The sequence below is a fragment of the Zingiber officinale genome, chromosome 6A (genome assembly GCF_018446385.1).
Source record: "Zingiber officinale cultivar Zhangliang chromosome 6A, Zo_v1.1, whole genome shotgun sequence".
Classification (NCBI taxonomy): Eukaryota; Viridiplantae; Streptophyta; class Magnoliopsida; order Zingiberales; family Zingiberaceae; genus Zingiber; species Zingiber officinale.
Window position 1 is genome coordinate 64,205,062 of NC_055997.1, and position 72,089 is coordinate 64,277,150.

Sequence of the window (72,089 nt, forward strand, 5' to 3'; positions counted from 1 at the left end):
GCCTTGATCCTAAGGACAGGGAGAAAACAATGGCGTGCGCTTACCAGCGTCGACCAGCGAAAAGCCAATGGAATGGAAGGTCGTTTGACCGAGCGACGCAGTTAAGAAAAACACTTCTAACAAAAAACTAACAGAAGTTCCGTGCGGAATGAAGGTCTAGCGGTGCAGTTACAAGAAACACTTCACTGAAGATCAAAAATTGGCATTACAAAGTTACATTGATAAGTTCGCCGATCGGAAGGATTACAGAAAACACATCATTCTAGATAATTAAAAACATGCTTCGGGATTGTGGTGAGAAGCGCCGCATGCTCCATAGCAGGGATGACCACAGATTCGGGGAGCTGACCCTTAGACTTCAGATAGTCCGCCGTGGCAGTGATGGCCAACTCGAAGGCAATAACCATCCGGTCGCAGACCTTCTCGACAAATTCCGCCGAGCGGATGTACGTCTGCCTTAAGGTGGTGATACGGCCTGGCTCCGCCTCTTGGTACTCTTTGAAGGCGGAGTGGGAAGCGTCAAGAGCTTCCTGCAGGGCCTTCAAATCGTCCCTGAGAGCCGCCGCCTCGACCGAATGACCCTTCTTCTCGCGGTTCAGCAAATCGGCAAGCTCCTTCACCCATTGCTCCAGAGCCCTCGCTTCAACATTCTTTTTGTCTAGGTCGGCGATGGTCTGGTTCTTCCGATCGGTGGCCAAGCTCATCTTCCGGTCAAAGGTCTTGACCTGCTTCTCAAATTGGGCCAGCATGTAGGCCTGGTCAGCCGTCTTCTTCCGCTCGGCCTCCAGCAGGTCTTTGGTTTTTGTGAGCTCCTTCTGCAGCTCAGCATAAGAAGGGCCTTGAGAAGAAGACGGGCCGCCCATGGCCAAGCGGTTGGCGATAGCAATGTTTTCCACCCATCTCTGATATACACAGGAATGTTAAAAGGCCGACCGGGGAGGCTAAATAAAAGAGCAGAAATGAAGCTCACCCCTGTGGACTGCTGCATGTGACTGTTAACTAGTTTGTCAAGCGGTATCATGGCAACACGGGCCCGGGCATCCGCCCACATCTCAGCAAGGGGCCCCTTGATAGTGATCATGTGTTAAGGAGTCGTCGGCTGGTCGTACTCGGTCATAAACGCCTCAGTGGGGAGGTGCAGGGTGGCCTTAATAGTGCGACGCCGGCCCGGAGTCGTGTGAGCGGACGTCGAGGGATCGGAAGCTGGGCTGGACATCGAGGACAGAATGCCCGAGCGGCGGACTCGGCGGGGTACAGGAGGAAGAGAGCTTATCGGCACCGCTTCGATGGGGTCCGCAGGCGGATCCAGTTGGGAGGGGGTCCGGTCGGAGGAGAGCGCCTCCACCGATGGCGCTTTGCCGCGGGGAGATACGGTGCCCATCCGCTCGGACGCTTGCACTGCTAAGGTCGCCGAACGGAGCGGCATCTCAACTCGCCGTCTCTTCTGGTTGAGGGGGAGTTTGTCGTCCGGCTCAGAGTCATCCTCCCGAACAGAAGGGCCCTTGCCGGAAGTTGCACCACTAGTCGCTTCCTCAGGTGAAGCTCGAGCGGTCGACTCCCCTGCATTTGCCTTGCTCTCACCCTCGTGAGAGCCGATCGGAGCAATGCCCAACTGCTCCATTTCCTTGGCCGTTGTCGTCTCGAGCGCGGCCGCTTTTCTCTTCAAGATCTTGAGCAGCACAGACTCCATTACGATGTTCGCTGCAAGGAAAAGAGAAGAAAATTAGTTAGAACTCAAGGCAAATACACAAGTAAATTTCTTACCGAAGCTGCTCGGGAGGGGGGTCCGGCTCGGACTCAAACCGAATATATACATCACTTCTTCAGGTAGGAGCTTGTTGATGTCAAGCTTCAGACCGGCTAGCATATTCGCTGCTTGAAGGTAGTCCGGTCGAATTTTATACTTCTTCAGCTCGGGGGAGGTGGGTGGTCTGACCTGCCATTTAGTGTGAAAAGGGAGCCGCCCGGGAATACGAAGAAAGAAGAAGTTATCTTTTCAATGTTTGTTGGAAGAGGACAATTTATCAAAAAAGTCCAAACCAGGCCGAGCCTGAAACAAATAAGTGCCCGGCTCAGACTGCTTGGGATAGTAGAAATAATAGAAGACTTCCGGGCAGAGGGGAATGTTGTGTATCTTAAATAATACCACAACTCCGCACAGAAGGCGAAAAGTGTTGGGAACCAACTGGGCGAGCGGGATGCCAAAGAAGTCGCAAACTTCAACGATGAAGGGGTGGAGAGGAAACCGTAGACCGGCTGTGAATTGGTCGCGGAAAAGACAAAAAGCGCAGTGCGGAGGTTTGTGCGCCCGAGCGGAAGGCGAAGGTAAAATCAATTCGAAGTCAGAAGGGATGTCAAAAATGTTAATCAGGCTCTCGACATCACGCCGATCGAACCGCGACTCCATGGTAGTATACCATGGGCTGAGAGCAAGGTACGCGGGCTGGGAAGAGCTAGCCATCACCGGAATAGTGGAGGAGGTAGAAATCGGGAGAAAACAGAAGGGCTCGAGGGAGATGTACGGAACAGTAGCCAAAAGGCGAGAACGCGGCAAAGAACGCAAAGAAAACACAGAACCAAAGAGAGAAAGGCAGAGAACCTTACAGAAAAGATGAGGATCGAAAGAAGAGGGCATGGGATTGCCGGAGTACCGAGGAACGAGGTCACCGGAGCAAGGAGCGGCGGAAGAGGCTGCTGAGCACGCGAAGGCGAAAGTGCGGCAGAAGAAGGCGACGAGAGCTTTATAAGGATAGGCTCGACCCACCCGAGTTATCGGATGCAAGTCACATAACCCGAGGCCCGCATCCAACCGTCCATTTCAAATCGATGAACGTCGCATCAGGCGTAAGGCGGCGGTCGTACGATGATGTCGACAGCGCCACGTGGCACTCGGTCAGAGGAGGGCATTTAATGAGCCCCATCACGAGGCAGAACCCGCGTGCTCAACCATAATGGCAGGGATTTACACACATTCCGAGAAGATCCCGAGGACATCATCACAGGCCAGTTGGACAACCCTCGACAATTAGCCGACCGATGCTATTCGACCCCATAGTGGCCAAGCAGAGGTACACTTTCGGGAGTGGCAGGATGGCTATCGCTCGGGCAAACTCATAGTCCAGTCAGTCGGACTTAGCGCCTCCTTCGACTAGACTTGAGGGGAAGGCATGTGATCCGGTGGTAAGGACGGGGGACCCTCGTTGGCGGGAGGTCAACGACATGGGGAGGTCAATGGTCAAGAGGGTCAACCCCAAGGTTGCGCCGAGCGGACAGAGGTTGGGCCGAGCGGAATGGCAGGCCGACCGAGCATCCGGCCGACCGAACATCTGGCCAGGGGTCTCCCAGGTCGGACGAAAGACAACCCGAACAGGGGTCGGGTTTTCGATGCTCAAGATAAAAGAGTCTATGGGCCGAGCGGACAGGCCGCTCAGCCGAGCCACGGGACAATAAGGCGCAATTCCATCCGAGCACATGAGCAGGGCTTCCCCGCCCGGGACAAGGTATGCGCATTCCCTGAAGCCATGAGCGTCGAGCGGCTGGTCTGCTCGGCCCGGGAACAGGCAAGAGCGCAAAGGGACAAAAAGGACAACTGGTAACATCATCCTCGAGACACCTGCCGCCGACAAGCAGCATGGTCGGCGGTCGGAGCGGACAGAGTATCGTACGGTGGAAGTTTCCACCATCACATCAGGGATATGCTCGCACGATTGTGGAATGGCATCAGACATGTTTTTTTGACACAACCCTACTGAGTTATGTTTGGGGAAGCGCGCACGCATCGAGAAGCGTGCCCGCACCTCCCCGGGGTCCTATATAAGGACTCCCAGACTTCGACGGAGGTATGCGATTCTCATCACTGTAGCCACAGTAGCGTTACTTCGTTTCTCTTCTTCTTCACTGCCTGACTTGAGCGTCGGAGGGTCGTCGCCGGGAAACCCCTCCCGGCTCGGCTTCTTTGCAGGTTCATCGGAGGTCTACACCACCATCAAAGGACAACGGACAGTGCCACGTCCCCAACGTCCATAGACTCGGCGCTCGGACATGATTATATACATTAATAATGACAATTAGAATTAATTATCTCAATTACAATTAAATACAAATGGACACTACAGGAGATACCTAATTTAGCGATGGAAAATTAAAATATGTTGCTAATTAGCGACGGAAAAGAGATTCTGTCACTTATTATGGGGATGAAATTTATTTCCGTCGCTCAATAGTGAGGAATATGATTTGTTACTATTTTAGCGACGGATTTTAACTTCTATCAATGAAATAGAGACAAAAAATAAATTTTCGTCGCTATTTTGAGAATTCGCCTTCTTCGATTTGCCATAGATCTTTCGATTTCCAACACCCACTCCGATCTACGATCTCCGATCTTCCATCTCTGGTGTCTCTCCTCTCCGATCCCTGATGTCCTCTCCTCTTTGATCTCTGTACACTCCTCTCCCCTTCCCTCTCCTCTCGCTTTTCTGTCGTGAGCTCGAGACTACGAGCTTGGCCATCCGTTAGCTCGTGGCCATGTGCTTGGCCAGCCGTGAGCTTGTGGTCATGAGGTTGGTTGATCGTGAGCTCAATGACCGAGAGCTTAGACGGTCATGAGCTCGCACAGCGAGATTGGTTGCTCGTGAGCTTGTTGCCGCAATCTTGGTCAGCCGACTGTGAACTTGACTGGCCGCGAGCTCGCAGCCATGAGTGTACCCTCATCGTGCGTGCCATGCCAATTAGTCAGAATCTTAGGTTTGCCTATGAAAAAAAATTGATTGTTGTATAAATAAATATGGAGATTGTTGGTATAATTGTCCTCACATCAAGGTTGATCAGTTTGACCAAGTTCGAGCGGATTTGAGCTTGAGTTTCGATGTTTGAATTATATGTGAAGAAGAGGTCAAGTAGGTTAAGGTTGACCGGATACTTGACAATGTGTAAGAGAGAAGTCAAGTAGATTATAGAGGATTGGATACTTGACTGGAAAGTCCTAACTTGAACTTAGGCAAAGCAAAGTCCTAACTCGAGGGTTAGGCAAGGGCGAAGTCCTAATTCCAAGGTTAGGCAAAGGAAAGTTCAAGTGGGTCAAGGAGGACTGTACGTTGGCAAAGGTAGAATCCAAATTGTGGCTAGATAAAGGAAAGTCTAAGTGGGTCAAGGAGGACTGCACGTTGGCAAAGATAAAGTCCTAAGTGTGGTTAGGCAAAAGAAAGTCCAAATAGGTCAAAGAGGACAACATGTTGGTAAAAAAAAGTCTTAACTGAGGTTAGACAAAAGAAAAATCCAAGTGAGTCCAGGAGGATAGTGTAGGTGCAGCGGATGCCGGCAAGAGGGGGAGTGAATTGCTCCTGAAAAAAATAAACTATACCCTCCTCGTGCTTTTAACTCAATTAGTGCAATAGTAAATAAAGTAATAAAGCAGTAAATAGAAAAGAAACAGGAATTTAACCTGGTTACAACCAAGGAGAGTGTTAATCCAGGGCAATGAGAAGCCCACTAAAAAGAATCTCCTTTACTGAAGGCGGAGAAGCCTTTTACACTTTGGAAGCTTAGAACTATTGCTAGGAATGACTACACGATTGATTGCTTGAGTTGTCTTGAATTCCTAGCTCCAGGGGCCTTTAAATAGCCTCTGGAAATCTGATCTCGAGGGTCCAAGGCGCCTCTAATAGAGGTCCAAGGCGCCTCCAATGAGTGAGAGAATAAAACTTTATCCGCAGCGCAAACGGTCAGTTTTGACCTGTTGAATGCACCTTCAACAAGGCTGAAGGTGCCTTCAAGATGGAGGCGCCTCCAAGCCTGATGGAGGCGCCTCTAAGCTGGTAGCTCGAATTCCAGCTTGCTTCTTTGCTTCGCTTTGACTTCCGACGCTTCGATCTTTTGGGTGATTGCGACCAACCGGAATAGGGCTCCCCCGAACCCAATTCCGGGTGAGCCTTATTCCCAGCCTTCTCCTCGAGCAGTCTTCCTCCCCGGCTTAACGTCCCTCGAACGCCGCGCACGTTCTTCTCGCCTACCGGTGTACTCTTCCGCAGCTCTCTCGTTCTTCGGACGCACCGAGCCCGTCGGCTCCCTTCCCATGCCGTCATTCTCGCTAGTTGCGTCTTCCGCTCAACTTCCTGCGCTCCTAAGCTCCTGAACACTCAGACACAAGGATCAAACAAAGCAGGACCTAACCAACTTGGTTGATCACATCAAAACACCCACGGGGACCAACAATCTTCCCCTTTTTGATGTGCATCAACCCAAGTTCAAGTTAGGGTAAAAATAGACAGAAAAAGTAATTTTAAAAAAATTACTAAACTCACATATTAAGCATTAGTTTGCAATAAATAAAATTACAACTACAAAAAGAATATTTTAAAATTAAAAAAATTCAGAAAATTTTTTTCTCCCCCTAAATATGTACTTCTCTTTCTCTAAGCTTGTACCTTTCTCTCCCCCTTTGATCACAGCAAAAACGGGGTAATAGAAAAAAAATTTTAGCATAAATTTTTAAGTTAGAAAAATTTCTAATTTAAGATGAAATTAGAAAAATAGAAATTTCAAAGATATTTCTAAGTAAAATGAAGTTTTTTGGAAAAAATTCTAAGTAAAATAGCTAAGTAAAATTTCAAAAAAAAAAAAATTCTAACCACAAAATTTGTTTGGATTTTTTAAAATAATTTCTAAGTAAACAATTGATTTTTAGAAAAGAAATTCTAAGCAAAGCTTTCAAGAGATATTTTTCAAAAAAATGAATTTCTAAGGAAATGTTTAAAAAATTTTCAAAGCATTATTTAATTCCAATTTTAATGCTTTTATCAGAAAGTTAATTAAACAATTTCATTTTGATATTTCGGCTTCTAGGTCATGGCGAGGCACTAGGCCTTCTTGGTTATTGGAGCAACAACCACTTCCTTAGACAAAGCTTCCATAAAGAAATTCAAAGTTTAATTTTCTTATTGTAAGCTTTTAAATGAATTAATTTAGCACAGATTTCGGAACCTAATAGAGGTTCCTTCCTACAAGGTTATTCAAAAATTTCGGGGGTACATAGTTCTTGAGTACTCTTTTAAGTTGACCCTGATGATTTCTAATGCACCAATTCAATTTTCCATAAATTTTTAATTTTGAGTTTGGAAATTTATTTGTATTTAAACATGCATCAGATTTCAATTTTTCAATTTCTAATTTTAATCTATTATTTTCTGATTTTATGCTATCGTACATCTCAAGTGGACATGCTTTTGCTAATTTCATTTTCAATTCTTTATTTTCTTTTTCTAATTGATCTAATTCTTTGGACAGAGACTTGATAAATTTAAAAGACTGAGTCGGGGTTAGATTGCGTACCTTACTTACCTGATCTGGTGACGCTCCCCCTTCACTACTGCTTTCTTCTTCTGATGTTCCTCCCCCTTTATCGATATTCATATCTGAGCTAGACGTTTCTTCTAGCTGATGGTTGACCATCAGTGTTATTCAAGAGAATTTTTTGACTTCTGATTCGGAGGACGACGAATCATCCCACATGGCCTTTAGGTTGTGTTTGGGTCGAGCTGGATTCTTGCTCCTTTCCTTATCTTTCTGTTTGCTCTTTAATTTTGGGCAGTCCTCTTTGATGTGCCTTTCTTCGTTGCAGTTGTAGCAACGAATCGTCCTTTTCCTTTGATGTCTCTTTGTCTGCAATTTAAATTTATTAGATTTAAAGAATTTATTGAAGCGTCTTACCAGTAGTGCCGCTTCGGATTCGTCGGCCGAGGCTTCTGAGTCAGAACCATTTATTTTTTCCTTTAAGGCAATGTTCTGACTGGTCTTCTCTACTCCATTGGGCTCTGCAACTCGAGATTCATGAAGTTCAAAAGTAGAAAACAATTGTTCTTAAGTACTTACCTCGAAGCCCTTAGAGATGTAGTACACATCTACTAAGGAGGCCCACTCAGGAGTTCTCGGGAAGGCGTTGAGCGCGTACCGGATTGAGTCCCGGTTCGTTACTTCTTCTCCAACGTTGTTGAGTTGAGTAATTAGCTCTTTGATCCTTGCTTGGAGTTGCGCTACCTTCTCGCCTTGGTTCATCCGGAGGTTCGTCAACTGGGTTTGGAGGATGTCGCGCCTCGCTAGCTTTGCTTCGGAGGTACCTTCGTGAAGCTCCAGGAATTTTTCCCAGAGATCTTTCGCAGAGTCGTAGCTTCCGATCCAAATTATCTCCTGAGGCGGCAGAATGCTGAGTAAGTGGAACTCAGCCTTTCCGTTGGCGACGAATCTGCTTGCTCCTTTTTCATCCAGGTGTTTTCCTCCTTATCTTTTGAAACTGCATAGTCATATTTCATTATTAAAAGAATGTCAAATTCGGTTTTAAAAACTACCTCCATTTTGCGCTTCCATGTGGCGAAGTCTCCGTCGAACTTCGGGGGATGAATATTTGCTCCGACCATAGTTTTGATCGTTGTGCTTCAGTCGGCTGTTAGTCCTTCTGAGGCGGTCTGGCTCTGATACCAACTATAGGTGCAGCGGAGGCTGGCAAGAGGGGGGGGGGTGAATTGCTCCTGAAAAAAATAAACTATACCCTCTTCGTGCTTTCAACTCAATTAGTGCAATAGTAAATAAAGCAGTAAAGTAATAAAGCAGTAAACATAAAAGAAATAGGAATTTGACCTGGTTACAACCAAGGAGGTTGTTAATCTAGGGCAATGAGAAGCGCACTAAAAAGAATCTCCTTTATTGAAGGCGGAGAAGCCTTTTACACTTTGGAAGCTTAAAACTATTGCTAGGAATGACTACATGATTGATTGCTTGAGTTGTCTTGAATTCCTAGCTCCAGCGGCCTTTAAATAGCCTCTGGAAATCTGATCTCGAGGGTCCAAGGAGCCTCCAATAGAGGTCCAAGGCGCTTCCAATGGGTGAGCGGATAAAACTTTATCCGCAGAGCAAACGGTCAGTTTTGACCTGTTGAAGGCGCCTTCAACAAGACTGAAGGTGCCTTCAAGCTGGAGGCGCCTCCAAGCCTGATGGAGGCGCTTCCAAGCTGGCAGCTCGAATTCCAGCTTGCTTCTTTGCTTCTCTTTGACTTCCGACTCTCCGATCTTTTGGGTGATTGTGGCCAACCGGAATAGGGCTCACCCGAACCCAATTCCCGGCCTTTTCCTCGAGCAGTCTTTCTCCCCGGCTTAACGTCCCTTGAACGTCGTGCACGTTCTTCTCGCCCACCGGTGTACTCTTTCGCAGCTCTCTCGTCCTTCGGACGCACCGAGCCCGTCGGCCCGCTTCCCATGACGTCCTTCTCGCTAGTTGCATCTTCCGCTCGACTTCCTGCGCTCCTGAACACTCAGACACAGGGATCAAACAAAGCATGACCTAACCAACTTGGTTGATCACATCAAAACACCCACGGGGACCAACAGATAGCACTTGGTGATTGGAAGTCCAACAGCAAGTTGGTAAAGAGAAAGTCCAAGTGGATCAAAAGTTGACTAGACACTTGGTGGTTGTAAGTCTAACAGGGAGTTGACATGAAATGAGGAAGTTTCGACGTAACAAACTTCCGAAGGTCATAACTTGTGACTCGGATATCGGAATGATGTGATCTTAGATGCAAAATGAAACTCATTTAGAGCTCTACACATTTTACTACTTATCAATCAATTAGGTAATCAATTGGGAAGGGGGGGTCAATCGATCAAGTAATCGATTATTTCACAAAGCACAGTATAGAAAGTGTTTTGATCAATTGGGTAATCGGTCAAGATCTTCCCAATTGATTGGGTAATTGATTGGGAGAGTTCGTAAGTGAACAATGAGCTTCTAAATTGATCAGGTAATCAATTGAAACTACATAATCTATTGAAGTGGTGTTTTATCGTGAAGCACAGTATTTTAATATGTTGAATCGATTCGGAGAAGCTCGCGACAAATAGTTGAGCTTCTGAATCAATTAGGTAATTAATTGAGCCACATGAATTGATCAGGTGATCGATTGGGAGGAGTTCATGAGAGAACAGTGGGCCTTTGAATCGACTGGATGATCCATTAAGAAGCCTCGTAATCGATTGGCTAAACGATTGAGAGAAGAAGAAAAGAGTCGTTGCAAAGTTTGAATTGTTGGATTTACTTGGATTTGATGTAGCAATTGATTGAGGATAAGACCAATCGATTGGGAACCCTAATCCACGGGATATAAATGTTGGGGCAATTTTCCTAGATCAAATTTGACCAGTTTGACTAAGCTTGAGTTGAGTCAAGCTTGAGTCGAGATTTGAATTTTGATGTTTGACAATATATGGAGATTGCTAGGGCAATCGTCCGGTTGTGGAGATGGTCAAAGAGTTGATCAGGTTGAAAAAAAGACAAGTCAAGTAGGTCAGGGATGTCAGGAAACTTGACTGGGTAAATCCTAACTGAAGGTTAGGTGTCTGGAAGTCATAACGGGAGGTTAGGCAGTGGAGAAGTCCTAACTGGAGGTTAGGCAGTGGTTAAGTCCTAACTGAAGATTAGGCAATGACGAAGTCCTAACTAGAGGTTAGGCAGTGGTGAAGTCCTAACTGGAGGTTAAGCAGTGGAGAAGTCTTAACTGGAGTTTAGGCATCTGGGAAAGTCCTAACTGGAGGTTAGGCAAGAGAGAAGTCAAGTAGGTCAAGGTTGACAGGAGACTTGACTGGGAAAGTTCTAATTGGAGATTAGGCAAAGGTAAGTCCAACAGGAATGTTGGCAAGAGTGAAAATCCAAGTAGGTCAGTGTTGACTAAACTTGGTGGTGAAAGTCCTGATAAGTGAGATCAGGCAATTGCAAAGTGCAAGTGTGATCTTGGCAAAGGGAGAAAGTCCTGGTGAGGAGCCAGGCATTTGGGAAAGTCCAAGTGTGATCTTGGCAAAGGTTGAAAGTCCAAGTATGTGGTATTGGCAAGGTAAGTCCTAGTGTAACTTGGCAAGGAGAACTCGATAACTAGGATGAGGTCGAATGAAGCTCCTGAAGGCAAGACGTGAAGGATGGAGATATCCGAGGGACACAAGGCTGATGGAGGAGGCTAGAAGGCTAGTTTGAGGTTGATCGAGTGTGGTGTATAATCCGACAACTAGGATGAGGCCGAAGGAAGTTCCTAAAGGCAAGGCGTGAAGGATGGGAGATATCTGAGGGACACATGGCTGATGGAGGAGGTTAGAAGGCTAGTTCGAGGTTGGTCGGGAGTAGCCAAATGCTAGGCGTGCAAACCCAATAGGTCACGGTTGACTGAGAGTTGGGTTCCGGAAGCTGGACTTGAGTTTGAGTCAAGTCCAGGGTGTTCAATCGATCAGCTGATCAATTGAACAGGCTCCAATCGATCAGCCGATCGATTGGAGTGTGCTGCGGGTGTGGGATGACTCTAATTGATCGACCGATCGATTGGGAGCATTACTCGCAAGCACAGAAGTTTTCCCAATCGATCGGGCAATCCATTGGGATCTACCAATCGATCGGTCGATCGATTGGGGAGGAGAAGCTCTCGCGTGGACGCGAGAGCACAGAATGGATTTGAATCGATCTACCGATCGATTCAGATGGTCCCAATCGATCGGTCAATCGATTAGGAAGTGACTGTTGAACAGGAAACGAGCAACGGACGGCTGGGATTGTGCAGATGTGACGTGGCAATCAATTGGGACTAATTTGGATCAATTGGGAGCACTGTATAAAGCCTGGGCGGAGCATTTTCTTCGTTAGAACTTTGCGTTCTTTCCTGCAACTCTTCTGCGACATTCACAGTGATCTTCTCCAAGCTTGCAATGCCAGTTCTTGAAGGTTCTTGGAGGCACGTCCAAGTCAAGAGGTGAGTTACAACAAGAAGAAGAGGATAGGGTTAGGGTTTGGTGTACAAATCTTGTAAAATTTCCCTTGTATCTGCTTCTCTTTGTATTAGTGTTGTATTGTGAGCTTGTAAGGCTTCTCCGCCTTCGGTAGTTACCGTAAAGGAGTGATTTCATAGTGGAGGGTGCGTGAGTGTGTGGATCCTTGGACTAGTCACCTCTTTTTGAGGTGGATACCAAGTAAATCCCTAGAGTTAGCGGTGTTTGTGTTTGTATTGTAATTTCCGCTGCATATCAAGACAAAGCAAACGACGAAGCGACGAAACGCTATTTACCCCCTCTAGCGGGCATATCGGTCCCAACAATTGGTATCAAAGCGAGGTCGCTCTTCTACGGACTAACCGCTAAGGGAGCAAGAAGCTAGAGGAAGAAGAAGATGGACTTGGGAGGTCCACTTGGATGGGACATCCGGATTCCTCCGCCATACGACAAGGAAGACTTCGCCTTTTGGAGGAATCGGCTGGAGACATGGTTTCAAATGGATTGGAACCAATGGGTTGTCTTGAGTGACCCATTTGAAGCTCCTACGGACAAGAAAGGTAAACTCCTCCAACCTCGGCATTAGACCGAAGAGCAACGAGAGCAATCGAAGGCGGATAAGGAGGTAACGAGAATTTTGCATAATTTACTACCTTCCAATATTTTGTTGAGTGTAGGTGAAACCACAAATGCAAGTGATCTTTGGAAAAAGATCATTGTCTATCATGAAGACCCTACACAAGTCCAAGGAGTGGAAGAGCCGAAGGAGAAGGGCTCATTGGTCCAAGAAGAGAAGGACCAATCCGATGTTGACACAAGGTCAACATTCGAGGAGAAGAAGGAAGAGGAGGAGAAGGAAGAAGATGAGAGATCCTCTACATCTTTAAGAGAGGAAGTGGTGGAAGCATCCACAACCTCGAGAGTTGAAGAGGTGGAAGCACCCACACCTCCAAGTAGAGAAGAAGAATTGGAAGATGATGCTACCTCCACAACTCAAGCTATATCAAATGGAGAATCGAGCATCATCCCTACAAGCAAAGGTATAGAAATTTCAATTGAAAATAATAAAAATCATATCATTTACTTTGAGTGTAGGGAGCATGGACACTACAAGAGTAAATGTCCAAAATTGGACAAGAAAAAGAGCCAAATAGTATCCAAGGGCAAGGAGAAGCCCAAAGAGATAATTTCCACTACAAAGAAGAGCAAGGAAGACATTGTGTGTTTCTTGTGCAATCAAACAGGACATTATAGAAGTCAATGTACTAAAGGGAAGAAGACAACCAAAGTGATAAGAGGAAGCACAAATCAAGGGGGAGCTTGGAAGAGCAAACCCAAGGTAATATTTAACAGTGCAATTCCTCCTAGTAATGGTAAAAAGCATGCTAGTTACAAGATAAATCATCCAAATGCTATTTACAATGAAAATAGAAAGCATGATCAAATTAGGGATAAATATATACCTCCTCATGCTAGAACTACCATGCCTAAGGTTAGGAAGGTAGATAATTACTTAGGAAATAACTCTAAGGACTTTAGATATAAGTCCCAAAATAGAAATGCTCAAGATTTCAATGATAAACCGAAATCTAGGGATTTGATAAGAGAAAACCAAGTCTTAAGGTCAAGACTTGATAATTTAGAAAGGACCCTAGCAAGAATGGAAAATATTTTTAAGGGTCAAAATGAGAAAAAACTAGGGAGAACTAAGCAAGAGCCATTCAATGGCCATAGAGGTTTGGGATACAAGCCTAAGGCTAAGGAGGATGTAACCTCCTTTCATAAGGTTCCATATAGTTATGTGACCAATCGTAGGTTTAGAGGTCAAGTTAAAGAGACTAGGGAAGGAATCCCTAAAAGTACTTCTGGCAAGACCAATGTGACTAAGACTTCTAAGAAGTCTAACCAAGGCACAAAGAAGGTCACAAGGGAGGTCATCCATAAAGTTGACCTAGTAAAGGTGACTAAGGCTCCAAAAAGGTCAAACAAAGTAACAAAGAAGATTACAAGGAAAGTTATCCATAGAAGTGACCTAGTAGAAGTGACCAAGGCTTCTAAGAAGTGCTTAGAAAGGTATCTAGGGAAGTCATCGCTAGTGAATACCTGGAGCATCCAAGGAGAATCAATAGGTTTTGGGTTCCTAGGAACATATTCTCTACACCCTAGATGAGTTTAGAGAGTGTCAACTTCAATTGGAAGGGTAGGTCACCCAACCTTGGTAAATTTGACACTTGAGAGCATTTTCAAGGTTATTGTTAACCTTTGAAAATGAAATGGATTATTAGTGTTACTCTTTGAAAGAGTAAAATGTGTCAAAGATTTGAGGAGTTGATTTTAATTTAAATTGACACATTTGAGAGAAGCAAAAGAAATGTCAAATGGGAATTTGACATTTTTTATGGAATTAAGGGAAATGTAAACCTTAATCCAAGTTGTCACTTTTAGAAAGAGTAAAGTGTGCCAAAGTTTGAGGGTGATTTTGATTTTAATTGGCACAAACATAAAAAAGAAATACCAAGTTAGAAATGTGGTATTCTCTTAAGGAGTTAAGGAAAAATTTAAACCTTAATCAAATTAATTACTTTTTGGAAGAGTAAGTTGTACCAAACCTTGAGGAATCACATCTAATGTATGTTGGCACACTTGGAAACATGATAAGAAATTGTCTAGTTGAGATATTAGTATGTTCTTAAGGGATTAAGGGCAAATTTAAGTCTCAATCTAATCATTTAATCCTTAAAAGGAGTAATATGTGCCAAACAAATACTTGAGTATTGAAGTCTTAATTTCAATTGGCATAAATAGAATAAAGGCAAAAGAAATGCCAAGTTGGTTTTTGGCATTCTCTTAAGGAAGGCATAGGCAATCTAGGATTAAGTTTAAGGCTTAGCTAAGGTTTAAGAATACTTAGATAGATTATGTAGGTATATTTTATTTATGCTAAAATGTCATGATTGCTTGCTCTTCATATGTCATGACATCATATGTTGCATTCATGTTTATTATGAAAAATACAAAAATATCATGTCATGTCATACATACATCATGTAGTTATAGCATGTTTTTCTTTTGAAAATTACTTATTTTGATGTATGCCATGTAGCATCATGCATTAAGTTAATTTCCTTGTGATTAAGGATAAAGACATTTATTATGAATGGTGAATATCCTAACAAGTGGGATTCTACTAAAATGACATCCTAGGTGGATGAACATAAGTCTCATAATGCCTAGATAGATATGCATGATCCCTTAGTTTAGGACAAAATCAAATTTACATCTCACAAAGAATCATAAGGTGACTTGTATGTGTTTTAGTACACATTAGATACAAGTGAGATGTTAGGATGGTGAACAAAACTCAAGATGTTGATTTAGTACATTTTGTTGAGTTTTAGGTTCATCAAAACACATAGTTATGTGTTTTCCAATCATTGGGAAAGCTAATGTACAAGTTATGTGCATTGAGCCCAAAAAACATGGTTGGATATTGGTTTTGAAAATGATTTTAAATGTACTTTTGAAAACCTTGATGAAGGCTATCTTTTGATAGTAATCATCAATGAATAGTTGAACACAAACTTGGAAGAAAACACTAGAGTTTTTACAAGTTTTAAAGTTTGTGTCAATCTTTGAAAATAGGAAGTATTTTCATAGAAAACTATTTTTCCTTGATAGTATATACCCTAGGTAGTGTCTACATGAATTTTCATGATTTTTAGATTTTTGTAAAATTTTTGGGGAATTTCTGAAGTTCGCTAAAATTGAATTTCAGGAAATTAGAAACCCAATCGATCAGCTGATCGATTGGATTGGGTTCAATCGATCAGTCGATCGATTGGGAAGCCAATTCCCGTGAACAAAAGGGTAGTGAATCGATCAGCCGATCGATTGACCCAGTCTGGATCAATCAGTCGATCAATTCAGAGGGAATTTATGCGAGCAATAGCTTGCGGAATCGATTGAAGTTATTTCAATCGATTGAGTCCCAACTTCAATCGATTGGGAAGTCTGATTTGGCTGGAAAAGCCTAATTTCAGCACTTCAAGTCACTTCGAGTCCCGTTAACCATTCCAAACCCCTTAGAATACATCTGTATGCACGTAGGGGGAGTTTTTATGATGAAAACAAGCATGATTTGGTTAATTTCGACTTAGGTGAAGTTTAGGTTGAGGTTAGTTTCATTATTGAATTTTGAACCTCAAAACTTCGAGTTTTGATTTTCCTAATTATTTAGGAACCCCAAGTCATTGTTGGTGCAATGATAGAAGTTTGACCATGTTTTTAGGGAGAGTTACTATTTGAAAACATAAAAATATTTTCAAAGACCTTGGAAGGTGGGTTAAACCTTCGTGATGAATTAATATTCAGGGTCGAGTATTGGAGAGCAATGGAAGGTTGGTTATCTTCATTGCTAGGATGTTAAATATTCTTGGATGAGCATGTTGGAGTAGATGTTTGCTCAAGGGGGAGCATTGAGTTCAATGAGGGGGATCGGACCTTCATTGGTAAAGTGAAAAATGTTCTTGGATGAGCATTGAGAAGAAGATTACTGCTCAAGGGGGAGCATTGGATACAGTGAATGGGATTTTCATTGGTCAAATGGTGAATGCTCTAGGTTGAGCATTGTGGAGTCAAGTAGAGCTCAAGGGGGAGCTTTGGAGACAATGAAGGATATGCGATCTTCATTGTGAGGTTAACTCTTATGGGGAAGAGTTGTTTTCTATTTTTGATATGTTAGAAAGGGGGAGAATTGAAGGTTAAGTTATGGCTTCATTCATACTTTTTCATGGAAAGGTTAAGGCTATGAGATTTAGCCTTGTGATAAAGAAGAAGTTAAAGCTATGAGATTTAACCTAACTTAGAGGTATTAACTAAGAAGGATTGTCAAACATCAAAAAGGGAGAGATTGTTGGGGCAATTTTCCTAGGTCAAATTTGACCAGTTTGACTATGCTTGAGTTGAGTCAAGCTTGAGTCGAGATTTGAATTTTGATGTTTGACAATATATGGAGATTGCTAGGGCAATCATCCGGTTGTGGAGATGGTCAAAGAGTTGACCAGGTTGAGAAGAAGACAAGTCAAGTAGGTCAGGGATGATAGGAGACTTGACTGGGTAAGTCCTAACTAGAGGATAGGTGTCTGGAAGTCATAACTGGAGGTTAGGCAGTGGAGAAGTCCTAACTGGAGATTAGGCAATGACGAAGTCCTAACTAGAGGTTAGGCAGTGGTGAAGTCCTAACTGGAGGTTAGGCAGTGGAGAAGTCTTAACTGGAGTTTAGGCATTTGGGAAAGTCCTAACTGGAGGTTAGGCAAGAGAGAAGTCAAGTAGGTCAAGGTTGACAGGAGACTTGACTGGGAAAGTCCTAATTGGAGATTAGGCAAAGGTAAGTCCAACAGGAAGGTTGGCAAGAGTGAAAATCCAAGTAGGTCAGTGTTGATTAGACTTGGTGGTGAAAGTCCTGATAAGTGAGATCAAGAAATTGCAAAGTGCAAGTGTGATCTTGGCAAAGGGAGAAAGTCCTGGTGAGGAGCCAGGCATTTGGGAAAGTCCAAGTGTGATCTTGGCAAAAGTTGAAAGTCCAAGCATACGGTCTTGGCAAGGTAAGTCCTAGTGTAACTTGGCAAGGAGAACTCGATAACTAGGATGAGGTCGAATGAAGCTCCTGAAGGTAAGGCGTGAAGGATGGAGATATCTGAGGGGCGCAAGGCTGATGGAGGAGGCTAGAAGGCTAGTTCGAGGTTGATTGAGTGTGGTGTATAATCCGACAACTAGAATGAGGCCGAAGGAAGTTCCTGAAGGCAAGGCGTGAAGGATGAGAGATATCTGAGGAACGCAAGGCTGATGGAGGAGGCTAGAAGGCTAGTTCGAGGTTGGTCGGGAGTAGCCAAATGCTAGGCGTGCAAACCAAATAGGTCACGGTTGACTGAGAGTTGGGTTTGGGAAGTTGGACTTGAGTTTGAGTCAAGTCCAGGGTGTTCAATCGATCGACCGATCGATTGAACATGCTCCAATCGATTGGAGTGTGCTGCGAGTGTGGGATGACTCCAATCGATCGGCCGATCGATTGGGAACATTACTCGCAAGCACAGAAGTTTTCCCAATCGATCGGGCGATCGATTGGGATCTACCAATCGATCGGTCGATCGATTGGGGAGGAGAAGCTCTCGCGCGGACGCGAGAGCACAGAATGGATTTGAATCGATCGACCGATCGATTCAGATGGCCCCAATCGATCAGTCGATCGATTGGGAAGTGACCATTGAGCAGAAAACGAGCAATGGACGGCTAGGATTGTGCAGATGTGACGTGGCAATCAATTGAGACTAATTTGGATTGATTGGGAGCACTGTATAAAGCCTAGGTGGAGCGTTTTCTTCGCTAGAACTTTGCGTTCTTTCTTGCGACTCTTCTGCGACATTCACAACGATCTTCTCCAAGCTTGCAACGCCAGTTCTTGAAGGCTCTTGGAGGCACACCCAAGTCAAGAGGCGAGTTACAACAAGAAGAAGAAGCTAGGGTTAGGGTTAGTGTTTGGTGTACAAATCTTGTAAAATTCCCCTTGTATCTGCTTCTCTTTGTATTAGTGTTGTATTGTGAGCTTGTAAGGCTTCTCCGCCTTCGGTAGTTACCGTAAATGAGTGTTTTCATAGTGGAGGGTGCGTGAGTGCGTGGGTCCTTGGACTAATCACTTCTTTTTGAGGTGGATCCCAAGTAAATCCTTAGAGTTAACAGTGTTTGTGTTTGTATTGTATTTTTCGCTACATATCAAGACAAAGCAACCGACGAAGTGATGAAACGCTATTCACCCCCCTCTAGCGGGCATATCGGTCCCAATAATAAAGACGTTAGAAGATTCAAATCATGATTTTCTTCTTCCCCACTCTTCATTGCTAGTTCTTGAACAATTCAGGGCAAAGTGTTGCTGTACTTTTGAGTCTACAAGAGATGTTTCCAAGTAGGAAGAAAGCAAGCAAGGTTCTCATTGTATTTATGTATTCATTTCCCTTTTCTTGTTGTATTTTTTTTACTGTGAGTTTGTACAAGATTTCTCCGTCTCCAGATTATTTCTGAGAATGAGTGATTTTCATAGGATAGTGTGCGCACTGTGTGGATCTTTGGATTAGTCATCTAAAGGAGGTGGATACTAAGTAAATTCGGCGTTACCATTGCTTCGAGTTTTTCCATTGCAACAAATTAACTAGATGAAGCGATTGAAGCTAATCAACCCCTTCTAGATTTAGGAGTGTCCTAACAATAATTGCATGATATTTTAAAATGAAGACAGTCAACTAATTGAATATATAATGTGTAATCACCCTCGTTATAAGCAGCGCAGTAACATTTCAGGAAAGAAGAAGAAAAATTTACCATGAAAATTAATATATTACTTCCAAAATTTCTAGATTTCAATACTTGAATGCATTTGCAGCAAGGACAAGTCACATGAAATGACATTATAAGCATATACATGAAGGAGATATAATATGTTATGCTTCTGACTCCCTTGCATGGAAGCTATTGGTGCAGTTAGCACTGCTAATTAAACTTAGATTTTGATTAATGATAAATAGTTTAAAGTTAGATGTTGTATTTTCTAATTCATTTACCAAGTGTGCAAAACTAAAAGATTTGATAAGGACCAGACACTAGGCTGAAGTTCAGTTGGTTCAGGGAGGACCAGACGATTGACAGGAAGTTCAACTCATGAGTCAAAGAGGACTAGACAGTTGACAGAAGTCCAATCGGGTCAGGAAGGACGACCAGACTACTAGTTGAAGTCTAGATGAAGTATTAGGAAGGAAGACTCGGTGGGGTCAAGAGTCAAGTAACTCTGCACTGATAAGCGAGGTAAGCAACTGGAGAAGAGATCCATTGAAGATGCATTTCCGGTTGAGGGAACAGTAGGCGTTGGTCGGACCTAGGATTTCAACGAAACCGAAAGTCAGCACCGGATAATCCTAAGATTGTCAAAATACTTATTTTACATATTATTGACTATTTTACTAACTTAGTGGTATAGAAAATCAAAGCTGAAAGTTGGCTGGATAAATGGAGTTCAAATGCCCGAGAAGCATCTAGGCATCCGGAGGTCCTGGCACCCCTAGTGGCGCCTGGATGGAGCCGAACCCAATCACGCGTGCATCTGAGTTGGCATACTTTGGTTGCTGACACACATCAGGGTCCAGGTGCACGAATCGGTCCAGGCGCTCAGATCGGTTCAACTCCCAAAGTTTAATTAATCATAACAACAATATTCATTTTGATCAGGCATATTAACACCATATAACTTGCCTCCATAAAAGTGCATGAAAGACGAATTTATGTTCCTTAGAAGATAAATGCTTTTGTTATAATCTCTAATTACTGAGCTGAATGGATTATGGAATGTAGGGTTGGAGGCTTATGATATTGCTAGTAAGACTAATTTTACCCTGCATGCTGCTTTATTATGGACAATTAGTGATTTTCCAACATACTCAATAATGGCAGGATGGAGCACCGCTGATAAATTAGTATGATCACATTGCATGACAAAGTTTGATGTAATTTCATTACCTTAGAGTTAGAAGATATCTTGGTTTGATAATTATCATAAAATTTTACTAGTTGAACATCCTTTCAGGTGAGATAAGAAAGATTTCATAAAAATAAAATGGTCAAAAAACTTCCTCCATCAATTAAGTCAGGTGAAGAAAGTATTGAGAAAATATACAACTATGAATTTATACAAGTAACTCATACTGGTTTTGATGAATTGAATAAATACATTATTGGGGTGTGCAAGTATGGTTGGAAGAAAAGAAATATATTTTGTGAGCTACCATATTGGAAGTATATGTTCAGTCGACATACTTTTGATGTGATGCATGTTGAGAAAAATTTCTTCGATAATATCTTCAATATTGTGATGAATGTTCTTGAAAAATCAAAGACACAATAAAATCACATGATAAATTGAAAGAGTTAGCAGGCCTAAGTTGTATTAGAATGGAACGAATAATAAATTTCCAAAGGCTTGTTATATATTAGACAAAGAAGGTAAGTAAACTTTATGTAATTAGTTGAAAGAAATCAAATTTCCTAATGGGTATACCTCGAATATGGCTCAATGTGTGGATATGAACAAATTAAAAATGTTTAGAATGAAGAGTTTGTTGGTACAATCGTCCTTAGGTCAAGGTTGACTAGTTTGACTAATCTCGAGTTGGTTCAAACTTGAGTTTCAATGTTTGACAATATATGAAAGAGAAGTCAAGTAGGTCAAGGGGTGATTAGATACTTGATTGAGAAAGTCGTAATTGAAGGTTAGGCAACAAAAAGTTCTAACGGGAGGTTAGGTGGTAGTAAAGCCCTAGTTGGGAACTAGGCAATGGAAGTCCTAGCGGGGTTAGACAAAGGAAAATCCAAGTGGGTTAAGGAGGATCACACATTTGTAAAGAAAAATTCTAACTGTGGTTAGATAAGGGAAAACTCTAACTGAGATTAGGTAGGTGGAAGTCTATCGATTGACTAGTCCTTAACTGGGATTAGATAAAGAAAAGTCCAATTAGGTTAAGGAGGATCACACTTTGGTAAGCCCTAACCACAGTTAGGTAAGCAAAAACCCTAGTTGAGGTTAGGCAGGGTAGAAGCTTACCGAGTGACTAGTCCTAGCTGGAGGTTAGGCAAGAGGAAAATCCAAATGGATCAAGGAGGACCACACTTGATGATCGAAAGTTCTAGTAGGGCTAGGCAATGAGAAAGTCCTGGTAGGTCGTTGATAGGATGCTAGGTAACAGAAAGTCTCAACGAGTCACGGTTGACTTTGGGATTGAGCAAAGGAATCCTAAATTTGAGTTCAGAGTTTAGGATTAGGCAATCAATTAACTCAATCGATTAGCTCAAGGCTAATCGACTAGGCAGAGTGCATAATCGATTAAGACCTGCTCCAATCATGCCTAATCGATTGGGAGTGTTTTACGAAAATTTAGTGAGGGCCAGAATGGATTGGGCAATAGCTTAACTGATCGAGTCAATCGATTGGATGGAGTTTCTCGCGAACAAAAGGGTGAGCAATGATTGAGATTCGCGAAAGAAGAAAGGCTTGGTGAATCAATTGAGGCAATTGATTCAACCTTTCCCAATTGCTTACGCTAATTGATTGGGGCCTTTATCGCGAGAGAATAGAGAGCTTGAGTATCAATTAGGCAATCGATTAAGCTACTTTCTCTCACGAACAGAAAACTTCTCAATCAAATGGGGTAATCGATTAGAAGTTGCCGAATCAATTGATATGACTCATCAATCAATTAGGGGTTTAAAAAAAGTCGTTCTACAGGTTATTGGACAGTCGGCTGATGTGATAATCAATTGGGGAAAAGCCTAATAGATTAAGAGGTGGAAAGCAGTTCAAACGATGTCCATATAAAGGGGAGGTCGTGTAAGGTTTTTGTCGTCGGTTCTTAGGATGTTGAGAAAGAAATGCTACTGTATTTCCAACCAATCAAAAGATATTTCCCTGCAACAAGATAATAAGTTAAGTAATATCTTATTGTAAAGTGTTATTATCATTTTCGCTAGTATCCTTGTTGTATTTATATATATGTGTGTGTGTTTTGTTATTTGAAAGGATATTTTTGTACTTGGTTCTTCCTCAATAAATTTACTTAGGCTCTGTTTACTTGGGAGAGTGGAAAGTAAAATTAAAGAAAAGTTTCCACGGTGGAAAAGTTTCCGTCGTTTACTTCATTAAAATTTTCCGAAGGAAAAGTAACGCAATCCATCAGCGGATAATTTTGGAGCCAAAATCAATCACCTCAAAATCGGACGGAAAGCAGCGGATAGAAAAAAAATGGCGCATGTACCCCTTTTGCATTTACAAAATTACACCATATACCAAAAAAATGACGCATGTAGCCTTTTTAACTCACAAAATTACACTATGTATCAAAAAAATGACGCATGCACCATTTTTTATTTACAAAATTACATCATAAATATTCACCTTCTTCTATTAAGGTAAACAAGTGTGTAAAGGAAAAGATTTCTTCATCCTTTCTTTTCTCTTCCTCTAAAGATAACTTTCTATTGTTGATTCCTTTCCTTTCCTCATCCCCACTTTAGAGTAAACATAGCCTTAATGACTTTGTGATCTCAATTATGATGCAAATTGAACTAGTATATAATATAGAGCATCGAATAAGTATTTTTAGTTTCTATACTTCTCTTTAATAAACTTCTTTTATTTCTCTATAGTTTGATTCCAAAGACTGAAGCAAAACACCTTATCCTAGTTGGTAGAATTTCTAATGTTAATTTATATGATGTCTTCTTAGTAGATGTTAATTTCGACGAGTTTATAATTTGATTAACAATTGGTTTGATCCTCATATTTCAAGCAATAATCATGTTAGATTTCTACTTTCAACGGGGAACAATTTGAAGACAAGATGCCTCTTGAATTAGATTGTGGAAATATGAAAAGAAAAAGATTGTGAACTTGCATCATCCTCAACTGCAGCGAAATTGATGCTGGACGTAGTCTAAACGGATAAATTGGCTAGATCGACTTCAAACCAATAAACTCTATATTGATGTAATCGGATAATCGCTATATATAGTAAGAGAGTTGGACAGTTAAATTTTACTAATGTCTCCCAACTGAACTCAAACGAGACAATTCCTAATTGCTCATAGATGAGAGAACTTGCGAGAATAATGTTAACGGATCATCTTGTTGGAGACATAAACTAAACTATGATCCTAACCAACTTAAGTTTTCTTAACTTTCTATTTTTTTTTAAAAAAAATCTTATCCATTAACGGATCTTGCACTAACCGAAAGCAAAAGCACATACTGTATGGAAAAAACAGTGGGCCCTTGTCTCCGGCCCACGGGCCGCGCGTGGTTTTGAGTACGGCACGTGTCGGCTCCGCTATGGTAGATCCGGTCTGGTCCACCACCCTGTCGGCAGCCCGCGTTAGAACAATCCTAAAGGACTTTTATTTAAACAAAGATTTTGACGTTAGATTACGTTGGGGGCGTGGTGGATCCCCCAGAATCTAGTGGAGGTGGGTGGGTGGGTGCGGTCAAACTGGATCCGGTTCAATCACGCGCCAAAAATCTCCACTCAAGTCCTTCTCCGTTTTTCTTCCACATTATGACTCGGGGCTCTTATTTTTAGAATTTGTCATAATTATTCTTTTTAAAAAACAATGACGTGGAAAATGATTGGGTAGGATTTTTAAAAGGGAAAACAATTGAAATGGAACACTCAGACGCACTGAAATTTAAGTTCTATACTATTTTTAAAAAAGAATGAAAATAAAAATAAATAAATGAACATTTATCATTAACACATTAAGCTTTTATGCAATTCTAACAACTTTCAAGTGTTAAAAACTAACAATGAATATTTATTTTATTTCCTTTTGAAATTATACTTGATTTTTGAAAAATATGTTTTTTTCAACCAAGAAAGAATTTAATAATTAAAAAATAAATAAACAATAATTTAATGGAGAATAAATATAAAAAATAGGTTTTTAATTGCTTTCCCAACTTTATAACCTGGGAAATTTCCACTTAGATTCGTGAGATAGATTGACGTTTGGTTTTCTCCTACGAATTGGAATCGGAATGAGTATCATAGTATTATGGAATGAGAATGAGTATGAGCTTGGGTATCATTCTTAAAAATGATGTTGATTAGTTAAATATTTTTAATCGGAATGAACATAAATTTTCTTTTTTACCCTTACAGGAAAATAAGAGAAAAAATTATATGGGAGAGAAAGTTGAATGTGAGAGAAACATATGATGAGAGAGAAAGTGTGTTGGGAACAAATGAAGAGAGAGAAAGTATTATGAGAGAAAAATGAGGAGAGAGTGTATGATAGGAGAGATTGAGAAGAGAAAAAGTATGATAAGAGAGAACGTGTGCTGAGAAAGAAAGAGTGATGAGAAAAAATAAAGAGAAAGAAAATATTATGAGAGAAAATGAAAGAGTGAGGAGAGAGAAAGTATGATGAAAGAGAAACAGTGATGGAAAAAATGGAGAGAGAGAAAGTATTATGAGAGAAAATGAAAAAGTGAGGAGAGAGAAAGTATGATGAGAGAGAAAGTAGGTTAAGAGAGAAAGAGTGATGGGAAAAAATGAAGAGAGAGAAAGTGTGATGAATGAAAATGAGAGCCTGGGGAAAGAGAAAGTATGACGAGAGAGAAAGTGTGATTAGAGAAAATAAAAAGAGAGAAAGTGTGATGAGAGAAAATGAAGAGAGAGAAAGTATGGTGAGAGAAAATGAGGAGAGAGAGTATGCTAAGAGAGATTGAGGAGAGAGAAAGATGATGAGAGAGAAAGTGCGTTGGAAAAATAAGGAGAAAGTGTGATGGAAGAGAATGAAAAGAGAGAAAATAAGGAGAGAGAATATATGCTGGGAGAAAATATAGAGAGAAAATGGTAGAGAATGTGTGATGAGAGAGAAAGTATGTTGAGAGAGAAAGTGTGATGATAAAATAAGGAGAGAGAAAGTATGATGGAAGAGAATGAAGAGAGAGAAAATGAGGAGAGAGAATATATACTGGGAGAGAATATAGAGAGAAAATGGTAGAGAATGCGTGATGAGAGAGAAAGTATGTTGAGAGGGAAAGTGTGATTAAGGGTGTCAATTCGGGTGGGTCGGGTCGGGTTGGGTCGGGTTAATTTTTTTTTTTTTTTTATAACCCAACCCGAACCCGACCCGAACCTGAATTCAACCCGAAACTCCTAAACCCGAACCCGAACCCGCCCAACCCGCCCAACCCGAACCCAACCCGTGTAACCCGAAAATTCGATTCAAAATGACTTTTTGGAGCTATTTTCCCTATAATTCTTCACTTTTATCTCAATATTTCATTATTATCATACTAACTTGATATTAATATACATAAAACATCTTAATTTTCAAAATAAAATTTGATTTAACCCTAAAAAAACCCCACTAAACCCTATATTTGGGTCAACCCGAACCCGACCCGACCCAACCCGAAAATCTTCAACCCGAATACCCTCCAACCCGAACCCGACCCGAACCCGAAAATGTCCAACCCGAACCTGATTTTTTTCGGGTCGATTCGGGTTGGGTCGTCGGGTCGGGTTCATTTTTGACACCCCTAAGTGTGATGATAAAATAAGGAGAGAGAAAATATGATGAGAGAGAACAAAAAGAGAGAGTGTGAAATTAAAAAAAAAATTGAACAGATATATTAAGGATACTTTTGTCTAAAATTTATTGCATTCCTATTGCATCAAAACCCAAGGGAGGAAATGAATTTCATCTATACCTAAATTTTTAAGTTTTAATTCAAAATCTTAATTCCATTTCCATCAACCAAATATAAAATTTGAGAATCAATTTATTCCTTCATTTCTAAACTCATAAACCAAATGTCACATGAGATTCGTGCAATAAGGAGAACGGCATTAGATAAGTCTCTCTCTCATGTTTGCCGATCTTCTGGACACGTGTCGACCCCTTAAGACTAAATTCTTTGTGCTGTTGTACAAAGGCCTGATAACAATTAAAGCCCATGGGCCGAGTCTATTAAATAGCGAGTACGGGCCATTATCCGGCGTTAACGAGCAGTCCTCCCGCCTCCGCGTCGCTTTCTTCCTCGCTTCTAATAAAGTCAACAACTACGACGCGAACCAGTCTGCTTCCTCTTCCTCTTCTCGCAGAGGGGAGGGCGAAGAAGGTATTGTCCGCATGGAAGGGGAGAGACCGTCGCCGCCTCCTCCACCGCAGCTCCACGGAGTCATCATCATCTCTCTCCCTCCTCCCGATGATCCCTCCAAGGGCAAGACAATCACCGCCTTCACCTTCTCCGACGACTCCCCTCCACCGCCTCCTCTGCCGGTGCCCTCCGTGGAGGTACGACACTCCCGCGCTCGACATGGGCGCCGATACTTCCTCTCCCGTAGAAGGGTCGCCGTCTTCGCCCTGGGCGCCGCGTTTCTCCTCGTCTCCCTCTGGATCTGCCTCTTCTCCGAATCGCCTCTGCAGATGGTCAATGGGACCCAGGAGGAGAACGATACGGAGGAGAAGCGATCTTTCTTGTTCCAGCTCTACCCCAAGTCGGGCCGTCGATCCCTACGGGAGCTCGGGGATGTGAAGCTGGGATCATTTGGGGCTCGCCACTTTGTAGGATCGTGGAAGATGAGATCGAGTAGGAGAACGGAGACGACTGATTCCTCTGCGATTTTTCCCATCGGAGGCAATCTTTTCCCGGACGGGTATGCATGCGCGATTCTTGTATTGATGCAAATTCGTCTTTGAATATGCCCTTTTCAGTTACTACAAGTCAAACTAGGTCTCAGTGCAAAATTTTCTGTAACCGAGTCTCAAAAGAGTTACCTGATATGCTGCTAGGATTGTGCTATGTGATCTCTTAGTGTCACTGTGTGACTTCACCTATTATTCTACTTGTGATAGAAATAACTATGCAAAATGTTCTTACAAGACTAACAACATAAGTAATGAAAAAGCATGAACAACAAAGTATATAAGACTCCAATTACATAAACAAAAAACAAAATAAAAGAACTAAAGAGTCTGGACTCAAAAATGTGTGATGTGCCCTCGAACCAGTCTTGTGGCTAAAAATCAAATCTCATCTATCAAAATCCTAGATGGCTCCTTTCTATGGCTCCGGAAAGGCAAGAGATGGTCATCTATAAGGAAAACATAGCAGACAATAAGCATGAATAAGATGCGCATATATAAAGATAAAATATAACTAGAAAATAATAAAATAGACCCACATTACTGCTGTTTATATTATGTACGGCTATTGTAATACAACTCAACATCAAATTGCTAACTGGTAATTAAAATCAAAAGAAGGTAGTGTACAACCATGGGTGTTATTGCTGTACTCTTCCATCGATACCATGTGTCAACTTCGATACGAATTTACCTAATCATTTATTTGTTAAACTATGAGAATATGTTTTAGATTTAGATTTTTGGTGAACATGCAGGTATTCATATTTTTTTTCCCACATTTTTATTAATTTGTTAATGAATTCAAAAGATCAAACCATAGTGATGATAAAAATCATTTAAATCTTTAGTTAAACTGTCTTTTGATTATTTATTCATATTATTTCCAATGTACTTACTGGTTCAGTCTATAAATTATTTGTTAAACCAAGAGAATATGGTTGAAACTCTTGGATTTCTTTGAATACGTAGGTTCTCATATTATTTTTCTCTGAACCTGGGCCATCTTATTCTCTTTGCAGACAATACTATACAACTATTTTTGTTGGGAGTTCACCTAGACCTTACTTCCTTGATGTGGATACTGGGAGTGACTTAACATGGATCCAGTGTGATGCTCCATGTACTAGCTGTGCGAAGGTACAAATTCAGTATCTCTAAGTTTAATTTCTACGCAAGATTGTATTCAATTATGATTGCTGGTTCCCAAAATCACAATCCATTTATATGCATGATCACAAATGTTTTAGCTATTCTGAAAATTCTTGAACTATCCTGAAAATGAAAGAGTTTACAAATAAGCTCTATTTTATGTAAATTTGAAAGTTTAGTACCTTCATTAATCTGGCAAATACATCTTTACAGGGACCCCATCCCCTATACAAGCCCAATAGAGGAAACATTGTTCTTCCCAGCAATTCTTTTTGTATGGAAGTACAACGTAATCAGAATTATCATTACTGTGACTCCTGTGAACAATGTGATTATGAGATAGAATATGCAGATCATAGTTCCTCCATGGGTGTCCTTGCAAGAGATGATATGCACATTATTGATGCAAATGGTGAAAAGGCAAAATTCAGTTTCACTTTTGGGTATGACTTTTTCATTGTTATAATTTGTTGTCAGGTCTTTTCAACTTATAAAATTGGTTTTGTTACATCTGTATTGTAGGTGTGCTTATGATCAACAAGGCCAACTTTTAGCCTCTCCTGCAAAAACAGATGGGATTCTTGGACTTAGCAGTTCGAAAGTAAGTTTACCTTCTCAATTGGAAAGTCAAGGTATCATTAGCAATGTCATAGGTCATTGCATAAAACGAGAAGCCAAAGGTGGGGGATACATGTTCTTAGGAGACGACTATGTTCCTCAATGGGGCGTGACTTGGGTTCCCAGACAAAGTGGCCTCACGTAAGGATCACTTTTGCACATGTTTTTAAAGAATATAATTATCAGCCTTTTCATACTCACATATATTTAGTAGTTCATAGCTTATACATATTTTTTCCGCGAATATTAGTAACAAAGTTAACATCTCTTTGGGGAAAACTTTGCCATCCTACTTTGTCAGTATGTGGAGCTTTTTAAGGTGAAGCTTTGTTATGGTTGTTTGAATATAAATTGGTTGTATTTTGCTTTCTATTAACCATTGAATCATAGATTAATAATTCAAATTCCCTCAAGTTTTCATCACCTCAAGATTTTTTTTCCTTTTCTTTTTATGCTTCTAAAGATTCTGTGAGAAAAATACTCTTGTGATTTTCGTGCCTGAAGGCTCTGAAGTGCATGCCATTTTCGATCCAGAATTGTGACAATGTTGGCAATTGTGGGATGATGGATGATAATAAAATGTTTCTTAAATGCATTGGCTAGATCAAGGTATTTAAATTTGGAGGGTTGAACTGTGATAGAGGCCGAAACCTAGGTATGAAGCTGAAATTATTCTATACACTTCTCCCAACTAATTTACCCACAAAGAACATAAAAGACTGCATTCATACAGGCTTTTGCACTTTTATATATGATGCCTTCTTTTCTTGCTTTCAGATCTTTCATGCACATGAAAATTCTTACATGGTGATCCATTCAAATCAATTATTTGGTAATGCATGTTGACTTTGTTTTGCTTCGGTTTATTCCAGAAATTTCTATATTTCTAAAGCTTCAAAAATTAATTATGGAGGCAAGCAAATTTCGGGGCAGAAAGGAAATGCAGTCCCAGTAATTTTTGATACTGGAAGCTCGTACACTTACTTTCCTGATGAAGCATATGGGAAGCTAACCGCTTATGTAAGTCATGAAAAAAATGAAATTCCGGATTACATTTCTTCAGTATCATCAATATTTACCATGTGAATTTCACAAACACGCAGCTCCAGTCCATGTCCAATAACTTCATCCAAGATGTCTCTGATCTTACAATGCCAATCTGTTTGCGTGCCGACTTTCCTATCAGGTGAAATCTTATTAACTATCTTAACCATTTTCTCACAATGCTTTTGAGTGTACTATGTTTCTGATTTCCTACATTTTGTAAAATGTCCTTGCAAATTCATATCTGGAAATTTTCATCATGTTTCATAAACTAAAACTCCTGAGCACCGAGTGTCTAATAAGGTTCATCATATTTACAGGTCTTTTAAAGATGTGAAGCAATTCTTTGAACCATTAACCCTGCAATTCGAAAAGAAATGGTGGACCATGTCAAAATCATTCACTATTCAACCTGAAGGATACCTAGTAATCAGCGTATGTCTCTTCACATCTTCTTTTGGGAATTTGACAAACATATTACAAGGAGTTTGCTAGCTATCAGAAACTTCAACCTCTATTCGGAACATGGTCAGAGGAAGCCAAAGTAGAATTTGGATGAGTTAGATTCAGGTCAAGTGGGTTTGTCTAAACTGAGTCTGGTTTGGTTGAATTGGATGAGGATGTTCAATTTGTCAGTTTTACTTGAATTGACTGGTTCGGTTGAATTCAAGATTTAACATACTGCGTTGGGCGAAACCTACTGTTCCACCCGACACTAGAACTGCGGTCGGCATAGGCACTGTGGGCCATCGTGGGGTCGACTATGGCGACCCCCACGTGGTTGCGGAAGCGCCATGACTCCCGCGGGATTGCGGCAGAGATGCGCACACCCATTGGAGCACGACAACCCCAGTGGGTCGCGCTCAAGCATGCAGCGACCTGTGGAGGCGGGGATGCCCGAGGTTTTAATTAAAACATAAGAAACCTAAAAAAAATCCTAAGTTAATATTTTAATCACTGCTAACTATAAATGAGATGATTTGAGCAGAGTTAATCAAGTTTTAATAGATTTATCTTATTAATTTAACATATATATATATATATATATATATATATATATATAATTTTAAAAATATATAATAACATTTGCATTTATATTTATTTATAATAAAAAAGTGTTAAAAAATCGTAGTTTTTTTAAAATTTCTTTTTATTTTTTTAAATATTCAAAATTATTTTTATTTTTTTAAAATATTTAAAATAATTTTTTATTTTTAATTAATGTAATTTATATTTAAAAAATATCGAAACCATATCGGTACGACACGATAAGGTACCGAAATCATATCATTCTGATTCGTGATTGAAACCCTAAACCTCGGCACGACTTAAGATTTTAAATCATGGTTGAATTGTTTCAGGGAAGAAAAGTTTGGATGAGATGATGGAGTGAGGCGGAAGTGGAATTTGGGGTGACTCGATTAGTATTTCTTTTGAAATGAGTTTAGTATCATTACTGCTTGAAGATGATCCAAAGTGAAATCAAATGTTGTATTTCTTTTGCCATTCCAGTTTTCTCCCTTCCAACTTAGAGAGAGAAACTCTCCCTTCTCTCTTGGTTTTTCCTTGAGACAAGGTGGTTGGAAGTTGATTAGGAGACTTGCGAGCGCTCTCGCAGGGCATCCCTCCCCTCACCGACAATGAGGGATGTGGGAAGGGTGCGACATCGCCTCTCTTTGGGGCGATGTTGTTGGTTTTTGTGGTATTTGGTGGCCAATCCGTGGTTATGGAGAAGGAAGGTGGCTGCTCAATGTTCGAAGATCGCAATACCGTCATTTACTTTCTAGGCTGGGATATTCCATGAGTTTCCAAGAGGTGGTATTTTCTTCTTGTTGGTTAGGAGGAAGACAGTGGGTACAAAGGTGGAAGGTGTGCCAGATTTGGTAGGGGTTTAACAATAGGGCTGCACAAGGAAGTTTTTTTGTGGCCGGTTGGAATCCAATCGGTCCAACATCTTTTACATTTATTCCTTGCACTGAAATGACAAGGAAAAAACTGGCTAGCACTACAAACAGATCTCGAAATCAATTAGCATCACCCAGTGGTCCCCAAAACGCTGATGTGGAGCAGGAATTTTCGAATATGCCTCAAGCTGATCTTGCGGTAATAATGGGGCAGCAGGCGGATTTGGCGAATCAGGGGACATGTCAGCCTCCGCGTGGAACAAATCTTGATCTAAATCATCAACCTCTTCCTCACGAAGGAGTCTCACCCCCGAGAGAGAGGGGAGGAGTGCCTAGGGTTGTAAATGAGCTGAGCTAGTCCGAACAGTAAGAGGCTCGAGCTCGGTTCGTTATCCCTAAGCTCGAGCTCGGCTCAAGTTCGATTCGAGCTTTAGTTTTTAAGCTCTAGTTCGGCTTATAATAAAATTAAATAGCTCGAGTTCGACTCGAGCTTGGCTTGAAAAAAGTTGTTTTAAAAATTAAACGAGCTTAGTTCGAGCTCATTTAAGATAATTAGCTATAATAATTAATAATATATTGTTGAAATAAAGAGATTTTTAAATCATATATATTTCAGGAGAAATACATTCGTTTATATAACCACACAACCCTAAGCATCAACTTATTTACAAAAGATAAAAAGACTTATCTACCCTTGTTTCTTACAACACTCCCCCTCAAGTTGAACATATATATCAAACATGTTTAACTTGCTAAGAGAAGAGTCGAACACAGCTTGGGGTATAGCTTTTGTAAACATATCCGCAAGTTGGTCCTCAGACTTAACATAAGGCAGACATAGCTCTCCAGAATCAAGTCTCTCCCGAATAAAGTGACGATCAATCTCAATGTGTTTAGTCCGGTCATGCTGTACTGGATTATTTGCAATATTGATTGTTGCCTTGTTGTCGCAATACAGCTTGAGAGGTAATTCAACCTTTAATCCTATATCTGTCAACAGAAAACTCAACCACAACATCTCTGCAAGACCATGTGCCATGGCTCGATATTCTGCTTCAGCACTGGACCGTGCACAAACATTTTGTTTCTTACTCCAAGTTACCAAGTTTCCTCCCAAAAAAGTGCAATAGCCAGAAGTGGACCTTCTATCATCTCGAGAACCAGCCCAGTCTGCATCAGAATAGCATTCCACCTTCAGATCACCACCTCCTTTAAACAGCAAGCCTTTTCCAGGACATGATTTCAAGTACCTTAAAATCCTGTCAATGGCCTTCATGTGGATAGTCTTAGGAGCATGCATGTACTGACTTACTACACTAACAGCATAGGTGATGTCAGGCCTAGTCATAGATAAATAGAGTAATTTTCCAACCAGCCTTTGATACGTTCCCTTTTCTAGACTTGTAAGATCTTCCCCACTAGAACTAGTAAGATCATGATTTACTTCTATAGGAGTAGACGCTGGCCGAGAACCCAGCTTCCCTGTCTCCTTGAGTAAATCCAACACATATTTTCTCTGACACACATAGATCCCTTTTTTTGATCGAGCAACTTCAATGCCCAGGAAGTACTTCAATGATCCAAGATCTTTAATTTCAAATTCTGATGTTAACTTGGACTTAAGAGTCTGGATTTCTACCTCATCATCACCTGTAACTATCATATCATCAACATAAACCAAAAGAATGGTAGTGCTGTCCCCTTTCCTTTTTATAAAGAGTGTATGATCAGCATTCCCTTGTTTAAAGCCAAACAATATCATGACTTTGCAAAACCTATCAAACCATGCTCTGGGAGATTGTTTAAGCTCATACAAAGCTTTTCTTAGCTTGCAAACCTTTCCTTTTGTTTCAATTCCAGGAGGTGGCAACATGTATACTTCTTCACAAAGGTCACCATTCAAGAAGGCGTTTTTGACATTTAACTGAAATAGAGGCCAATCATATTGAGCAGCAAGAGAAAGAATTACCCTGACAGAGTTCAGCTTTGCAACTGGTGCGAAAGTTTCCAAGTAATCTACCCCATATGTTTGGGTGAATCCCTTGGCAACAAGTCTGGCTTTATATCTAATCACTTCACCCTCTGAGTTATACTTGTTAGCATAGACCCATTTAGAACCAACCAAGTTCTTCCCCTTCGGGGGATCAACTAATTCCCAAGTACCATTTCTGTTAAGAGCCTCCATTTCGTCGTTCATTGCTTCCTGCCACCTTGAATCCCTTACAGCCTCATAATAGGAAGAAGGTATAGCATGATTTGATAACTGTGAAACAAATACATGATATGAAGGAGACAAACGAGAATATGAAACGTAGTTGGAGATAGGATGTTGAGTACATGACCTGACACCTTTTCTAACAGCAACCGGAAGTTTCAGCTCATTCATATTTAGAGGTGCGGTTGACTCAACTGATGAGGATAACTGCTTCACAGGATCAGGAGCCAGAGCATCCGATTCAACTAGCCGATCAATAGTGTTGATACAGTCTGACCTGGATGTTGTTTTGATGTTGACACTGATTTAAGTTTGAATCAGATATTAAATTAACTCAGATTAATTACTAATCAAGGTTGACTTGGTTAACCTGATTGACCTGATTGGGAAAAGTCCAAGCGAGGAGCTTGCGGAAAGTCCTGGTGAGTGAAGCCAGCGGTGGGAAAGTCTTAACTGGATGTTAGGCAGTTGGAAAGTCCCGTGAGTGAAGCCGGGCAGGGAAAGTCCTAACTGGATGTTAGGCTTGGAAAGTCCCGTGAGTGAAGCGCATTGGAAAGTCCCGTGAGTGAAACCAGTAATCGGAAGTCAGTGTGGAAGCTTGGCGTATGGTCGAGAGGGTTTTGAGAGCGCTCTGACCGTCAGGTGAGGGCGAAGCTTGGAAGCTTGACCGAGACTCATACTGGATCGGTCGCACCGATCCAAAGGTAAGACGCTGATCGGTCAGACCGATCCATTGTCTGATCGTCCGCAGATCGATCGCAACACTCGAAGACATCGAGTATATCGATCGGTCCGGGACCGATCGATAACACTCGATACATCGAGTGATACCGTCGGTCCGGGACCGACCGATGATCCTCGCAGGCTGGTGGATATCGATCGGCTTACGGACCGATCAGCTGAGTCTGATCGGCCGGGCCGTGGCGATTCGCGTGAAGGGTGGATCGGTCTTGGGACCGATCGAGCAGCACCGATCGGTCACCGCACCGATCGTGACGATAAATAGAGCGTGGATCGGTCTCGACCGATCCATGATGACTTGTTTTGCACGCGCTTTCTTATTGTTTCGATTCGCAATTGCTTTTACCTATTTCGTTTCTAACCATCTACTGAAGCTTTCTCGAGTTACAGGTTCGATTACTTGATGTTGGGTGAATTCAAATTAAGGATCATTAGTAGAGGCGATCTAAAAGCTTTTATGTGTCTTGTGTCTCTGCGGACACAACCAGACGGCCCTTGGTCGAATCACTGACCAGCCGATAGGTTCAAGCTCGAGGTACCACGGTGGAAGCGAGCATGCCAGGTGGAGCCGAGACAATCGACAAGGAAGAAGCGTGATTGGCACGGCGTGGACATTCAGGATTCACGCAGTTCGCGAGATCCGCATGAGCGTAGAGGCATGAAGGTGGAGAGGAGGGCTCGTGATAATGCTTTTGTGCTTTTGCCGTGAAAAACAACATGGAGAAAAACTGGAAGATTGAGCAGAGGTGTTGTCACCGATGTGGTGTGAGCTTCGATCATTTCACTGAGCCACCACCAAGTCTTGTGCTTAATTTCATACTTGTTAAAGACTTTGTGGAGAGGTTACTCCACCGAGAAGGAGAATCCTTTAGCCGGATAGCTTCCGGGTGTGATCCGAAAGATCAAGAGGATTCATCCACCTTACGGACACGCCGAGGAGGAGTTATCCCCGAACCTCGTAAATCTCTGAGTTAGTGTGTTGTGCTTTCTTGTTTTAGTTTTATTTCTGTGCTAACAAAGTTCTTGAAGAAATTTGTGTTTAGTGTTTTCAAAGAGGCTATTCACCCCTCTAGCCATCTAAGGTCCCAACAAGTGATAGAGCCTGGTGCTCTTCATCCGGACTAACATTTCAAGGAGCAACAAGATGGCCATGAAGGAAGGATTCAGCACCAACAGACCACCGTTCTGCGATGGAGCAGATTTCCAGTATTGGAAGAATCGCATGGAGTATTACCTCAAGACTGATATCTCCATGTGGTTCTCGGTCAAGGAGGGATTCTCACCTCCAAAGGACGAAGAAGGTAAGGAACTTGACTCATCGAGATGGTCAACCGAGCAAACTCGCAAGGGACAAGCCGATGCCAAGGCGGTTGTCACTTTGCAATGTGGGATAGCCAAGGATCAACTTGTCAAGGTTGGTCCTTTCGCAAGTGCGAAGGACCCATGGAACAAACTCAACGAGCGCCAAGAGGGAACTGGAGATTCTCGGATTGCCAGGAGGGACCTATTCATGAATCAGCTCCAAAATCTAACCATGAAGGACAATGAAACGGTGAGTGAACTTCATGGGAGATTCAAGGAGATCATCAACGGTCTCACTCCGTGGATGAACGGGTAGAAAACCGTGACCTAGTAAGGTACGCTCTTAAATCTTTTCCTAGGAATGCCTTGTGGTCATCCATGGTAGATGCCTACAAGGTATCCAAGGATCTTTCCATTGTTAAACTAGATGAATTTTTCTGTGAGATGGAACTTCATGAGCTTGCTAACAAAGGTCAAAAAGAGAAGGGTATTGCTTTATTTGCAGGACCAAAGAGCAAGGATGGAAGAAGGAAGAAGGAAAAGAAGAAAGAAAAGGAGATTTCCTCATCCACCTCTTCTTCCGAATCCGATGATGAAAGTGGATCATCATCAAGCGAGATGGCGAACTTCGTAAGGAGGATTATGAGAAGAGGCCGAAGATACAAAGGAAAAGGTAAAACTAATGATCAAAATTTTGATAAATCTAATGTTACATGTTATGAGTGTAGCAAGAAAGGACACATTCGGAGCGAGTGTCCGAAACTAAAGAGGAAGGAGGAACGAGCCAAAAGGAAGGAGGAAAGAGCCAAGAAGAAGAAGGCCCTCAAGGCCACTTGGGATGAGTCCTCATCAAGCTCATCGGAGGAAGAAGAGAAGATGGAAAAGAGCACTCGGCAATTGGCACTCATGGCAAGGGAAGAGTCAGAATCCGAGAGTGATGACTCAAGCACTTCAACCACGGCTTCATCATCTTCGGATGATGAAGAGGTAACCTCTTCTCATATAGAAAAGTGTTATAAAACTATCACTCACTTATCTACATTGCTTAAAAAGTCAAAAACAGAAAATAAATTGTTGAAAGAAGAAGTAAAAACCTTAAGGACCCTTAGGGAAGATGAGGTCGATGACCTACATCTAGAAGTCCTTGAGGATGAGAACAAGGCCTTAAAGGGTGAGGTTGAGAAACTCAAGAAAATGCTTGAGAAATTCTCAACTAGCTCTAAGACTCTAGACATGATTCTAAATGCCCAAAGGGCGTTTACAACAAAGCCGGGTTAGGTATCAACCCAAGGAGTCGAGTTTCATTTCTCTAATGTCTAGAACTCAAAATAGTAGATCACATGTTTCTAGAGTTCATGGAACTAGGAAAGGTATGACCAAGGCATGGGTTCCTAGGTCTTTCGTTGTAGAAGCATTAGGTCCCAAGATTTGGGTACCTAAAACCTCTATTTTTCGTGTATTGTAGGCATTGGTCGAGGGGGAGCATCTATCAACTTGGTTTGTTGATAGTGGATGCTCCAAGCACATGACTGGGAACAAATCACTGTTTACTACCATTCAAAATAAAAGTAGAGGTAATGTGTCTTTTGGTAATAATGGTAGCCTTAAGGTTGTAGGAATTGGAGACATTCATATATCCGAATGTCTTCATATCAAGAATGTCCTTCTAGTCAAGGGGATGACTTTTAATCTCCTAAGTGTCAGTCAATTGTGTGATACGGGTTACACAATTGAATTTCATTCAAGTCAATGTTTGGTTAAACACATTGACACACTTGACACGGTACTAGTAGGCACAAGGGTTGACAATATTTATCAAGTATCATTTAAAAGTGCTACTAATGCTTTGATTAAGTGTTTCATGTCGAAAGAAGAAGAGTCTTGGTTATGGCATAGAAGATTGGCACATGTAAACATGAAGAACATCTGGAAGTTGGCCAACCAAGGATTAGTGCGAGGCTTACCAAGCATCAAGTTCCACAAGACCAAACTATGTGATGCATGTCAAAAGGGTAAGCAAACAAAAGCTGTCCATAAAGGTAAAAGCAATGTAAGTACATCTACTGCTTTAGATTTATTGCACATGGACCTATTTGATTGCAGTAGTGTAATATCATTGAATGGAAGTAGATATTGTTTGGTAATCGTTGATGATTTTACTAGATACACATGGACTTTCTTCTTGAAACATAAGGACCAAACTATAGATATTTTTATTTCCTTTTGTAGAAGAACTGAAAATGAAAAATCGACAACAATTAAAACCATTAGAAGTGATCATGGTGGGGAATTTCAAAATCATAGGTTTCGAGAGTTTTGTCAAGAAAAGGGATATAGTCATGAGTTCTCTACTCCAAGGACCCCACAGCAAAATGGGGTTGTGGAGAGAAAGAACCGAGTCCTACAAGAGTCTGCACGAAGCATGCTCAATGAGTACTCACTACCGAGCTACTTATGGGCTGAAGCTGTGAATACAACTTGCTATGTGCAAAATCGAGTTTTAATACATAGGTTTTAGGAAAGACTCCCATGAACTTTGGTTTGGGAAACCGCCTACAATTGAACATCTTAGGGTGTTTGGTTAAAGTGTTTATCTTAAACACCAAGGACCATCTTGGGAAGTTCACGGCTACGATCAAGGATACCGGTCGGTACTCTCTACCAAAGGAAAGCCTATCGAGTCTCTGATGAGGACTAAATTGATCAAGAGTCCTCGACGTAGATTTGAAGAAACCTATATCAAATGATCAATCAAGGGATGTAGGAGAAATTCAATTCAACTTAGAAATCTAAGTTGAATGATCAAAACATCGAAGAGTCAAGTCGACCAAGATGATGAGCAAAGGCAAGAAAGGGCTCAATCGATCTCTTGCCTGTGCCGAGTGAGACCACTCATGAGGCACCGCCAACTCAAGGCAATCTAGGATAGTCTCTAGTCATCCACAAGACCAGATTGTGGAGACATCCAACAAGGGTTAGGACTAGATCATTCTTCAAATGAGTCGAATGAGGTTGCTTGATCTCGAAATCGAACCTAAACTAGTTGATGAGGCATCATGATCCCGATGGGTCATAGCTACGCAAGATGAGTTAGGTCAATTTGAAAGAAGCCAAGTGTGGGACTTGGTTCCTACCTAAGAAGACCACCATTATTGGAACTAAATGGGTCTTCAAAATAAGTTAAACCAAAAGGGAGAGGTAGTAAGAAACAAGGCAAGACTAGTATCCAAGGGCTATAGTCAAGTCGAATGCCTCGATTATGATGAGACCTATGCTCTGGTAGCACGATCGAGTCCATTCGAATGCTAGCCTTTGCGCACATAGAGGTTTCAAGCTCTATCAAATGGACGTTAAATCGGCCTTCTTAAATGGTTTCATTAAAGAAGAAGTCTACGTTGAACAACCACCGGGGTTTGTGAATACCGAAGCTCCAAACCACGTGTTCAAGCTCAAGAAAGCTCTTTATAAGCTAAAACAAGCACCTCGAGCTTGGTACGAAAGGTTGTCGACTTATCTATTAGAAAAGGGTTTTGTAAGGGGTCAAATAGACCCAACACTGTTTCTTCGTCGAGATGGTGAAAATATTTTTGTAGCCCAGTATGTCGATGACATAATTTGTGGCTCAAATAACAAGGGCTATTTAAATGAATTTATCACTCACATGGAAAGTGAGTTTGAAATGAGTCTTGTGGGAGAATTGACATTCTTCCTTGGACTAGAAATCAAACAAACTAGAGATGACATTTATGTCCATCAAGCAAAATACATTCAAGAGATGCTTAAGAAATTCAAAATGAGTGATTCTAAGGAAGTATCCACTCCTATGGTGACGAGCACTCGTCTTGACAATGATGAGAGTGGAAAATCAGTTGATCTAACGCAATATAGAAGCATGATCGGTAGTCTTCTATATCTCACAGCTAGTCGACCGGACATACTCTTTGCTGTGGGCATGTGCGCTAGGTATCAAGTCTGTGCCAAGGAATCTCACTTAATTGCAGTTAAGAGAATTCTGAGATACCTTAAAGGCACAATTAGAGTAGGTCTTTGGTACCTTCGTACTGAATCATTTGACTTGATAGGTTATACCGACTCCGATTATGCTGGGTGCAAATTGGATCGGAAAAGTACGAGTGGAGGTTGCCAATTTTTAGGTTCATGTTTAGTTAGTTGGTCAAGTCGGAAGCAACATTGTGTTGCTCTCTCCACGACCGAGGCTGAATATATTGCCATGGGAGAGAGTGTATCACAGTTGTTGTGGATGATACACACCCTAGAGGATTATGGACTCTCTTATAAGGGTGTACAAGTGCTATGCGACAACATTAGCACAATCAACCTAACTAAAAATCCAGTCCATCATTCGAGGACCAAACACATTGAAGTGCGTCATCACTTCATAAGAGATCACGTAGCTAGGGGAGACATTGTGCTCACATATGTTGAGTCAAAGTCAAACCTAGCCGATATCTTCACAAAACCCCTTCCGGAGAATGAATTTAGTCATTTAAGGAGGGAGTTGGGAATGTGTTTGGCTCCTTAGGTCATTAGAACTTCACCATGATCAATAAGGACTATTAAAATGACAAGAGTAATTGGGAAACTGATTTGGGCAATTTGGGGACATCTCACACAAACGATAAGGTTTAACAAATTGTTTTTGTTTGCTAGAAATGGGGTGAGATGCTAGGAACAACCAATTTATTCAAAATGTACTATGCATCCCTTGAATAAGTAGGTTGAAGAGACATAAATTGAGTATGGGGAAGGTCATTACATAATTCATGTGTATTTGACTCCTAGATCTTACTCATATATTCCAACCAAGGAATCTTGGTTGGACTTTTGTCTAGAAATTATCTAATCATGATTGATGTGTTGATTGATACTTTGGATTGGTATCTTTAATGATAAGATGAGTTGATAATGTAAGAATAGTAATTTAGGATATATTTTGACAAATTTGAAACTAAACATGACAGGGTTGGATATTTCAGGTTTTGAAACTCTGAAATGTCTGAAACTAACTTGTAACTTAATAAAAAAAAACCTAGAATGTTAGGACTTTCAGAGCTTGCAATTAGGAAATGTTCTTGTTCATAGATGTTTAAGTTCTGTGTTCTGAATTTGAGAAGTTCTGAATTTTCAGAATTCTCGAGAGAAACGACTGCGAAATCAGTTGCTCGAATTCAGATATCAGAAATCTGAATTATCAGACACTGATCGGTCTCACGACCGATCAGGAGACTCTCTGATCGGTCCACAGTCCGATCAGGGGTCCTCCAGATATCTTCGTGCTTTCTGTTGGCTCACTGATCGGTCCAGGGACCGATCAGGAGGTTCTGGCACGCGACAATCACAAATGTTCGGTCCAGGGACCGATCAGGAGGATCTCACGCGACGATTCACATCTGATCGGTCCAGGGACCGATCAGGAGAGTCTCAACCTCTTCAACCTCTCTGTTCGATCTCTGATCGGTCCAAGGACCGATCAGCTCTCTATGGTTCGCAGGAAGGCCCCTGATCGATCCGAGCACCGATCAGAGGGTTTCCTGATCGGTCAAGGGGACCGATCAGACCTTTTTTTGTGCGTTAAAATCGATCCTGATCGGACAGCCGTCCGATCAGATTACACTGTGCGCTACCCCTCATTAAATCCTCCTGATCTCCTCTCTTCCCGATCTTCTTCTTTCTCACAACCCTAGCCGACCGACGCCCCGACGCCCCTTTCTTCCTCCCGTATTCTCGACCCATCGTCTTCTAAAAGCCGAAGGTCAAAATGGCACCGAGGTAATCTCTCGATCTCTAATCTCTACTGTTATTGTCTTTGGCAGTTCACGTTATCATGTTTCTTACGGTGACTGTGGTTTGTGTTTGGTGGTTTGCCCATGGCCGGTGCTCTCTCTTTGTTTCCCATTGTCCAAATGGTTAGGAAGAAACCCACTAGTGGTGAGGGTACCTCTAAGGAACCAACCGAGAAATCCAAATCCAAGTCCAAAGCTCCTGCTACCTCCCGACCTCAACCGGCTAGTTCGGGGAGATTCCCCAACCAACAATTTGAAAAATCATTTAAGGAGAGGACTTTCAAATTACTCCCTTGTCGATCTGTTGATAAGAAGTTCATGCAGGAATCTTGTCCCTCTATTTTAGAAACCATTGCCTACTACAAGCTCGATTCTTTGGTTTTTCTAGAAAGGGACATCAACTTTGATCTAGTATCTGAATTCTATAACAACCTTCATCAGACTCCTGATGGTAGTTATAGAACAAGAGTGGCTAAGCAAAACGTTGATCTCAACATAATTGCCTTCTTTGAGTATTTAGGTTGTCGTTTGTGTTCGGGGACGGTGTTCTCCATCTATCCTGTTTTGCCTGAACCCGTACCTCATCCTCTTAATGTCTCTTCTGACTCAATCCATGAGTACTTCTTTGGTCATCCGAGACTGGATGGTTTAGATGAGTTAGATGACGACTTTCCTACATTTGCAGCCCTTAGACTCTCTGCTCCTGACTACATCCTTTTCAAAGTTGTCACACAATGTCTTCTACCTATCACCTCTAAACCGTTGGCAGTAATTCGACCATATCACCGTCTGATGCTTTACGGGTTACGCCGACGCCTAGATTTCGATATTATGTCGAGTGTCTATATGCTCATCATATCCCATAGCGAACCGAGCACGACAACATCTATACCTTTGGGCATATAATTACCGATCGCCGAGTCCGGGTATTGACGCGTCTAGGGGAGGATAGTGAAGATGGTCGCAGATTGCCGACTGGGAAACGCGTCGCTTTTCCAAGTCCGAATCCTAAGTCGACGGGCGGTAGGTGGAAGGACGGAGGGCACCGGGTGAGCTACCACTTCCACGACAGTCGCTCGTCCTCCTTGCGCCGTATACGGCGAGGAGGATCCAGATCTGCTGGCGATCGGAGCCGGAGAGCGGCTCGGCCACGAGGAGATGGTGGTCTGCAGAGTTCATGGCCCGCGCCTCAGATCGACCGCTCGACAGAAATGATTGGCGACACATCGTGCATTTCTAGGATGGATGGCGTCCATCCACCTCCTCAAGACTCCAGCGGGCGGCTTCCTCGCGTGATGCCTTCAGATTCCACTCTTCCACCGATCATGGACGATCCTCTGACGAGGATGTGGCGACATTCTCATGCTTTGATTGTTTGTTGATACTATGTCTTTGATACATTTATCTGAACGGATGTTAATGTGTTTCTTATATTCATGCTATTTATGATGCTTCACTATTCATGATACACTTATGATGTTTCATATGCCATTGTTTTTCATATACCGTATTTTTTTATGTGGATTAAGATTGAGGCGTTATTGGTTAAGAGGGGGAGGTGCTTGTCAGTCTTATTCATTATTTTACACCTTTTCGGTGTTTGACAAAAAGGGGGAGAGAATAATTAAGTTTAGAGACGATTTGACCTCTTTGAATCAATATAAAAAAAAAGAGGAGAAGGTAACTGAGTTATATCCATCTTGGGAGATCTTAATTTCCAAATTACGGATATGAGAGTTTTTCCGATCTAAACTTAAATTGTGTTGTCAAACAACAAAGGGAGATTGTTGATACAACGACCGGATGTTGTTTGATGTTGACATCGATTTAAGTTCGAATCGATATTAAATTAACTCAGACTAATCAAGGTTGACTTGGTTAACCTGATTGACCTGATTGGGAAAAGTCCAAGCGAGGAGCTTGGCACCGGAAAGTCCCGTGAGTGAAGCGGGGAAAGTCTTAATCGATGTTAGCAATGGAAAGTCCCGGTGAGTGAAGCGAGGGGTGGGAAAGTCCTCTCGGGATGTTAGGCGATGGAAAGTCCCGTGAGTGAAGCGAGCACGGAAAGTCCCGTGAGTGAAACCAGCAATCGGAAGTCCAAGTGGAAGCTTGGCGTGTATGGTCGAGAGAGGGTTGGTGGACGCTCGACCGTCGAGTGAGGGCGAAGCTCGGAAGCTTGACTCGAGACTCCGGCTTTGGATCGATCGGTCGCAGACCGATCCGGGCATGATGGCGATCGGTGCAGCAGATCCGGTTACTGATCGATCGATCGGGCGCATCGATAACACCGCAGTGAGTATCCGGTCGGTCCCGGGGACCGATCAGGCAAAACCGCAAGACATCGAGTGTATATCGATCGTCCGGACCGACGCAACACTCGAGACATCAGGTGTATATCGATCGGTCCGGGACCGATCGCAAAACGAGAGCACATCGGTGTATCCGATCGGTCCGGGACCGATCGATAACTATCTCGAAGCACATCGAGGATACCGATCGGTCCGGACCGACCGGATGATCTCGAGGCGGCGGGTGGATACCGATCGGCTTACGACCGATCACTGAGTCCCGATCGGTCCACGGACCGATCAGCTTGGCGATTCGCGTGAGGTGGATCGGTCTTGGGACCGATCAGACAGCACTGATCGGTCACCGCACCGATCGCTGACGATAATAGCGTGATCGGCCACGACCGATCCAGATGGCTTGTTTTGCACGCGCTTTCTCTTATTGTTTCGATTCGCAATTGCTTTTACCTATTTCGTTTCTAACCATCTGCGTAAGCTTTCTCGAAGTTACAGGTTACAGATTACTTGATGTTGGGTGAATTCAAATTAAGGATCATTAGTGAAGGCGACGAAAAAGCTTTTCTGTGTCTCACCGTGGACAAACCAGCTTTTGGTAGCAACGTCTCGTTTGCGATCCGCCGTGCTTGGTCGAATCACTGACTCAGTCCGATAGGTTCAGCTCAGGTACCAAAGTGGAAACGAGGATGCCATCTGGTGGGAGCCGAGACAATCGTACAAGGAAGAAGCGTGATCTGGCGGACGCCGGGATTCGTTGGGATTTGCAGTGGATTGCGGGTTCGCGAGATCCGCTGAGCGCAGAGGCATATGAAGGTGGAGAGGAGGGCTCTCGTGATAATGCTTTTTGTGCTCTTCGCCGTGAAAAACACATGGAGAAAACTCTCGGAAGATCAAGCAAGGTGTGCTTGTTCTTCACTGATGAGGCGTGAGCTTCCTTCGATCATTTCACTTGAGCCACTACTGTAAGTCTTGTGCTTAATTTCTTACTGCTGTTAAAGACTTTGTGGAGAGGTTACTCCACCGAGAAGGAGAATCCTTTAGCCGGATAGCTTCCGGGGTGTGATCTACCGAAAGATCAAGAGGATTCGTCCACCTTACGGACACGCCGAGGAGTAGGGGCAAGTTATCCCCGAACCTCGTAAATCTCTGAGTTAGTGTGCTGTGCTTTCTTGTTTTAGTTTTCTAATTCCGCTGTGCTAACAAAGTTCTTGAAGAAATTTGTGTTTAGTGTTTTTCAAAGAGGCTATTCACCCCCCTCTAGCCATCTAAGGTCCCAACAAATAGTAGGTTCTTGCTTGCGTCTTTGTCGTTTGTAAGTAATAATATCTGGTGAAGACTGTGCTCCCAGTGACGGAGCATCTTTTCCCAGTGATGGGGCATCTTTTCTATTTTCTATGACATCCAGTGGAATAGGAGAAGAAATCACTTGAGGAACCACTTGAGGTACAAAGGAAGAGGTAATATTCTCCCCCTGAGGATGAGACTGAGGAGAATAATAGGACTCAGACTCAAAAAAAGTAACATCCTTCAAGATATATCTCGTCCTAGTAATAGGATCAAAACACTTGTAGCCTTTCTGGCAAGTAGAATACCCTATAAAAACTCCTCGTATAGAACGAGGATCAAGTTTAGAGGACTTGGGACCAAGAACATAAATAAAACAAAGAGAACCAAAAACCCGAGGTGTAAGGGAGAACAGAATAGTGAGAGGACACCGGTTCCCGAGACCTTTAGATGGCAATCGATTGATGAGATAAGCGACTATAAGAACAGCATCAGCCCAGAAATATTTGGGTAAGTGACGTTGAAATAAAAGTGCACGAGCTGTTTCAAGAATATGACGATTCTTTCTCTCGGCCACTCCATTTTGTTGTGTTGTGTAGGGGCAGGATGACTCATGAAGAATTCCCAAATCCTCAAGAAAAGTATTTAGAGACTGGGCAAAGTACTCACGGGCATTGTCAGAACGAAGAATCTTCACCTTTGAGTTAAATTGGGTTTCAACCATTCTACAAAAATTTTGAATAAGACGAGGAACTTCGTCCCTGGTTTTCATCAAATAAAGCCATGTACAGTGGGTGTAGTCATCAATAAAGGAGAGAAAATATCGATAGCCATCCAAAGAAGTCACAGGAGAGGGCCCCCACACATCCGAATGAACAAGATCAAATGGAGATAAACTCTTCTTTAAAGACTCAGAAAAATGTGTTCTACAATGTTTGGACAACTGACAGATTTCACATTGAAATGACTGAAGAGAAACAGAAAAGAAAAGACTAGGAAATAAAATTTTCAAAGACTGAAAAGACAAATGTCCCAACCGAGAATGCCACAAAAGAATTTCTTGATGCTTAGTTTCTAAACACTTGGCTGCATATTTCAGAGCAGATGTTGTTTCAAGCTGATAATAATAAAGACCCCCTACTTCACGGCCAGTCCCAATCGTCTGCTTGGTCTCGAGATCCTGGAAGACACAATGATCAGGGAAAAAGGTTACGGAGCAGTGTAGTTGTTTAGTAATGCTACTAACAGAAAGTAAATTAATAGAGACGGAAGAAACATGAAGTGTAGAGGATAGGAAAAAATGATCTGTAAGTTTTATGGAACCTTTGCCCGCAACAGTGACTTTGGTTCCATCTGCAATGATCATTTTCTCCTGCCCAGAGGATAAAGAGTAAGAAATAAAGGAGTTAGCAGCATTTGTCATGTGATCCGTAGCTCCTGAATCAATGACCCAGGGGCTGTAAAAGCTGGGACCAGTAACACTTAATCCCAGACCACGAATACCTGTGTGTGCTTGAAAGGGAGTAGAGTCTGCAGGAGTAGAGGCCGAAGATGAAGCCTGAAGTCGAGAGAGAAGATGCTGGAGATTAACAATATCAGTAGAAGACAGTCCAGTGGTAGAAGGCACAGAGGAACCAATAGTCTCTTTATTTTCTATCTTTTGGACAGCAATATTACTACTATTAGGAGCCTTCTTAGCATTGTGCTTAAATTTTTCAGGTTTCTTTTCTGGATATTTTTCCTAACAGAAATCTGAATCATGATTAGTCCTCTTGCAGTGCCGACAAAATCTGTCCCCTTGTCTTTTAGTCCCCCCAGGTCGGAACTTGTTTGCAGAACCAATAAAGACAGAGGTCTCCCCGATCGGAGGGCCTACAGCGGAAATCCCCTTGTTGTTCATGGTCCTTTTTCTACCTTCTTCACTTAGAATTTTGTAGTAAACCTGTTCTAGAGAGGGAGTAGGATCAAGACCAAGGATTTGCCCTTTTAAATTTTCGAACTTGTAAGGCCATCTAAAAATTTAATAATTCTGTCTTTTTCCAGAAGCTTTAAATATCTCTGATGATCATCCGTGGAACTCCAATTTTCCATCCGGTAGTAGTCAAACTCATCCCATAGCCCCTTCAGAGTAGCAAAATAATTGGTGACGGACATAGAACCTTGTTCAAGTTTGAAAATTTGACTGCTGATCTGATAAGTACGCAGCATATCATGTCGACGTCCATACATCTGCTCTAGTGTCTTCCACATGTCGTACGCTGTTTTGTTATGAAGAATGACTTGTTTGATGCCAGAATTAACAGAGTTAAGCATCCAAGTCATTAATTGAATATTGTCACGCCGCCAAGTGCGAAAGCTAGGATCCTTCTCATCTGGTTTTACTTTAGTGCCATGAAGAATATCAAGTTTATCATGGCCTTCGACATAAAGTTCAACAGCAACTGCCCAAGATGCATAATTTGTCTCAGACAATTTTTCTGATACGATCTGAAGACCGGATCCTCCAGTGCCTGTCATTGTGAAAACCGGTTGTACCTGTCCTGAAGAAGACATAGGGTTCACAGAAATCCCAGAGGATTCGCTAGCGTTGTCCGCCATTAAGATCACAAAAAAAATGTTTTTTTTCCTGGAAGGGCGGCGACAGCAGACTAGGCTGAAGAGAAGAGGAAAGGGGAAGTGCAGGAGGCAGAGAACTCTGGAACAGGAGGCAGCTTCTTGTGCTTTCTGTCCGACACTGCTGGAGGCTACTGCTGGTGGCTCTGGCCGGTGGCAGCGTCCGCGGCGTTGGGTGGACGGGAGGCGTCCGCGGCGTGCGCGAGATGAGAGGGCGTTCGCGAGCAGAGAGGGCGTGCGCGAGAAGAGAGAGCGTGCGCGAGCAGAGAGGGCGTCCGCGTGCGCGAGCAGAGAGGGCGGCGCCGTTCCCCTTCTCGCCTTCTCCAGTTCCACCGGCAGGCGATCGGCGAAGCAAGAGGCGCCTCTTGTGGTCGGCAGCAGGAAACCAGAGGCCAAACGCGCGGCCAGTAGGCAGCGATGAAGAAGGGAAGAGGAAAGCTTGGTCAGCGCTAGGGCAGAGAGGAAGAAGATGCGCCGGCGGCGGCGGCTAGGGTTAGGGTTAGGGATCAGAAATCTTGCTCTGATACCATGTTGAAATAAAGAGATTTTTAAATCATACATATTTCAGGAGAAATACATTCGTTTATATAACCACACAACCCTAAGCATCAACTTATTTACAAAAGATAAAAAGATTTATCTACCCTTGTTTCTTACAACATATATATATATAGCTTGAGCTCGGTTCATTATCCCTAAGCTCGAGCCCGGCTCAAGTTCGATTCGAGCTTTAGTTATTAAGCTCTAGTTCGGCTCGAGCTTGGCTTGAAAAAAGCTGGTTTAAAAATTAAATGAGCTTAGTTCAAGCTCGTTTAAGATAATTAGCAATAATATATATATATATATATATATAAACAAGTCTCTTAACGAACATGTTCGCGAGCTTATGAACCAAATAATGTTAAGCTCGAGCTCGGCTTGATAATATTTTCGAGCTCGAAATCAGGCTCGAGCTCGGCTCGTTAACTTAATCGAACAAACTTTTTTTCGAGCCGAGACCCGAATAGCTCGCGAGCGGCTTGGCTCATTTACACTCCTAGGAGTGCCGAAAGAACAGGGGTTGCTAGAGGTTGAACAACAGGATGAAGAAGTTCGGGAGGAGGGTGGGGGAGTTCCTAGTGAAGGAAGATTCCCGTAGCAGGGAAGGACATGGGCCGACGTTTTCAAAGACCATTAAAAGGTAAAGTTAGCAATTCCACTGGAACAATACGAGGCAATCGGAAGCAAGTTGCATTTTAAATATGATGACATTGAAACAGTGGATGAGACATTGAGCTTGTGTTGTGGGGTGCTTTATGGGGCGCCATCTTGGGTGAGGCGGAGTTGTGGCGATGGCCTCCCGATAGGGAGTTTCGTATACTTTTTTCATGCACAAGAGTGGATGGTTGTATATCGGTTTGACACGATGGTGGATCGAGACAAGGTGCTACTTGGAGGGCCGTATTTTGTGTATGGAATTCCAATCTTTTTGAACTTTATGCCAAGTTCTCTCTTCAATGAAGATGGGTTTCTCATCCCGGTGTGAATTTAGATCCATGGCCGGTCGCCAGACTGCTCGTCGCCGCGGGTGCTAAGCCTGATAGGTTCGGAGACTGGGAAACCACTTTACACGGATCAAATGACATAGACGAGAAAGGTTGGAGTATTTATCTCATGGTGGAAATTTCGGTCATTGGAGAAAGAGTTGCGAGCGTGCTAATCACATTGCTCACTGGAGTTCAACTTGATCTAAAGGTTGTCTATGAGATGGTGTCAGATGTTTGTGAAGATTGCCGAAGATGGGGCATTGGAAGGAGGCTTGTCACCAAAATTGTAATCGAACTAAACGGGAGGTAATGAAAATCACAATCAAAATAGGAGGCAGTGTTCTCAATCTGCAAGAGGGCATCGACGCTTATGATTTCATTGCCATACTCAACAGGGGAGTGGAACAACACAAGATATAAGGACAAGGGAGGGGTCGGAGGATATAAACCGGTTGGCAATTGTGGAGGCTTGCACCCCTATTGCGGTGGAGGCATTGCCGGCTCCGGATGAAGGCACTCGGGGGGTGGCGAGAACTGAGACGCAGGACATCACAACTATCCTCACGGGATGAAGTGCAAGAAGACGAAGTGGAGGTTGTTTCACACCCACCACAGAAGGGGCACCCGTACAACTACCAGTGCCTCCACCTTATCGGAGACGAGTGTCCAGGCGACCATTGTATCCTATAAGTCCTTAACTTCATCCTCATCGATGAGCAATGGGGCAACAAGCAAAGACATGGCAGGAGGTATGGTGATTCCGCAAAGCAATAGACAATTATGGGCGCGAGCAGCCGGATGGGTGTCAAATGAAGGTTGCGGCATGAAACATAATGGGCTTCCATAAGCACAAAGGAGTACAAGTAATGGTATTACTTGAGACAAAACTTACAGAAGCTTCCCTTAAGCCTATCATGATGCGACAATTTGTAGGTATGGGACAAGCTAATAATTTCAGTTTATCTAACCACTGTCGCATTTTTCTCTTATGGGATATGCCGTTGGTTTCTTTGGATTTACTCGTTATGGAGGAGCAATTTGTTCATTGTTGAATCACGGGTGGAAACTTCATCGTCACATTTATTTATGAACTTCATTCTATAGTAGCTTGGAGGCCTTTATGGGACTTTTTTACTACAATTGGATGGAACATTTATGAGCCGTGGCTTCTAATGGGTGATTTTTAACTCTCTTTTAACGGTCCAAGATAGGAGGGAGGATAATCAGTCACCAACTATGAGCTCCCTGACCTAGAGAGGTTTGTGCATTTGTGGTTTGGTGGATCTTCGATCAATTGGCTGTCGGTTGACTTGGACACGATACAGTATCTTGCAAACTGGATCGTACCCTAGTCAACCCACATTGGCTATTGGCGGATTATGAGAGTTATACAAAGTTTATGGCGGCTGGTTGTCTTTCGGATCACTCGTGATTTAGTCTCCATACTAGCAAGGGAGCAAGGGAGAGGGGGCTGAATAAGGCTTATGGAAATGGCCATTACAGGTTATGGCGAAGCTCACATGTTTGAAGGGTAAGCTGCGATTTCTGGATAAACAACACTTCCAACATATCTCGGAGAAAACGGCAAGGGCAAGGGAGTTAGAAGAAGCCCAATTGGGCTCTTGGAGCGCGCACGTGCACCGGGGGTTGGGGGTGGGGTGGGGTTGGGTGGTGAGTCTCCGAGTGAGTATGGAACATTAAGGAAGAAAGCTACTCTACTTGCGGAGGTGGAGAGGACTTTTTATCAACAAAGAACTAAGAGTGTTTATCTGAAGAATAGCGACAAGTGTACCAAGTTTTTTCATGATTTGGTGAAGCGCAACAACAAAAGGAATGCCATCATCACACTCACGAAATAGTCCGAGAAAGAGGTTGCCAATGAGTTTGTGATATATTTTCAAGGGTTGTTGGGTGCTAGTGAACCTTGTATTCCGTTGGACAATAGAAACATGGACGAGAGGAAGCTGCCCGAGGGTCAAAAGAAGGAGCTAACCTTGTCTGTGGCCGATGAGATTTAACTTGCACTATTTGATATATTTTCAAGGGTTGTTGGGTGCTAGCGAACCTTGTATTTCGTTGGACAATAGTAACATGGACGGGAGGAAGCTGTTCGAGGGTCAAAAGAAGGAGCTAACCTTGTCAGTGGCCGATGAGATTCACCTTGCAGTATTTGATATTGGGAAGGATAAAGCCCCCGATTCCGATGGGTTTAATGCCAAGTTCTTTACCTCAGCATGGGACACGGTAGGAGCAGAATTTTTGGTTGTAGTTTGTGAGTTTTTCTAGCATGGGCGGTTTTTCAAGCAATGGAATCACACCTTGATTGCGTTGATATCCAAATCTAATCATTCGCCATGGGTTTTGGACTTCCGTCCAATATCGTGTTGTATGGTCTTCTATAAGGTTATCTCAAAGGTGTTGGCGGGGAGGTTGGAGAAGGTGATGGATGCTTTATTAGATCCGGTGCAAGCGGCTTTTGTTCAAGGCTGCTCTATTGGGGTGAACATTAATCTTGCACAAAATTATTGAAGAAGTGTATGCCCGCAGACACATATTGCCAAGATGCATGATCAAGGTTGACTTGAAGAAGGCTTTCGATAGTGTTGATTGGGGTTTTCTTACGTCGGCACTCATTGGCTATGTTTTTCTCCAACAATTTCGAGCTTGGATTCATGAATGTGTCGCCATGCTCTCTTACTCTGTAAGTATCAATGGTGGTATGCATGGGTTTTTCGGTGGGAGGCGAGGTTTGAGGCAAGGAGATCCACTTTCACTCTTGCTTTTTGCGTTATGCTTGAAGGTTTTTTCTAGAGAGCTAAAGAAGGCATCACGACAACCCAATTTTCACTTTAATCCTATGTGTGGAGGTGTCTAAATTACACATTTAGCTTATGCCGATGATCTATTAATGTTTGCAAGGGCCAATACCTCTACAATCATTATCTTGGCGGAGGTGTCGAGAGATTTTGGTGACAAGGTTGGACTTCGGGCCAATCCATTGAAGTCCAATATTTACATGACCGGTGTGGATGAACAAGCTCGGCAACATATACTTTAAATCATCGGGTACTTTCCTATTTAGATATCTTGGTATTCCCCTAACCACGGAGAGGCTTCACATAGCTAACTATGGTTCTTTACTTGATGCGGTGGCAAAGAAGGTTGCGGAATGGCCAAAAGATACCTTATCTTATGTTGGCCGGTTGGAGTTGATATGTTCCGTGCTTCAAGGTGTTGAATTCTATTGACTTTCTATTCTTCTAATGCCTTGGGTGGTTGATAAACTCTATGGTATGTGTCGATCTTTTACTTGGTCTACTAAGCACCCACTGATCTCTTGGGCAACAATATGTTTACCGAAGGAAGGAGGTTATGGTCTTCAGGATTTGCGAGCTTGGAACAACGCTTTATTATGCCGGACGTTCTGGAATGTTTAAAATAAGATGGATTCACTTTGGGTTCGATAGGTGCATCACCACCATCTTAAAGGTGTAGATTTTTGGCATTGACAAGGAAAGCTGTCCGATTCTCCTTTGATCAAACGCATATTACAAATTCGGGATGATCTATTGCAAAGAACGGGTAGCCAAGGAGTGGCAAACATGAAGATGATAGAATGGTTTGCAAGGGAAAAGAAGGGGGCGGTCAACACATATGAATTGTTTAGACCTCGTGCCACCAAGGTTTATTGGGCGCTGATTGTTTGGAAGGCCGGTTTGCTACCTAAGCACCGGTTCACCCTTTGGTTGATGGCCCACGGACGGTTGAGGACAGTGGATAGATTGCCGTATGTACCCGACAAGTTGTGTTCTTTGTGCCGGTAGCAAGAGGAATCCAATTCCCACTTATGTTTACAGTGCCCAGTTTTGAGAGAGCTTTGGGACAAGGTGCGGGGTTGGTTGGACTTTCGCCATTTGATTTTTTCGGTCCAGCGATTATTCAGGGCATTCCGAAGGCTATATCGAGGCAACGGGCGATTTACAAAGGCCCGATACTTGGCGGTTTCTTGTATGGTTTTTCTGGTGTGGCAAACTCGCAACAAATGCCGTTTTGAGGGTGATGTTCCTTGTGTTGAGAGGTTCCGCAAAGTTCAGATTCATGTTTTTCGTTTCGTTGATACCTAGAGTAGTAGTGGCTTCTTGATGTTGCCTCTTAGTTCGTGGATGTCTAGAGTGTACTGGCTTTGTGATGGTGTTTTTCATTTCATTTCATAAACGTCTAGAGTTGTAATGATTTTGTGATCCTTGAGATATCTTAATATATATTTACCTTCCCCTAAAAAAGAATTGTCTAAGTTAGAGGAAACTCCATGGCTTTGAAAGTGGTCCAATATGTCCCAAATGATTGGAGTCTTTCTCCTTTATAGGCCTCGCGAGTGCCTGTCCAACAGCCTTTGCTATATGTCATTTGGCATTTTGGCGAGTCCAACTGTTGTCAGATGCTCCAATTCTATTTAGCTAAAGATGTGCCACCATAGAGTTGGTTCCATGTTGATTCCTCATATAAACTCCTGTATTACACTGGCCTTTACTATTTCAGATGCATGTCATTCATCCCATGGTCAATTCTACTTTCTCCCTCCCACTTCTAGACATTTTGTTAACAAGTAGATGACAATGTAATTTAGGGGTTTTGAATTTATGCAGGATAAAGGCAATGTGTGCTTGGGCGTCCTTAATGGAACTGAAGTACATGATGGATCAACAGTAATATTGGGAGGTAAATTACTATCAATCATTGCCATGTCTTCGCACTATATTCAACATTTATTTCAACTGCTGAATCACCCGACAAAATTGCCAAATAGAGGACTCGGGACATAATGAGTTAAATATTTATAAAACTCGATAAGCTCATTTATGTTTGTTTAACATTATAACATATATTAAATAAATAAACATAAACACTAGTGAACTTGACATGGTAATGCTCTTGAACAAAGCTTGACTGTAAATTTATCTATAAACTTATTTAAGATCCAACTATGACTGTGCTTCTTTTGTGTTTTGTGCAAATATAAAAGAAGTGAACTACATGTATCATATTTATACTCTATTTATATCTATTTTTCTTAATACCTTATAAATTTAAAATTTCTATAGTATGTTAAATATAAGAAAATGATATAAAGTTGATTTATTGGATGGATGTTTTAATTGAATCACAAGGACAACCTCTATCTGTTGCTGAGCTCTACTTGAGCTAAGAACTTTTTAATAAATGAGGCTAAGTATGCTTTTAACCTCTATAAGAGAAATCAACAAGCTCAAGCATAGTAAAGAGTCAAGTTTGGTCTGGCTCATTTACAGTCCAATGGACGATGCATTTGTGAAATTTAATTGAATTTGTCTCCTGTTTTGCTGGCAGACATTTCCTTGCGGGGGAAGCTCGTTGTTTACGACAATACACAGCAGAAAATAGGTTGGGTTCAGTCAGAGTGCGCTAAACCACAGAAATCTACTGGTTTCGCTTTCTTTGTCTAAGCTAGAAATTTGGACACTGAACGGCAACTACATGTTAATAGGAGTGATGGATGGAGCATGTTGAGTTTACTAAATATTTGATGATGTAAATATATGTTCGCTGTATCGAGGAATTCCCATGTAGGGCTTTACTTTTCCCCTCTTTGCAGACAAAAATATTGATAACTATTAATATTATAAAGACATTTAAAGTAAAGTTTGACTTGCCTTGTATATTATTTTTGATGGCCGTTTGGAAAAAACTGGTCAATGCCAATGGCCATGGTATAGAAGATGTGATTTAGTGAGTGGGTTTTCAGGTTTATATTTGTCAAGTTTAGTAATCAGTGTGAATGAATTCCACAAGGTACGATCCTATTTAAAATATTGTTTTTGATTTAAACTGTCACACTTACACCACATTGTAAATGAGGATTGAGAACTTATAGAAAATAGTTGCATTTGTTGCCAAATTAAATTTTATTCAATAGTACCAAATGTGCAATTACTAATAATTGTTCTTTCTTGTGATATGTTGACTAGTATGACTACAAACGTATTATTTTGCTTCATCATTGAAGGCAATGACATGTTCAATGCACAAATTTCTTTGACTAGGAGATGAACTTGAGGATAGTTCTTCAAAGACTAATACTATAGAGAGGTCTCTCAACCTAGAATCACTATTGGAGGATACGACAATACATGACGATTAGAACATTTACTGTGTCGATGTGATTAAGACTGTATAATTCTAATTGCTAGGACTCCTAAACTTGGCGCCAACATTAGATATGTGATGTCTTTAATATATTAGCCAATTTAAAAGAGTTGTACAAATAAAATATTCAATTTGAAGTATTAGGATGACTCTTTAAGAGACTCGGCCAACAATGTGACCATTATGAAATATGAAAAAAAGATAATAGCCTATACTGATAAGTTGTCAGAGTTAAACTCTGTTGTAATGCTTGCCCGATAAATTTGTCATTCATCATGAACAACAATATGATGAAAGGGAACTAAACTCTTAGAAAGTTGTTATCTATGTTAAGAAAGACTAAACTTAAGATTAGTAATTAGTTGAAAGGTGAGGTCCATCAAGTGGACAATGCCGCCAAATAAAAATAGAAGAAGCCCACGAAGCAAAGGTGCGAGGTGACAAGGAGATTTACTTAGAGGTCAGCCTAAACGTGAGGTATGACTCGAGAGTTGCAACTTTATTCGCAGTAGTTATCACTTCTCATCATCCTCATTATTGACTTTATTAACACAGTAGGGATTCTTTGGTCTGCAAATTACGGATCAAATGATGGTCCACTGATGTGGACTCTTGATTTAGAGTCTGCAATTTGCGGACCAGAGGATCTGCTCTCTTATTAACAAGGAGACACCGAATGCCGTTTGATGTTTTTATATTTTAATTTTAAAATAATAATGGTTTTTCTTTTTATAAATATAATATTTGTTATGAATGTTCTTGAAGTTGACATTCCATTATATGACACGAACATCAAACGGTTCAAAACTAATCATCTAAACACGACATGAGGAATGAGAATCACATATTTAAACTTCATTAGTATAGCTGGGATCCATTAGGTTCGCAATCATATGAGGACTAGAAGTTGTATTTACTTGTTTCCGCGAAGATACCACACCAGTGCTTCTTTTCCAGTTCACCGTGTGGAGTCCACCATATTAATATTAAGATGGGTCAATGAGAAGCTGCACCACTGCTTCCTCTCTTCTTCGCGGTGATAACAAATAATATTTATTATGTTTAGAGCGTTTTTAATAGTTAGAGTTCTAAATGAATTTTTTTTCAGATCCCAATATATCACATCAATAATATGAAAGTTCATTAAAATATCTTCAATGATTAAAGCTCTAAATGAATTTTCGTATAATCCAATTCATAGTATGAGTTGTATGACTTCATGCATATTGCATCAAATGAGAGACAAAAGAATATATTTATATTTTCACTATTATTTTTAAACTACAAACCTCAAACTTCATTTCTATAATAATTCAAAATTTTTTATTCAACTTTTTATATTTTACAAATCTTTCATAAATTTTACATTAAAAATGCCCTTAGTAAGAGTCAATGGAGAAATCATCGTCTATGCTGCCTCACTTGTGTAGTCTTATACTGATTTCGAGAGCATATTCTTGAAAGGATTATATATATACACAAAGAACACACAGAAAAGTCTTAGACATCATTGTTTGACAACATATTATTTTTCCACACGCACTAAAAGAGAAGTAGAGAAATCTTAAAACAATTTGATCCTCATGTAGCTATATCACCAATGGTCATGGTGTTCTGAAGTCCATGACATCAACCCTCTGTAATTGAACAATTTTTATTTGTAATCCAGATTATTATTATTATTATTATTTTTGTTAATTTTCACTTTTTAGTATTTAAAGTATTTTTAAAATTTTAAATATTTTTGATAATTTCTATCTTTTTTATATTTTTATATTTGAGTTTGTTTAGAAATTTTAGGACGGTGAATTTATTAATAATTTTTTATTTCTTTTAAAATTTCTTTCTTTTTTTTACAAGATAGGAATTGTAGTCTATATATTAGATTTTTTTTTAAAATTTGGATTATATGGTCTAGAGTCTATATAAACATTTGTTTAGTTTAGGGGTGTACACAATTTGAATCGAACTGAATAATATGACAAGATTAATATTTGAGTTCGAGCTCGAAAAATATATATATGATATTCAAAGATCAAAAATACAAATAGTTTTAGCTCGATCTTGATTCAAAATAAAATTTGAGCTCGAGTTCGATTTGAAATAAAATTTGAGCTCGATTTCGATTCGAATTGTTGGAACCTTGATTCAAGCATATTTGAACTATAATTTAAAATGACTTAAATTCGAATTCGATTCAAATTATTCAAATCTTAATTTGAATATATTTAAGTTAAAATTGTGTAAAAATAATTAGAATTTGATTCGAGTTTGGCTCGCGAGCGGCTCATGAATAATTGAACAAAATAGTATAAGTTCAAATTCGACTCGAAAAAATATTCGAACATGTTCGAGTTTAGCTCAAATTTGATAATTTTGAATATGAATAGAATATTTTTTGAGCAGGCTCAAAAAGCTCATGAATCGGCTCGATTTGTTTATACCTTTAGTTTAGCTATTTGAGGAATAATCCTTAGTTATCAAATAGTATTTCCTTTTTTCAAGAAAATATGGAGGATATTGATTATCTTTTCTTGTCTTCTCCTCAATTTCGGCTTCTCATCAGCTCGCAAGATAATCACTATTCTGCTCGGCGTTAGTTGATATTAAAGATTGTTGTGTCCGATTGAGAAAGCTGAGTGTTAGATCCAATGGAAAATTATTGTGGTCGTGGTTGTGCCAGGTAGGTTTCGACTGAGGAAGCCTTGCTCCGTGGTTGTAACACCCAAGACGAGATTGAGGATTTATAGAGGCAAGTTGTTTATCTTAGCGTTTAGTGAAAATGGTGCTAATTCGCGAAGATAGTGAGGAATGTCGTGGTAGGAAGGAGCCTTATGGAGGTCTGAGTTTTCATGTTAATATGTTCGTATTTTTTGATATGTTACCAACAAAGGGTTTCGTTGATTGGATTAATAAGGTGAAAGTAAAATTGGTTGCCTTCAAGCTCAAACGTCTAGCAACAGCATGGTGGGAGCACTTACAACGCTTACAAGACAAACAAGGCAAAACTAAGATCAAGGATTGAGAGAAGATGAAGAAAAAGAAAAAAGATCACTTTCTTCCTTTGGGGGTACACTCAAGCTTCGTTCTAAGGCCGATTAGGTTTTACCATGAAGGACGATAGCTTCAAGGTCCAAGATGACCTTGACGGATTTGAAGATGATTTGGAGGAAGAAGTTGATGAGATACTTTTATTGGTGCAGTTAGTACTAATAATCAAACTCAGGTTTTGATGTATGATAAAAAGTTAAAGTTAGATTACATGTTTTCTAATATATGGACCAAGTGTGTAGGCTGAAAGTGTTGATGGATTTAGAGGACCGGATATCAAGATGAAGTCCAATTAGGTTAGGAGGACCAGATAACTAACAGGAAGCCTAGATAGATCAGAGAGGATATGATATTCGACAAGAAGTCTAGTTGGGTCAGCATGACCTAACAACTGGCTGAAGTCCAGATGGGACATTTGATAGGAAGACTTAGTGGGTCAAGATATTAGATGACAAGTAAGTCTACAAATGATAAGTAAGATAAGCACTAGAGGAGAGATCCAGTGAGGATGATTCCCAGTGGGATTATAGGCGTTGGTCAAACTTAAATCTATTTTAGAAATATAAGTTGAGATCAAGACTAGATCTAGGTCATATTAGACATGATCTAATTCATAAATTTTATTATATGTGCTAACTCTATTTTGCAGGTAATTTTGTTATTTGGACTAACATGTTTTTGTAGGAGTTAAATACAAAAAATCATCTTTGTAGCTTATCCACTTTGGGACGCCTCCATCTATCTGAGGCACCTTCAGTCACTTACTTAGGGCGCCTCCAATTATTTAAGACACATCGAGCACTGTTCATTTGAAGTTGATTTTTTGCATTTAACTACTGTAAAAATATGTTAGTCTAAATAATAAAATTACATGCAAAATAGAGTTAGCATGCATAATAAAATTTATGAATTAGATCTTCTCTGATACAACAGAATCTAGTTTTGATCTGAACTCAGATTTTCAAAATGGATCTAAGTTGGACCAACGCTTACAGTCCCACTAGAACTCATCCTCACTGGATTTCTCTCCTCTTAAAAAGGTAGATTCGCTACCTTAACGACCCCCTAGTGTTGACCCCATGGATATGGAGGTAGGTAAATGCAGGTACACAGGTCATAGGCGCATGGTGGAGTAAACCCCAGGTCGTCAGTTTTTTAGAATTGACCCCTGGCCATTTTGCAGAGATGTTATGTGTCTACCGTCTGCACTACACCTTGGGGGCCTGGATCTCTCTCCTCTAGTACTTACCTTACTTATCATTTGTAGACTTATTTGTCATCAGATCTCTAACCACCAGGTATTCTTGCTAGATGTTCCATCTAGATTTTTGCCAATTGTCAACTATTGCTACCCAACTGGACTTCCTGTCAGATATCAATTTTTCTCTGATCTATCTAGGCTTCCTATCAGTTATCTGATCCTCCTTACCTAATTGACTTCAACCTAGTGTTTAGTCCTCTAGACCTATCAACACTTTTAGCCTGCACACTTGGTCCATATATTAGAAAACATATAATCTAACTTTAACCTTTTGTCATATGTCAAAATCTAAGTTTGATCATTAGTGTTGACTGCACTAACAATCTTCCCCCTTTTGATGTAATAGCGCATGGGTTAAATAAAAAAAATAACAACATAAATAACAACATGATTATTCTCCTAACCCATTATCCTCCCTCTTTAACATATATCAAAACATGCAGAGTATAAGTAAACAAGTAGCAAGCAATCAATAACATCCAAAGCAAAGATAAATCAAATAAGCATAATCCAAAAGAACAAGTCAAACGGATGCAACAAATACAATAGAAAGAGCACAAGCATATCTAAAAATATAAACCAAAAGATCTAGAAAGTCTAAGGCTCGTTAGCTGATGGGGGTGGAGAAGGGTGAATCAAATGTAAGGAAAGAATAAGGTCCTCTATCAGCTAAAATCCAGTAGTAACCTCCTTGTGGAGATTGAAAATTGATTGCCCGATGCAAGAGGAAGATTGCTGTAGAAGAGATGCTGACTCCTCTAGCCTAGCAACTTTCTCCTCCAAGGGTTTGGTAGTTGGAGGTGGGATAGACGCAAATAGGTTAGGAAGATGAAGTCTGACATCTCCTCCTTCGTTGCCTCGGTTGCCTCGGCTGGTACAGCTGGTGGGACACCTTCTCTCTAGGTCAGACCCCCCTGAACATCAACCTCTATATGTACTAAGGACAACTATCTCTGGCCAAAGATGTCATACCCACTTAGGGAAGTGAGTGTGCCTTGGGTGACATTTATCCTTATGCCTGAAAATAAGGATGTTAACATGTGGTAGTAGGACATATGTACTCATCCCCTAGTGACAATGCTAGATGCATGAATGATGTTATGAAAAATATGTAGTGCAATGTCTATTTCCAATCTCTAACATAATGCATACATAAAAAAGGAATGAGAAGGATGCATCATAGAAACATCTCTAGATGTGACTGACAAGATACATGTAGTAAGGACTCTATATAGAATATAGTCCTATACTCTTAGTGAGTGTGATTTAAAGTCAGTCACTATAGGAACTCTTTCTTCCCCAAAGAAATACAAATGTATAGTATTCAAAGTCATGTTGGAATAGAGCGTGCTAAATGGCAACTCCCTACTAGGGTAAAACAAAATGGGCAGGTAGATGGTCTCAATTATAAGTGATCACTTAGGACTGTAGGGAAAAATCTAAAATCTCTCCCAACAATTCTGGTAGAGAAGGTCAAGTCGTTTATCTGAACTAGGTTATTATAAAACTAAGCACACTGGGCTATGTTAACCGACTAGTTATAGTAAACTAGTCGATCAAGTTAGTAATATTCAATAACTTCAATAATGCTCATGTAATGACTAGTAAAATAAGCCCTATTTAGTATTGGGATTACAAGATTGTAAACATAGTCCCACATTGAAAACACATGAAAAATATCATGGGTTTATAAGAAAAAGATATTTCCATTGGCATAAGGCCTTTTGAGTAGAACCCAAGAGCAAAACCATGAGAGCTTATGCCCAAAGTTGATAATATCATACCATTATGGAGATATCTGAATTCTTTTCGATTCTACAATTGATATTAGAGCGAGTTCGCTCTTCACCAGACTAACCGCCGAAAGAAGCACGAGACAGAGCCATGATCCAAGATCCAAGATCCAAGATTGAACCATATGGGTGAAACCTTGAACAAAGTAGGGGAAGTTCTGAGCAGGTCAAGAGTGACCTAATGCTTGAGGGGAGATCCAGAGCAGGTCAAGAGTGACCTAATGCTTGAGGGGAGACACAGAGCAGGTCAAGAGTGACTCGATACTCGAGGGGAGGCCCTTAGTAGGTCAAAAGTGACTCGATACTAGGGGGGAATCCTATAGTCCTTTGTTTGGGGGGGGATTATTGGGATTGCAAGGTTGCAAACATAGTTCCACATTGAAAACACATGGAAAAGATCATGAGTTTATAAGAAAAAGATATCTCCATTGGCATGAAGCCTTTTGGATATAGCCCAAAAGCAAAACCATGAGGGCTTAGTCCCAACGTGGATAATATCATACTATTGTGGAGATATCTAAATTCTTTTCGATCCTACATTTAGATATCTAGTCTTAAGATGAACATATGTATGATCCATGAACCTAAGTCTGAGCTGCTTAGTAGGGAATTTATCATCACTAGAGGGGGTATCACTAGTAGTAGCAACAGGCGGATTAAAGGTCCGCTTTTTTCTAAACAAGCATATATTATAAACAATCTAAAAAAAAATTAGTGCTTTTAAGGAAATGATTTAAGTTTAGGGATTACCTAGGAGACCTTTTCCTAGATACACACGTGAAAAGTGGTGAACACATGGAGTTTTGAGGAGGTTGAAGGTGCATTCGTTGACGAGAATAGATGCAATTGGCGAAGCTTTGGTTTTCTCTAATGATTTATCTTTTGATTGGAAGCGCCTCTGTTGAGGGAGGGTGCCTTCAATCATGGAACCAGGGCACCTTCAGTGGTTTGAGGCACCTCGGGTGTGTTTTGATGAGAATTTTGCTCTAGCTTTTGTGAGGCATTTTGGTTGTTCCAAGGTGCCTCGAATGATCTTTAACTGGGGTGCCTCTGTTGGTCTGAGGCACCTCGGTTAGGTTTGGGCGGGAGTTTGGTCATCGCTATTGTGGGGGCCCCCGGTTGTTTCAGGGCGCCTCTAATTTTTTTTAGTATAATTTAAATTTAATTTAAGTTTAAATTAAGTTTAACTTAAATTTAAGTTAGATTTTAAAGTAAGTTTAGTTTAAGTTTAAATTTTAAGTTAAGTTTAATTTCAATTTAACTTTAAGTTTTTTTTAACTTACTTAAAAGATAATCATCTAAAAATTATCCTTGGATAAATGTCTAACTTTTTCTGACTTGAATGATATAAACGATCATTAAGTTTTGGAACAAGTTAGCCACAAATGGTTGATTTTTGTAAAAAAAAAAAAACTCCTTTTTGGTTTATGTTGATGCATTGTATCTACATCTGGAACATGGGGTACACCCTATGCATCTTATACTAGTATAAGTTTCACAGTACACAACCAAGTTAATTCCTAGGTGCTTGTGAGATGCCAAGGCTTCTAAGTCTATGGGAACATGGATTCTAGGGTTTTAACCTAGGCTAAGTCCAATTACTTTTGTAAAAAATAGTAGAATTTTTTTATGTTTGAAAAATAACAGCAAGTCCTACTCTATAATGCTCATACTTAATTGTTGTTGTAAATTACTAAATTCATATTCTGATAGTGGTTTAGTGAAAATGTCAACCAAATTTGATTTGGATTCAACATAGTTGCGTTCAATGTGTCCTTTGGCAACATGGTCCCTAACAAAGTGATGTTTAATTTTAATATGTTTTGTTCTTGAATGATGCACTAGAGTTTTGATTAAGAAAATTGAGCTTATGTTATCAATAAATTTTTTTATATTTTTATATTCCAAGTTAAAGTATTTTATCATCCATAATAACTGTGCGATACATTCACCAATTGCTATGTATTCTGCTTTAGTAATAGATAAAGCAACACAATACTATTTTCTACTAAACTAGCTGACAAATGATGGTCCAAGGAGTTGACATCCACTACTTGTATTTTTTTTCTGTACAATTTACAGTCGGCATAATCTGAGTTAGAAAATCCTATAAGTTCAAAGTTTGTTGTCCTAGGGTACCACATTCCTACATTAATTATGCCTTTTAGATACCTAAAGATTCTTTTAATATTAGTTAGGTGGGATTTTTTAGCACAGATTTGGTATCTTTCACATATGTTAACTGCAAATAAAATATCGAGTTTGTTGGACCCCGTGGTTATTTTGATGTGATCAACCAAGTTAGGTTAAATTCTGTATATTATTTGATCCCTGTTTCTAAGTGTGTAGGAACTTAGGAGTGCAGGAAGTCGAGCGGAAGACGCAGCTAGCGAGAAGGAAGTCACGGGAAGGGAGCCGACGGGCTCGATGCGTCCGAAGGACGAAAGAGCCGCGGAAGAGTACATCGGTGGGCGAGAAGAACGTGCACGACGTTCGAGGGATGAGAAGTCGGGACGGAAGCCTACTTGAGGAGAAGGTTGGAAATTGAGTTCGAGTGAACCCTATTTCGATTGGCCGCAATCACCCAAGCAATTGGAGCTTCGGAAGAAGAGAAGGAGTCAAAAGGAGCTGGAAAAGCAAGCTGGAGGCGCCTGAACTGCCTGCAGCCTTGGAGGCACCCTCATTGCCTTGAGGGCGCCCTCAACCTTGTCCAGGGCACCCTCAAGGCCATTAGAGGTGCCTTTGACCTGGCCAAAGTGGTCGTTTGTAATCGGATAGAGTTTTATCCGGTCAAACCCCTTGGAGGCACCCTCAACCCCTTTGGAGGCGCCCTCAAGACTCGAGATAGAGTTTCCAGGAGCTATATAAAGGCCCCTGGAGCTAGGAAATTAATCATTCAATTCTGTATCAAATTCCTAGCAACTGTTTGAGCTTCTAGTGTGTAAAAGACTTCTTCACCTTCAGAGAAGGAGAGTTTTCTAATACGTTTTTTTCAACCGCCTTGGATTAACAACCTTCTTGGTTGTAACCAAGTCAAAAACACTGAGTCTTCTTTCTTTTCTATTTTTCTGACTTATTTTATTGTTGCTATTATTTTTGAGTTGAAAGTTTTGTGGAGGGTATTTTTTTCTTTTCAGCCAATTCACCCCTCCCCTCTTGCCAGCCCTGCTGCACCAACATGTGGTATCAGAGCCAGACCGCCTCAGAAGGACTGACCACCGACTGAAGCATCAAGATCAAGACGATGACCGGAACAAACATTCATCTCCCAAAATTCGACGGAGACTTTGCTACATGGAGACGAAGAATGGATGTATTTTTTAAAATGAATTTTGACATTCTTCTAACTATGAAATTTGGTTTTACAGCTCCAAAAGATAAAGAAGAGTACCAGTGGACGAAGAAGGAGCAAGCCGATTTCGTGGCCAATGGAAAGGCCGAGTTTCATCTGCTCAGTGTTCTGCCGCCCCAGGAGGTAAGTTGGATCAGAAGCTACGACTCTGCCAAAGACCTTTGGGAGAAATTCCTGGAGCTCCACGAAGGCACCTCAGAAGTGAAGTTAGCAAGGCGGGACATCCTCCGGACTCAACTTACAAATCTCCGGATGAACAACGGCAAAAAGGTAGCGCAACTTCAAGCAAGAATTAAGGAGCTGATAATGCAACTGAACAACCTCGGAGAATCGGTAACAAATCGAGACTTGATCCGGTACGCGCTCAACGCCTTCCCAAGATCTCCAGAATGGACGTCCTTAGTAGATGCATACTACATCTCTAAGGACTTTGAGGTAAGTACTTTAGAAAATTTGTTTTCTACATTTGAACTTCACGAATCTCGAATTGCAAAGCCTAAACAAGTAGAGAAGCCAAAACTCAATATTGCCCTATAAGCTGAAAAGGACGATCCTGACTTTGAAGCGTCGATCGATGAAACTGAAGCGACGCTATTGGTAAGGAAGTTAAATAAGTTTATTAAAACTAACAAATGTAGATTGTAGTCAAGAAAGCATCAACGCAATAGAAGGATTGTCTGTTGCTACAACTGCAATAAAGAAGGGCACATCAAGGATGACTGCCCAAAAATAAAGAAAAGGGACAAGGAGAAATCTCAAAGACCGACGTTCTCGAAACGCAAGAGTCTGAAGGCTACATGGGATGAATCATCATCCTCGGAATTAGAAGTCGAAGCCTTCTCAGGATTAGCACTGATGGCCAACCATCTTTTTGAAGAATCCTGCTCGGAGATGAGCATAGATGAAGGGGGAGGATCATCAGAAGAAGAAAGCTGCAATGAAGGGGGAGCATCAGAAATAGAGGTAAGTAAGGTATATTCACTAACTTCCAAGCAGTCTCTTCAATTTATTAAAGTGCTTACTAAAGATTTAGTTAAATTAGAAAAGGAAAATAACGAGTTAAAATTAAACTTAGCTAAAGCATGTCCACTTGAGATGTACGATAATCTAAAATCAGAAAATAAAAAATTAAAAATTGAAATTAAAAAATTTAAAAATAATGCATGCTTAAATAAATTCCCAAAATAAAAAAATTAGAATTTATGAAAAATTAAATTGGTATATTAAAAAATATCAGGGGCAACTTAGAAAAGTTCCCCAAAGTTATATACCCCCTAAGTTTTTGATTAATCCGGTAGGAAGAAACCTATACTTGATTCCAAAAACCTATCTAGATTAAAATTTTCTAAATTAGCGCTTTCAGCAAGAAAAATTAAACAGTTAATTTCTTTTAAGGGTTTGTCTAAGAAAGTGGTTGTTGCTCCAATAACCAAGAAGACCTAGTGCCTCGCCACTGCTTTGAAGCCAAAATATTAAAATAAAATGTTTAATTAACTTACTGATAAAGCATGAAAATAGAAATTAGAAAATTCTTTAAACAATTTTTTTTTTGAAAATTTCTCAAAATTTTTTCTAAAAATTGCCTAAGTTAGAATTTTTCTTTTACTTAGAAAATTTTGCTGCTTAATTTTTTTAAAAAAATATTTTTATGAAAATTATTACCCCATTTTTTTGATGTAATCAAAGGGGGAGAGATAAGTACAAGTTTAATATTTTTTTAATTTTCTTTTATTTTACTTAGTGTTTCAAATTCTTTTATTGCAACCTTTCTTTAATTTTACTTAGTGTTGCAAATTCTTTTATTGCAACCTTTTTTTACTTAAAATGTTAGTTTAGTAATTTCTTTAAATTACTTGTCTGTTTTTATTTCCTTAACTTGAACTTGGATTGATGCACATAAAAAATGGGGAGATTGTTGGACCCCGTGGTTATTTTGATGTGATCAACCAAGTTAGGTTAGTTCCTGTTTGTTATTTGATCCCTATGTCTAAGTGTGCAGGAACTTAGGAGCGCAGGAAGTCGAGCGGAAGATGCATCTAGTGAGAAGGGCTGCACGAGAAGGGAGCCGACGAGCTCGGTGCGTTGGAAGGACGAAAGAGCTGCGGAAGAGTACACCAGTGGACGAGAAGAACGTGCATGACGTTCGAGGGACGAGAAGCCGAGATGAAAGCCTGCTCGTGGAGAAGGCCGAAAATTGGATTCGGGTGAGCTCTATTTCAGTTGGTCGCAATCACCCAAGCAATCGGTGCTTCGGAAGAAGAGAAGGAGTCAAAAGGAGCTGGAAAAGCAAGCTGGAGGCACCTTCAACGTAGTGCTGGAGGCACCTTCAACGTAGTGCTGAAGGTGCCTGCGCTGCTTGCAGCCTTGGAGGCACCCTCATTGCCTTGAGGGCGCCCTCATTTCCTTGAGGGTGCCCTCAACCTTGTCCAGGGCACCCTCAAAGCCATTGGAGGTTCCTTCGACCTATCCAAAGTGGTTATTTGTAATTGGATAGAGTTTTATCCGGTCAAACCCCTTGGAGGCTTCCTCAACCCCATTGGAGGCACCCTCAAGACTCGAGATAGAGTTTCCAGGAGCTATATAAAGGCCCATGGAGCTAGGAAATTAATCATTTAATTCTGTATCAAATTCCTAGCAACTGTTTGAGTTTCAAGTGTGTAAAAGACTTCTCCGCCTTCAGAGAAGGAGACTTTTCTAGTGTGTTTTTTCAATCGCCTTGAATTAACAACATTCTTGGTTGTAACCAAGTCAAAAACACCAAGTCTTCTTTCTTTTCTGTTTTTCTGACTTATTTTATTCTTGCTATTATTTTTGAGTTGAAAGTTTTGTGGAGGGTATTTTTTCTTTTCAGGCAATTCACCCCTCCCCTCTTGCCGACCCCGCTGCACCAACAGAGTCACCTTGCAGTTAGGCATAAGAGACTGCTTATGACACTTCTGTAGTATTTAAGGTCAACTATTTTTCATTTCGATCACTATCTAATATTATATTAGTTGCTATTGATATTTTTATTTCCTTAGTAATTTCCATTTCAAATTTTTTAAGTAATTATTTTGTATATTTTTGTTGATATACATAATTACATTCTTTAGTTTGTTTGATTTGTAAACCTAAGAAAAATATTAATTCACCTAGTGGATTTATTTCAAATTCCTGTTCCATTGAAGTTATAAATGTTTATAAAAATTTTGAGTTTGTTGATCCAAAAACTATGCTAAAAACTTGGGCTATAAAAATATCTGACTCAAGATTTTTTACGAAAAGGGTTGACGCAACTCGTCCTTGATTGAATCCTTTGGATATCATATTTGTAGATAATCTTTCATACCATGCCCTAGGTATTTGTTATAGACCGTATAATACTTTCTTTAATTTGAATCCATGGTCAAGATGATCTATACTTTCAAATCTAAGTGGTTGATCTACATAAACTTCTTCCTTGATTAGTTCATTCAAGAAAGTGGATTTAACATCCATTTGGTAGTTTGAATCTTTTATCGGTTGCCTAACTCAATAATATTTTAATGGATTCAAGTCTTACTACTGGGCATAGGTTTCATTGTAGTCAAGTCCCTCTACTTAACTAAATCCTTTAGCTACTAATCTTACTACTGGGGCATTTCCAGCTCCATCTGATATGCCTCCAATCAATCCAGGGTGCTTCCAATCCCAAAAACTTCATTTGTAAAGTTTGTCTGCGTAAGGGCACTCCCATTTGTCAAGGGTGCCTCTAGTGCCTCAACTGAGGCACCTCCAATTAGTTGAGCCGCCTCTAAGGTTGAAAAATCATCTTCACATCTTGTCCACTTAGGGGCCGCCTCCAGCTATCCAAGGCATGTTCGGTTACTTACTCAAGTTGCCTCCAATCATCTGAGGTGTCTCGAGCATTGTTCATCTGAAGTTGATTTTTTGTATTTAACTTCTCTAAAAACATGTTAGTCTAGATAACAAAATCACCTACAATATAGAGTTAGTACACATAATAAAATTTATGAATTAGATCATGTTTGATACGACCTGGATCTAGTTTTGGTCTCAAATTAGATTTCTAAAATGGATTTAAGTTAGACCAGTGCCTATAGTCCCACTGGGACTCATTCTCAATAAATCTCTCAACTCCAGTGCTTACCTTACTTACCATTTGCAGACTTACTTGCCGTTTGATCTCTTAACCAACCAAGTCTTCCTACCAGATGTCCCATCTGAACTTTAGTCAGTTGTCAGTTCATGCTAACCTAACTGGACCTCCTGCTAGATATCAAGTCCTTTCTGACTTATCAGGGCTTCCTGCAAGTTATTTGGTCCTCCTAATCTAATAGACTTCATCTTGGCATCTGGTCCTCTAGACCCGTCAACACTTTCAGCTTGGACACTTGGTGCATATATTAGAAACACATAATCTAACTTTAATCGTTTGTTATACATCAAAACTTGAGTTTAATCATTAGTATTGATTGCACAAACAATCTTTCTCTTTTTGATGTAATGACAATCCGGGTTAAAGTTAGAAAAAATATACAGAAAAATAACAAAAGTGGACAATATCATACCATTGTGGAGATATGTAAATTCTTCTGTTCCTAACAACTTTATAATAATGACCCTGAGACTTTAATCATTCATGAGGAATTTGATCCAGAAGAAGTTGATAAACCTGACAATGAGAATTCCCTCGATGGAAATGTTAGGACTAAAAGAATTCACATATATATATAATGGTATGATATTGTCCACTTTGAACCTAAACCCTCATGGATTGATTTTTGGGTTATACCCAAAAAAACTCATATTAATGGAGATATTTTTCATCTTTTAAACCCATGATATTTTCCATGTATTGTCAATGTGGGTCTTTGATTGTATTTTCAACAATCCTCCTCTCAAAGAAGAACCATAATTACTCTCATAGTCTGAGCCTTCCCTCAAGCATTCAGTCACTCTTGACATACTTCGGGTCTCCCCTCAAACATTCAGTTACTCTTGACTTACTTCTAGGCTTTCCCGTAAGTATTTGATCACTCTTAGTCTGCTTCGGGCCTCCCCAAAAGTATCCAATCACTTTTGACTTCTTTTGGGTCTCCCCTTAAACATCTGATCACTCTTGACCTACTTTGGATCTCCCTATGAATATTCGGTCACTCTTGACCTGCTCTGCGTCTCCCAACTTTGTTCAAGACTACCTCACATGACACATATGCTGATTTTTGATTCAAGAACATTGGGGTTTGAATGATTAACTTTATTATATTTAATCGTTAATAATGATTAATTAGCTTTAGTAATTGTGTACAAGATATAAATCGTATATTTTTTCCATATAGGAGGAAATGACAAGTAAGGTGGCTCAAGTATCTCAGCTACCAATAGAGGAAGGGGAGTCACAGGATCTATCCACCTAGTAAATAAATGATATTTATTATGATGTTGTGGGTGGAAGGACAAAAAACTCCTCCCTCTATAGCCTTGGCTCCCAGAATTGAATATCAATTCTCTCGGCAAGTTATATTTTTGACCCAATTGTTTCCGATATCACGTACTCCATTGTTATTCCGTCGGTAAGCCCATATATCGATTGAATAACGATGGAAATTTCAGTCGTTATTTGCTATTTTTTTTTGTAGTGTAGATCTAGTGGATCTAGTTAAAGCTACCCCAGTCAAATATGAGCAAGTTAGATGATGTGCATAATCTACAAGTGCATGTTTATCGTCAAGTAATAAAAGATATTGAATCTACAGGGATTATATATAAGCACTAGAGACCAATCACAATGAATTAGCTAAACGATTGAGATTTGAGAATCTATGCACTTAAAGTAGAGAGAAATAAAGTAGGGAGAAAGAGAGAGAGAAAGCAAGCAAGGAGAGTTGGCTCCTGAGACAACTCTGTATAGTGGCACTTATGTGAGTAGTAGCATCGGTATCTATCTACCAAGTGTCAGTGGGTACAATAGCTAGATTGACTTTCAAACTAACAAAGTTGAGAAGTTTACCTTTCTTTACATGTCAGTTGGCGTACTTGAGGCAGTCTTTCTTCATATGACCTTTCTTCTTACAAAAGAAACAAGTGGATTTCTTATCCTACTTCTTGTGCTCCTTATGGTCATTGCCTCTAGAATTTACAGTTTGTTTTCCTTTTCCTTTGTTATTGATTCTCTTTCATTTTTTGCTCTCACTTTGAGAACCAGATACTAAGTGAGCACTCTCAGATGTCTCAATCTTTAGTCTCCCTTCCTCTTGCACGCATTGAGCAATAAGCTCATTCAATGTCCATTTTTCCTTTTGAGTATTATACGATATCTTAAAAGGAGTGAACCATGCAGGCAGAGACATCAAGACGAAATGCACTAACATACCCTCAGACATATCGAGTTTTAGTACTTTCAGACTTGTCGTTATATTGGACATCTCCATACTATACTCCCTTATGTTTCCTTTACCATTGTACCGCATGGTTACCAATTTCGTAAGAAGTGTGGTAGTCTCGATGTTTTCATTTGAGGTGAATCGGTTTGCTAATTGGTCCAGGAAACTCCTAGCATCCCCTTCCTATGTTATTGAGTCCTTTATTGGTGTCGGTATGGAAAGCTTCATGATACTCAAACACATGCGACTTGAGTTCTCCTACAGCTGAAATTCAGCCCTCTGCTCTATAGTACTAGTACTGGTCAGAGTGTAAGACGATCATTCTTTAATGCATAGTATAAGTCCATACAACCTAAGATTACGACCGCGTATTCTTTTTATTCAGCAAAATTCGAACCAGTTAGTGTTGGGATATTATTAATGCTGACAGTTATAGATTGCATTAAAATTAAAGAGAAAAATTTATTTAAGCTCACGATTTAACTAAAGCTAAGAACATATAAGTAATATAAAATTATGCAAATAAAATAAAATTTTAAA

The 72,089-nt window shown here is 40.8% G+C and overlaps 1 protein-coding gene across 1 annotated transcript; it reads left to right on the plus strand.

Moving 5' to 3' along the window:
* Positions 1-26,460: 26,460 nt before the first annotated feature.
* Positions 26,461-55,245, plus strand: LOC121996470 (aspartyl protease APCB1-like). The gene is made up of 9 exons (XM_042550458.1): positions 26,461-27,046; positions 28,058-28,175; positions 28,401-28,630; positions 28,710-28,946; positions 29,678-29,825; positions 29,909-29,991; positions 30,170-30,284; positions 54,191-54,263; positions 54,912-55,245. The coding sequence occupies exons 1-9, from the start codon at positions 26,520-26,522 to the stop codon at positions 55,025-55,027; spliced, it is 1,647 nt and encodes a 548-aa protein (XP_042406392.1). The 5' UTR covers positions 26,461-26,519; the 3' UTR covers positions 55,028-55,245.
* Positions 55,246-72,089: the final 16,844 nt, after the last annotated feature.

Excerpts from the sequence above, each read along its gene's own strand:
- LOC121996470 (XM_042550458.1), top strand. The coding sequence starts at position 26,520 with ATGGAAGGGGAGAGACCGTCGCCGCCTCCTCCACCGCAGCTCCACGGA. Across the intron at positions 29,992-30,169 it reads CGTGCCGACTTTCCTATCAG|GTCTTTTAAAGATGTGAAGC; the intron begins GTGAAATCTTAT and ends TCATATTTACAG. Across the intron at positions 30,285-54,190 it reads AAGGATACCTAGTAATCAGC|GATAAAGGCAATGTGTGCTT; the intron begins GTATGTCTCTTC and ends GAATTTATGCAG.